Consider the following 67,734-nt stretch of genomic DNA (forward strand, 5'->3'; position numbering starts at 1 on the left):
ATCCGGGATGAAAACCGCAAGGCTAGGAAGCTTTGCTGATTTATGTATATTACTGAGTCAAAAAACGTTTTATGCTAGAAAAAAAAACAAAGAAAAACAACAAGAAATGGAGTATGAGAGGAGTGCACCGATCCTTCGTGCCTTTTTCTTGACGCCATTATTGAAATTTATAAAGTGTAGGGTGAGGTAAAATAAAAAGCAGTTGTTTGGTTTTCCATTTTACAGTGTCGCACTTTATAATAACATCCTTTTATAATAACGCGTAAAAAGATAATTATGTGAAAATATAAAACATGAAAACCATGCAACATATGTCAAGAAAATAAACTTCTTCCTATTGTTCAAAATATATATTACAGACAAAGACGAAGCCAAGACATCGTATACTGTATCAAAGAAAATCTCCGAGGATTGAACGAAGCAAGGCTGGCGCAGCAGATGACTCGCCAAAATGACGACTTTCATCACTTTGGAATGATGGTGGCCGAGCGCCTGAGAAAGATGCCTAGGCTGCAGGCCTTAAGGGCAATGTCCGTTGTGCAACAACAGCTGTTGAACTACGAAGAGGAACACCTCATGAACCAATAAATCTAACTCGCTCTTGTGACAATCTTGTTTTGCCACTGGACAGAACCTTGACCAGAGAAATAGTCTGCAAAATCATTCCGAACTTGAGCCGCTGGCTGGTCATGTTTGGCTGAGCTGGGCAAGCGAGGGAGGTGTTGAAGCACTGTGCGCCCTTCAGTGTTTTCTGCTCCGCTTGGCCCTTCAGCCAAATGCTTGCCATTTTCCCTCACAAGAAGAGCTGGAAGGCAGTAGATGCTTCGGCTGTGGACCTCAGAAAGCAGAAAATTGTGAAGGGCAACACAGGCGCCTATGTAGGCAACAGTGTTCTTTTCAGATGCTTTGAAAGTTCTTCTAAAAATTCTCCACCGGTTTGAGAGGATTCCAAAAGCATTTTCTGAGACCCTCCGTGCTCGGGACAGTCTGTAGTTAAATACACGCTTCTTGAGCGCTTCTCCCTTGCCTTCGTCGTTCTGGTCTTTGTTGATATCCACTTTGGGGTATGGTTTCATTAAATATGTTTTCAGAGGAAATGACTCATCTCCGACTATGACGAATGGCATTTCTTTGCTTGTCCCGGGCAGGGACTTCGATGGAGGGAAGCCCAATGTGCCCTTTTCCAGGCTCAGTCCGATCTCACTCCTTGATAAAATGCCGCCATCGCTTTCACTGCCGGGTCGGCCAATGTCCACCAGCAAAAAGCGGTACCGGGCGTCAACGACAGCCATTAGGACCTGAAAAATATAATACAAGTGTATATTAGAAAGTGGGCTGGTCAACCAAGTAATTCAGAACAGAGTTTTATAATGTAGCGAGTAAACCGTTGGGTAAACTTCCAAAGTGATAAACACAGAAGCGTGAGGGAGTTCGTGATTTACTTGTAAGAAAGACGTGCAACATAACTACGAAGAGGCTGTTGCGTGCCTTTCCTGTCAGTATTCTTATATTGCGATGTATGTCTTTAAATTTCATCACTTTTCTGGATGCAATATCTAGAAAAAAAAATCCAAGTTATCACGTGAAAATGATATGGCTCAATTTACTTTGCTGAATGTGTGCTTGTAGTTGAAATGTGTTGATCCACTCAGCAGCGGGCACTCGATGGTGATGTGCTTTCCGTCCATGGCGCCAACACAGTTTGGAAAATTCCACAACCTGTGAAAGTCGTCAGCAACAGACACCCATTCTGATGGCGAGCCCGGTTTCTTCACGTAGTTCGGAACGAGACACTGCCATAGAGCCTGGCACGTGCTTGAAATTATCACGCTCGTTGTTGAGTGCCCGGTGAGAAATCCAAATGATATGCTTTTTTGGGTATCTCCACTTCCAAGGAACCTATGAGCACACATTACATAATGATCATTACTTTGAAAACTAAATATCAGCCAAATAAAGATACTGCATTTCAAAGAAAAGCATGTGCATTGCTTAGGTTAATATATGGCATCTAAATGACGTCACTGATAGCCGTACTTGCGCCCTCCGCTTACAGCACAGGCTCAGAAAGAATAATATTTTATCGTCTGCCAAGAATGGCAGTCTTGATCAGTGATCTCTATAATCACTTGCTGGATCGAGCTTACTGCCCCGCAAATGCGACCACCGGTCGGTTATGTTTATGGGCATACCAACACGGCCGACGAGACATTGCGGCGACTGCTATAAAGGTTAGAATCGGTGAAGCGCAGCACTGGAGGAGGGCAGCACAAGCAGCCTCCACAGCGTCTGCGATGCCCATGTTGGTATGGCCAGAATATAGCCGACCCGGTGGCCACAATCGCGTGCAAGCGCGCTCCAGCAAATTGTCATAGAGATCAGTGGTATCGATGGTGTGGGTGTACGTTCTTGAATAAAAACTGAGGTCCCCGTTAGCGCGTGCTCAGCAACAACAACGTAAACTCCCTCGATAAAAGAAAAAAAAAAGAAACATTGAGGGATTTTACAACGACCGATGACATCTTGGAAAATTTCCTTCCCCATCGCTTTCTATGTTTTTGTAAAGTGCACGCGCTCCGGTGTCACTCGGCTCGAGCGCTGAGCTTTATAGTCAGTGCTTTGAAGCATAGCCTCCTCATTTCTTTGGCCAATGTTTGTATATATCTTTTCTTGGCACGTGCAGGCGGCATTCGGTACGACAAAGGATGTCTTCACCCTGTCAGACAGACGTCGAGGAACGCGATTCCGCCAGTGAATACTATTTGTAAACACCCAGCGCATTTTATACCACCCATAAAAAGACGCATGACCTTAATACTTGTGCCTTCAAATATTAGGATTCTTATTATCGAAGCACCTTCAGTGAAATACTACATATTGAAATTGTTTTCGAATTCAGAAAGTTAAATGTTTCACGGTGTTTGCTCTGTTGCCACGGTAGAATTGTTCAAAGTATTTGCGAGCGAGTAGTGCTTTTAGAAATGAAGCTCGCGTACCTCAGTGTCAGCATGAGCCGTTGGTCAGCCGGGATGCTCTGCCGCCATCGTGTGTCTTGTCGAGTTATCAGGGGGCGGACCATCTCGAGTAGACTGGTGAAGCTAGCGGGCGTCATTCGTAGAAAGCTGGAAATGTAATTGCACGTCTATTAATTTGGGTTCCTGGCTGTAAATGAGGAGGACATTCATGATTTATGATTGTTTTATTTATGCAAGAACTAACACTCACCTTCGAAAGAGCTCCGTGTCTCGGTCCCTCAGCCTAGGAACAAGGTTCGCCGGGTACCCGTCGGTATCTCGGTGCCGAAAGATTTCACGAACCCAGAAGGCTCTTCTTGGCGTTGAGCCGTCAACACACATATGCACTAATTGTGTATGCAACAGCATTTGTCGCATTTCTATCTCAGCATCCCACATGTCCGCCATGGTGCTGCTGATGCACACCCAACCACAGGAACCGGAACCGCAGTGCACGCGCTAATCCGCAGCACCGCGGTTCAAGGAGCGCTAACAAGGCGCTACAGGAGCGCTAACAGAGCGCTACTGAAGCGCTAACAAAGCGCTACAGAAGCGCTAACAAAGCGCTACAAAAGCGCTAATCGCGCGCTATATTAGAACTAAGTCACGCGCGAGAAGCGCCACATGAGCGCTCCTTGGAGCGCTCACGTAGCGCTACAGAAGCGCTCCGCTGTATGTGTGAACAGGCCTTAATTGTCATTGAGATCAGTGGGCGAGACCATGTGTTGTTACCATGGAGAATAGAAGGGTAGGAGAGGGCATGACGTCGGCCGCGTAGCCTCCACAAGCCATGCTCCCTTGACGCCTCGCCTCTTTCTCATTTTCCTCCTTACTCTCCTCACTTACCATGGCTGTGTTCCGAATCTTACCAAAATGGATCCGAGTTACTCCGGCGGATCGTATCACGTGACAGCACAGATTGAAAAACGCTGGACGCGGGTAGATTTTAGAACGCCAAGGGTACAAAACCCTTACCCTGGAGTAAGATCGAGTAAATTTTGGAACACGGCCCATGCCAACGTGACCACATCACGTGACCGTAGCTAGCCTTCGTCTTGCTATGGGGTACTAGAATACACCACAGTCTAGCCTTCGCTCTGATAAAACCTACCGGACGGAGCGCGCACAAGCCTGCAAGGAGCCCTTCTACATTCAACCATCCATCTCACACGTGACATGTCACGCGCACCAATCGCCAGAGAGATCTGCGGTCACGCTGGGCACAAAATCGTTTTAACTTTTTATGACTAGGCTTCACCAATATTGCAACGTGCCCCCTCCTAGTACTTCTAACCTCCTTGGTTGTTACCCCATTCTAACTCGGAATGACTCACATAGACACATTAGTGTCAGACGTGGGCGGATTGTTTGATACACTTCCGCGCTGATTCGAATCCTTCTTATTTCGTGGGACAACGAGTTTCCAAGCTGCGCGCCAGCAAGCGTCTTCAAACGTGCGAAACTGGGTCGGTGTTTCTCTCCATTTATGCCCGACACTCGGGCTAGAGCTTAACGTTGTCCAGTCCACCTATCTATAAATTTGTATGCAGCTGCAGTGAATCAGGTGCCGGAGTTGGGCTACTCGTGATACTGTGCCTGGTCTAATATGAAGCCATCAGTTTGTTTACAGTTTCAATCATTAGTGGCGTCGTGACAATCGTTTGCATATAAATATATATAAATATACATATACATAATGCTAAAAAGATGTTCTTAGGAAAGTTGGGTAGTGGTTTATCACGTTTAATCAGTCGACGTTCAGTCATCAGTCAGGCTTCCCTGACCCATGCCGAAACGGAGAGTCACGTTCAAGCCTGAGTCGAATGACCAAATGCAATAAAGCTCTACGCAACCCTTCAAAGCGCGACTTTTCTCCTTTATACTTTTCGTCATCCTGCGATTTCTTTCTCTTTTTAATTGTATACACACACACACACATATATATATATATATATATATAAGCATCTCGCAGATGTGAAACTTAGGAAACCACAAAGTTTTCTTAATCCCGAGGTGCAAACATACAAACCGTGGGCAGGATGTGCGCCATGGCTCTATACCCCGTTTCCTCCTTACTTCATCACGCAGTCAAAGTCGCTGGCGCGAGCCTGGGTCTTTAGCTAAGATATGATTTTCACGCGGTGTGTAAATGAGACATAAAGCCACGCGTTTGCGCGAGTAGCTTTAACGGCGTTGTACGCGGCATGAAATGGAGCATAAATAATACAATATTGAGCGTCTCATCACAGATCTTGGGAAGAGAAAACAGCGGAGCAGAATCGCATTTCCAAATACCTCGAATTTCTTAGTAGCATTTTAAGCCATCTTAACGCCCTCACAGAAGCCCTATCAGGAGAGGTTGCATTACTTCCGACGGGGTGAAGGCTATACGCCTCGCAAGTGGGCTCATTTTCGTCTTCTGCGCATAAGAAAGGAAGTAGCGGTGACGTCAGAACGCCGAACTCTGATTGGCTGATCGCGACCCCCTATCTCAGCGTCGTCTGCTCCTTTGCAACGTCGTCTGCTCGCAACGTCGTCTGCGTCTGTCTTACCTTTCCTGCGACTTTCGGAGCGAACTCGACCTCGCCTTTAAGAGAGGGCAGACGAAATATTTTGAGCGGTACGTTGTTTTTGTCTAACAACTAGCAGACGCGCATCAAGGAGGGAAGTCAAAGGACTCCCTGGCGAGGTGTCCCGGGGCGCCGAGGTTTTTTTGCTTAGAACCGAGGCAAGTTCCCTCCCAAATACTTTTTCCCTCCATTCGTGTGCGGCGAGACCCCTCACTCTTTAACGGCGTCGGCGGGTTGGCGCAGTTAACGTCGTCTGCTTTACGTCTGCTAGTCAAAGCGGTCAAAGCGATGGCTGCTTTACCTTTGCTGCGTCTGCCGGAGATTCACCGCTTTTTCATCGGCGAGAGTCACCGTTGCCTCGGCAAACAAGGAGATAACAAGAGGAAGAAATTGACATTTTAATCTAAAACTGAGGTCAGCAATCAAAGTATAACACGGGAAGGGTTCACAAGGGTCGCGCGGGCATATTCCACTCAGCACGCCAGCCGGTCGTGGGCAGACGGTCGCCGAGTCGCGGAGAGCCTGCTAGGCCTAACTGCCCAGCTCGTTTGGTCGCGTTCGGTGGGATCGTGGCCGTGGGAGCTTTTCCCGGGTGTTTGTGGATCCAGCGTTTTTGTTCGTCGTGGTCTGTTTCAAGTACTTTTTACTTTTTTCTTGCTGCTTGAAGTCGGGACGCGTCAGAACCGCACGTAAAAAAATAAACGTCCGTGGGTCGTCGCGACCGCGACGTTGTCGGCCATGCTGATTTGATCGTAAGAAGTGCGTAAGACAGCTTCGGAGCTGTCGTAGGATTTCGTCGTAACCTGCACAAAACTTTAAAAAATTTCGTTTCGTGAATACGAATTTGTTCTTAAGTTTTGTCTTACGCACATTTTTGGCGTAAGATCGCTTCGTGAATCTGGCCTCCGCACTTCCGAAAGTCGCAGGAAAGGTAAGACAGACGCAGACGACGTTGCGAGCAGACGACGTTGCAAAGGAGCAGACGACGCTCAGATAGGGGGGCGCGATCAGCCAATCAGGGCTCGGCGTTCTGACGTCACCGCTACCCCCTGCGCGAGAAGCAGACGAACTTTCCCTCCGCATTATACGAGGCAGAACACGCAGCACCTTATGGGACGCCAACTATTTTCACTAATTCCAGAACTTTGCACGATTTCTTAAAAGCTAAAAGAAATAATTATAAGACCGACGTCAGGTCACAAGAGTCTGGATGATCTTCTTCGTTGAATTTGTGTTGTTTATATGAACGTACAAATCTAAATAGCTGTAATCTCTCCCGTGTTTTTTTTTTTTTTTTTTTTGTGTTAAAAATTTTTTATTTGCAAGTACTTCTACAGTTTGATTTACACTAAAACGTTTGTTTTGATGAGTTTACTTTACAAATGTAATTTTAAACTCTAGGTTATCATACTTGTTCCTGAGAGCTCTGTTTAGGATCAGGTATATCTGAGAGATGAGGTTTGCATTCACGTCTGACAACAAGAGTGGTCTGCAATATTCCATGATGAATCTGACATTCGAATATGATGTGCAGACAAGATCTGTCCGGGCTTATCTTCAGTTCTACACCCGTGCGCCAATAGATATATGTGCATAATGAGTTTTTTTGACTTCTACGAAGATATCAGCGATAACAAATTGCATAATATTAGGTTGTAATCATAGGGATGTATAGCAGGCGAGCACATTGCTTTTAGAATGAAAAAATAAACAGCACAGAGAACAACACTGAAGATATTTTCTGTTGCCGTTTAAATTGTAAGAACTTAGAAAACGTCGATAGCATTGAAAATAATGTTTACCTTTTATTTATGAAAGTGCGAAGACATGTTGAATGTTGCGTTCACGTAATGCTCGATTCTTGCAAAGTTTCTTTCATATTGTTGACTGTGCTCGTTTGTAAGAAATGAAAGACTTGGCTAGTGAAACCTCACGACCTTCACTTTTGTGCCTGCTTCGTGTCAAAGTTGAGAACACTGTTAACATGAGTGAGGTGTGACAGCGTGTTGAACACACCTGTGCCCAGGATAGCTTGAGATATTATGTAAAGCTTTCCGCGGTTACGAGGCCAAAGTGAGTGAATTATATGCACGGCTACTGATGTATCCAACTGACTGTGTACGTGCGTGTGTGTGTGCACGCGCATATATCTGTATGCAGACGGAATAGACGATATGAACACCTTTTCCACCTTGCCTGTCGTTTTCTTTTCCTCGCATTATTATTTGTTTTAATGTTTATTGCGCAGAAACCAGTGTTGCGGAGTTGCCACTTTGGAATTGGAAGGATTCCGGAATCATTCCGCACTTTTGCGACCCCGGAACTAAATGGGAATGAAAGGGCGGTAGAGCTGGAGGAATGTAATGGGAGTAGATGCCTTTTGCTCGGAGTGGCGTGGTAATGGAATGGAGCTCGATTCTTATCCAAGCTGTGTTGATTTTCACTAAGGGCCTACGGGCTAATGGTGCAATTCGTTAGGGCATGGGAAGGGGCTCTTGAAACAGTATCATTGCACCGGAGGTGCCTGATGGCTTGATTGTCTCACTGGTCCGTCGAGGATAAAAATGGCGCTCCCTCAGTGAAGCAACCAAAACTGAATAGTTGTAGACGAACAAGGTGTCTTTCCTGGCGCCACGAGACGCGACAAAGCGGCTGTTGTAGTCATGCGCGATTAGCATGCAGCTCTTACTTAGAGGGTCGAACCGAACCGAAAACTGGAACAAAACCGTTATTTTAAACTGAAACCGCAACCAGACTGTAACCGAACTCATACATTTGAACCCGAACCGGCACGGAACCGTTATCTCATGTGGCGGTTACCGATTCTTTGGAAACGGTTCGGCGTTATGAAATGTGAGCCTCGCTTTCTTGCGCGTGGCGGCGTGTCAATTAAATATTCGCGACGGTGACGTAAGCGGCCTAATTTTGACTAAACAAACGGCAGCGACGACAACGAGACAGCTTAATAATAATGCAACAAATAAGTATATTTCACGTCCATGTACAGCACGAATTGGCGTTGGCAAGTAGGTGTGAAGGCGTACACTTGTATACTTGGTTATACCTTACGATGAACCGCAAAGCACGCTGGGAGCCACCGGAGTCAAATCACGTCACGTGTCCTTCCAGTTGGACGGAGCGACGCAAAGAGCGCGAATTTACGAGACAAGGTACGAACTGCAGATTGGCTTGTGTAGCTCGCAGCGTCCATCGCGCTACATCATAAGGTGAGAAACTGAGTATATCTAACTATGCCGGGAGCACGGTGGCCTAGAGGCTAAAAGGTATTCTTTGTGTGTGTGTGTGCGTGCGTGTGTGTGTTTGTCTGTGTTCTTTTCTTGCTCCTAAGCAATATTCCTCAAGGAAGGAAAAAGCAAAACATAAACGTGAAAAGAAAAGCAAAGTTGACGGCTGTCGCGCGTCTGTTCCCCGGTGGCGAAATTTATAGGCGCGAACATACGAAGCCGCGACGAGCGTGACAGTGCGGCTCCGATCGCCTGGACGGCAGTCGGTCGTCCAGAGCCATGGAGGCTGCTTGAAGTGATTTTGTGTGTGTGTGTGCGTGTGCGTGCGCGTTTCCTAGAAAGAGCAAGTCACGCGTTGTATTTTTGTCCTTTTCTGTTTTATTCGTCTTTCGATGGGCCTTCGCTGTCTTTCTCCCCATCAACTCAGTCGTTCGAGAAAGTCGTCCGCGCGTGCCTTGTGGGTAGTCTGCCGTTTCGATCTGGATGAGCATCGTGCCGGTGTAGGACGCCGATCTCACTACCCCTCTGCTTCGACTACGGTAGTGGTTATGGCGTACGCCAAAATCAATACCGTAGTCATTTCGGCGTACGCCATAGTCAATACCGTAGTCTTTTTCGCATACCCCAAACACACTACCCTTACGCCAAATTCAATACCTTGAATAACGTCGGTTCAGCAGGGGTTGAGCCAGTTGAGCTCCGCATTTCGCTAAAACTGGCGGAAGTAACTTTCTGCAGCAAAATACCCTGATTGTTTGTTGTTGTTTGTATGAGCAGCGGAACGAGCGCGGCAGGCGTTGTTAATTTTGATTAGCGTTGATACGGCTGACGGCACAAGCAAGGAAGCTTGGAGTGATTCTGTGTGAATGTGATTTGACATCGCTTCTTTCTGTTTCTTCGATCGTGGTGCAAATGCAGGTGCCCGACTCCCGAACGATTCGAAGGCAAGAGTGGTAGCCCACCTGTCCGCTGGTCTCAATCGCATGCACTGTCGTCATTTTGGGCACATCGGAAGAAAATAAGACGCTCACTATTTTAAATAGCGTGCGATCGGCCTGTCTAGGTTCTGGCGACACCGTTTCAGGCTGTATATGAGAAAATTTAGCCACTACAGTACGACTGCTAGCCTGGGGTATGTGCCTCACAACAGATCGAAACGCGGTGGGGGTGGGCATCCCTGGCAGCGGGACCTTTCGCTGTACGAGCTGCGGTGCGCTAACACACTCGACCTCCGATACCCCCTTGGGTCACAGCGCTTGCTGAAAGAAGTTTGGATCGTTTTACGCAGATTTTGCAGTGCGTACGAGACGCACAACTGCTACGTACTACGTCCTAGATGCCCAAACTGAGGTTCGCTACTTGTGCGCGGCTCTCGTGATCTGGAGAACAGTATGCTCGCCATGAAAATGTTGCAGTGAGAAGTACGGAAAAGTAATATTATAACAGTAGAGTATTTAAAACTGGCTTGCATTGTCACTGAACATATGAAAATAAAACTGATTAGGAATGCCGATCAGATCGGGTGGGAATGTGATATAGATCTTTAAATAGGCTCGGGTTATGTGCGAAGTTGCGTCGGAACAGGTGGGCAGGGGTGCTATATTCTCCATCCCCCACATAATTCAAACTCGTTGCCCCCATCCCTGTTCCTATATTCTTCCAATGTGGCAGGTTCTTTTTTTTTTTTTTCTTTGTGCCTATAGAGCTGCAGTTTTCTATGCTTCATCTCCCCTTAGCATGGACTGTTAGCCAGATTCTACAAGTGTGAGCTCATTGCTTTGGATCACACCATGGCGGTTGCACGAGTGCTCATTCACTGCAAGCGCTGTGAAGGCAGTCGAGGCATCTTGTGCTTGCGCAGCCTTTGCGGTTTGAGGTCCTTTGTTTTGGCCTGTTCTTTTGTGTCTGGGTTTCATGTCCTTTTTGTTTCTTGTTTCGTTTGCTGGGTATGGTTGGAAGTTATGTTACACCTAGTAGTAGGATCTTTTGTAGAAACATTGGTTTGAGAGTAAATGGTTCTATTACCTTCTTTCTTTTCCTTTGGCCGAGCAGAGAGGGAAAATGGTTCTTCATGTCGACTTCGGGACAGAAAATAACCCACGATCGGGACACAGGCAAGTTTGTGGAAACCGTATCTAGGTCACAGCGGCTCAATGGGCAAATAGGATGTGGCTCACGTTTTGTGTGTCGAACAGGTTAGAGAGGCCTGGTGCGCGCGTTGTTTTCTAGCCATTTATTCTCGATCCCAGTCGCGTGTCTAGGTGGCAGCACGTATTCGCCAAAGGGTGGATTGTGAAGGAGGTATGGACGTGTATATAAGGCGGTGTTTGTTGAATAAACTTCAACCTGTGTCCGAGACTTCAATGTTCATTTCATTTTTTTTTTTTTTATTTTCCTAAGTCTCGGGTTTACTATGTTTGTCATTCACCAGCTCGCCTGTGTTTTCTCCCTTTCTTCACTGAATAATGTACTGGTCAAGAATTATCTGGTCTTACCCAAAGTCGAAGGGAGACCAATGGAGTTTGAGGTAGACAGTAGCTTACCACCTTGACCAGGGCAAGACCCTAGATGACGCGTTGCTGACACATGAGGAAGCTCTTGACCCAGGGATGAGCAGGCACTAAGAACCCTTGGTCAACCTGGATCTGAAAAAAGATGCAGCACTGCGCTTTTTGAAGGCTAGCCCTGTTCCGTTTGCAATGTGTACCGCAGTGGAGGCAGAACTCTGGATGCTCCAAAGCTAAGGCATAATCGAGCCAACACAACGCGGTTGAAAAACTGGCGGTAAATCTGATGCGGGCCGTAGCAGATTTTGTGGCGAGCGTGCTTGGAGGCACTATTTTTTCAACACTGGACCTCACTAATAATAATAATAATAATAATAATTTTTATTTGCACAAGAAAGTTTGCCCACTCAGCGGCATGCAATGCTAGACGGTAAGGTTAGTACCCTTACGCATGTGCGCCTGCTAGTCCGCCACTGAGTAGGTGTGGTGGTGGTGGTGGGGGTGGTGTTTGCCTGACGTGAGGTTTTTCTCACTGGCTGTGGAAAAGTTGAGAAAAACCTCACGTCAGGCAAACACCACCACCACAAACTGTAGTCGTAAGTACAAGATAACAGATACACGTATGGAAACAATGAATAATCATAACCCAGAGGGAAAGATAAGAAAACTTGCTGTGCCCCAACCCACCCCTACGCAGACCATGGCAGAGGCCCCAGCCACAAGGCATTCCACTATAGCTGTGTGTGACAGTGGAGACAGCAGATATGCTCACCATAAACACCATCAAAGGACGACAGAGTGAAAAGGATGCTCTTGAAAATTTCGGTTGCTGCGGCAATTTTCCAGCTCTGCAAGGAGACAGTCCTAGCAGGAAAACCTATCATGGAAATTTACCTGGGTAATGTTGTGACGATCTGGATCGGTTATCAAGATAAATGGGCACCGTGCTCAGGAAAGACATGTCAACGTCATCAGCTACCATGCCAAAACTACTTCTTTTATTTCGATCATGAGCGCTCGCACGAGCCGCTTCAGAGCGATGTCTCTTTTGCAGCTCGTCACGTGCCAAGGTTCTTAAGTGTTGACCTGATATAACGCTGCCATACACCAAACACTAAACAAACATTAAACAAATACTGCGTTGAGCAATATGCACATGAATAAATAATGATATACATACGACGTGATAAATCAGAAAAGACATAAATTTTACAAAGTTCAGTCCCCAGGTAGAGGCTGCACAAATTTGATGACCGGCTTCAGTTTCTCCATATGCACTACATCGCGGCCAGTACCATGCCCGAGTTCAAGCTAGTAGTTGACGGGAGAGAGCCGGCTCACAATTTGGCGAGGGCCAGTAAATCATAGTGTTGCCTTGACTCTGATGAGTGGGCTCTCCTACAACACGAGCTAGTCCTTCTCAAAAAGAACATACATGTGCCACTGTCAAAGTCGCTTTCTCGCTTTTCTTGAGCAAGCTTGATTTGTCTGGAGGTCAACTTCCGAGCTGCGTACCGCTGTCGAATGTAACACCAACGTTGGTGATGAGGGTTGACAACTTTCCAAGGTTCTGAGACAGAAGTCCCCTGGCAAAAAAAGGCTTGATCAACGGAAAATGGGCTCAGATTCCGCATTGCTAAGCTTAATTGTCTTGATGCCCACTGCAGCACCAGAGGTGATGTGACAAACTACTGATGACACCTTCCAGGCGGTAGGGGCATCAAGTTTTCACTTTTCTCCGTCAACAACGCAACAGACTCAAAGTGCCGTTGCCATTCCAGAAATTCTTGGGTCAGCTCTTGCCGGCATCACGTGACCAAAGTGGCCGCTTCTCTTACAAATGAGCCGGAGCGGACGAACTTCAGGATATTGGGACGAAGAACATTGAAAGTCCCGCAAAGTTTTTGACATATGCTGAAGCGACACATGCTGCTTCTTTTGCTTCTCTGTTGCAGAAGGGTGCTGGTGACGATTGCTGTCGTCGGCGTTCCGATGAAGCGGTGGCCGGCCCTGCTTCGAGAGCAGGAGGGAGCGCGCTTTCTTTGTCCCTGCGCAGCTTGCACTCGCTCTGCAGCGAGAGCCAAAACCGGTGTCTTTGGTTGGCTGAAGACAACCTGGTCAAAGCAAAGGAAAGAGTCCAGCAACTCATTCAACGAAGCGAAGCGCCTGTCGAAGCATGCTTTCGTGCTTTGTGGAAGAGTGTGGCCAGGATAACCTTGCATTTCTCCGCCTTCGTCTCTGGGTAGCTGCACTCGTGGATGAGCTCCAGTAAACAGAAGGCGGAGTCGGTGCAGGATCGTATGTATGGCTCTGGGCGCAGGACCCTCCCGAGTGCTGACTTGTGCTGAACATCTTTTGTTTCGCCTCAGCTTCGTTGTCCAGGTTGTAACGACGACGGAAACCTTTCTTCATTTGCTCTACATTGTTAGCTTGGCCGTCTTGAGGTGGTACCTAATCCACATGGAGTCCTAGCTTAAATGGTAGCTTGGATACAATCAATGCGATGGCCTCACCTGGTGCAACTTTAAACGTCTGGAACCTGAAATCTATCTGGTGAAACCAGGCGATGATGTCCGTGCGCAGTCGAGAAACCGAGCTGACAGTCACGTTGGTCAGCGACTGCAGTGTCTGCGGCTGACTCAGCTTGAGTAGGAACCCTCTTCCTAGGTGCCTTGGACCTTTTTTTCTTTGCGGACTCTTGGAGCAGTGTACGTCAGAGTCCACGCTGCACGAAAACTCCGAGGACGAGGTTTTCGGCATCATTGCCTCGAGTTGATCAAGACGATCCATGGTGCTGACAGGTGCCAGCAGGTTACTGATCAAATTCAGTGTTGCCTGTAGCTGTGCGTTGAAGAATCTGAACGCAGACATTTTGAGCAGACTGCCTTTTTTGCGGGCAAGGATGAGCCCAACCCTCCCACAGTTCTGCTCATGTTGCAAGCGTTGACAAGGGCGCTATAGTCTGTTGCAGGTCAAGAACAGCATGAGAGTGGAGAAGAGGAAACCACCTCTACTTGTCATGATAGGTGGTTTGCTTCTCTCCAGTGTTCACTCCGCCAATGTCGAAAGAGAGGGACAGAGAATTCTCCTGCTATTCTTGACCTGCAGGAGACTCTAATTATGTTCCAGAAGCTGGCAGAAAAGACCACATAGAATTTCAGCCTTTCTCACGTGTCCGAAGCAGTTCAGGGTAGAAATGTCAGAGGCCCCAGAGAGGATATTTTAGACCTATTCAAGAGTTTTGTTACGCTGCTGCTGCCGCTATTCATTCTGAGAACTGCAGTCCCCTGCACGCGCGATAACCCCGCTGCGGGCCTGTGCGTGCAGTACACGAAACGACACCACCTGTCTTGTGCACGACTGTCTGTCCCCTGTGAGCAGTTGTGGCGTCACCAAGCATGTGCACAATAGCTGGTGAGATCAGTGTGTTGGTGACATGATGTTGTTTAATGCAGGAATCATGTGTTGTGATACCAATGGATCCACGGTCTGGGTCGCTGACTCTGGTGCACTCCACATACCGCAGAATCATCGCCATGAAAGCCTGTGTCAGAAGCTGTACATCTGATGGCCAGGAATTGGTGAAAATAGCATATATGGATGTAGGACAATATGGTCCCGAACAATATGGTCCCAGACAAAATGGTCCCGGACAATATCATCCCGGACAATATGATCCCGAACAATATGGTCCCAAGCGCAAACCTGGACAAAATGGTCCCAAGTAAAATTACCGACACATTTGACGCACTGTCTAAAATGTGGGTCCATATCACAAGAGCGAATGACATTTTAGCGAACAGCGACATTTGAGCGAATGGACGTTTTAGCGAATAACGGGGGCGCGCGTTAACCCATCCGTCGTGCTGCGCTTTACGCCGCTTCGCGGCGACAGTCTGCGGCAGCTCATTACAAAAATATGAACCCACTTGGCCCTCCCGAAAATGCCGCTTCGCGGCGTCCGACTATTCGCTAAAGTGTCGTTCGGTGAAACGTGGGCGTTCGCTAAAACGTCATTCGATCAAGTGAGTGCCTCCCCTAAAATGTCAGTGATATCTGCAGCGATTACTTTTAACGGTTCATTCGTCACATGTCAATTCGTCATAGGGGGAATAAAGGCAACCTACCGTGCAGATACCGCATGTTTTGATGCAATGTTAGAAAATAAGAATGGAAAATAATAAACATGCTTTTGAACACATGACGCGTTTTATTACGTTCCCACAAAAGGTCTACCCTTCTTTGATGCTGTTGGGCTTCAGCAGCCCTTGTGCCATAAAAACCCAATCCAGTCCAAAAGGTCTACGATCCTGAAACGGCACTTGGCCCACGCCTTTCAGAGGGTCATTCATGATACGGCTCAATTGTGTGCAGATTGTTTGAAGTTGCTGTTGCATTTCTCGGTAGCCTGGTTGAAACTCAAGTTGAACACACGAAAAGTAGAACAAATGGCGAAAATTATCCGTGAAAAATATAAACTCTAGATTGACGAACGGCTCGCAATATAAGTATTTTGCGAATCACATTTAATAACATAAACCTTTGAAGACCAAGCAATTAAAAAGTAACTCTAAAATAACCAATGGCTCATGTCACAAATGTTCACCAAAAATAAATACATGCAATCTACAAACCTGTGAAAAGCAAGAAAAAAAAAAAAGAAAAAATGCAGCGAAAACGACGTGGGACCATTTTGTCCGGAACCATATTGTCCGGGACCATATTGTCTGGGATCATAATGTCCGGGACCATTATGTCTGGATCCCATACTTAATGCCAAACAACCAGAAACACAAGCAAAAAGCACTGACACAGTGAGAATGGCCAACATCCTGGAATGAAATTCACATAGGCATTGCTGGTTCAGTGAGGAAAAGCATTTCAGGTTGTTATATACACCAAATGGCTCGAGGTGTGAGTGGATTGCAGCATGTCGTCGAGCGTAGTAATCAAGGATTTATGGTCTTTGTTAGACACAATTGAAGTGTTAATGAAGGTTTGTTTGGGCAACGAAGCTGCTTTAAGTTACCATGATTTATTGCATGAATATCATCTGAGTCACCAGCGCACCTCATCACCGGCAACTCACAGGCTGAGCAGATGGTACAGAAGCTCAAGCAATTGCAGGGGCAACTACAGTAGATAAAACAAAATTCAGGTTTATGATTGGTGTAACGTCATGTAGGTACAACAGCGCAAAACAAAGAAGACCAAGGAAAGGAACAAACACCACAGGACGAGCGCTGCACTAGCCCTAGCTGTGGAGCTAGACCTCGTTGTTTTGCGCTGTTTTATGTTTAGCCTTCAATAAAGTGACCAGGGGCCCTAAACTCGTGAAACACGAAGTTGGGGCCGAAGTTGAGGGAGCGCACCGATTGGACAATCACGACGATGACTTGGCGCTTTTGTCGCCAACATCCAATCGGCGCGCTCCGCGAACTTTCGGCCCGAACTTTATGTTTCACGAGTTTACGGCCCCAGATGTCTCCATTTAGGCGGGGCCAGATAACGCTTTTCCGGCCAAGGTCGCTGTCCCGCCAACAAGCTTGTAAGACAACGCTTTTTCTTTTTTTTTTTTTTTTTTTTTTTTTTTAGGGGCGAAGCTTTTTTTGGCCATGTCCTTCCGATGTCCGGCGTCGGGTGCCCGTGCTCACGAGCACGTGAGCACGTGAGCACGTGCTCCCGTGCGGCGTCCGACTATTCGCTAAAGTGTCGTTCGTTGAAACGTGGGCGTTCGCTAAAACGTCATTCGATCAAGTGAGTGCCTCCCCATCCCACGTGGTGAATGATGTTGTTTTTTTTTTTTTATTAGTGGTGAGAGGGAAGAGAGAAATCCCGGTACATGTTGGCCACACCTTCTGTGGGGGGCGAGTCAGTTCCGGGGTAGGGACGGGTTAGGGATAATGGATCAAAAGAAGGAAGTAGAAAAGAGAAAAAAGAGGAAGGAGAGATAGGGGGTGGAGGTAGTTTGGACTACCTATGAGAATGGACGCTCGGGGCGTATGGCACCATGCTTTAGAGGGGTCCATATCACATGAGTGAATGACATTTTAGCGAACGGAGACATTTGAGCGAATGGTCGTTTTAGCGAATAACGGGGGCGCGCGTTAACCCATCCGTCGCGCTGCGCTTTACGCCGCTTCGCGGCGACAGTCTGCGGCAACTCATTACAAAAATATGAACTCACTTGGCCCACCCGAAAACGCCGCTTCGCGGCGTCCGACTATTCGCTAAAGTGTCGTTCGATGAAACGTGGGCGTTCGCTAAAACGTCATTCGATCAAGTGAGTGCCTCCCGCTTTAGAGCCGGTCTATTAGATCTGCATCTTCTAAGAACGTTATGAGTAAGGCGAATGTTCTAGTGGCATCTCTTACTGAGCCTGGGGGAAAAAGAATGTCTTCAGTTGTCCCGTGGGCAACCCCTAGCTGCGAGCTGTAGTCCATCGAGGAAAGATTTCCTCGCGTCTGCTAAATTTGGACAGACCCAGATGAGGTGCTCTAGGTCCTCGGGAACGTCTCAGCTTGAGCAGTTTGGGCTGATTGTGGGGTCCAGACGATGAATGGCCTTTGCTGTAAAGGCACACCCAGTGCGAAGCCTATGCAGAATGGAGGCGCTGGCTCGTGAAAGCTTTGGCGGCACACGTGCGGGTGGTCTTCCTCCAGAGACTCGCGGGTCAGGATGTTGTCGCTCTATTTCTTTGTGTATAAGTTGTCTGGCCTCGTGGATTTTCTATACATAGAGTGTTGGCACATTAAGGTGGTGCGCTCCTGCTGCAAGACGATCGGCTGTCTCGTTGCCTGTGATGCCAACATGTGAGGGCAGCTATTGAAATACTAATTGCCAGCCTTTTGTTTCCAAGTTTCTTGCTGTGTGGGCAACGTACCGTTGAATGATGTTGATGGGGCGAAGCTCTGGTGGTGCTTGTGTGTAGACGGTGAGCCGCAGCATGCCGAACCTTTCGTTCGTTTTCATCCATGTCAGAAAGAGAATGTGTGGTATAACGTGGTTATAAGCATTTGAGCATTTGACCGCAGCGTGACATGGATGACAACGAACGAAAGGCTCGGCATGCTGCGGCTCAGCGTCTACGCAAACAAGCACCACCAGAGCTTCGCCCCAATCAACATCATTCACCACGTGGAGATGCGGTTGTTTTCGCTTCGGCTGCCCCGAACATATTGCCGCGCGCAAGGCTGAGAAAGCAACGCTCGGTCACGGTCCTCCAGAAAGTTCCCGTTTATTCATGTACCGCACGTAACTTCTATCATTTATCCCTGCTTTTGTTTTCTAGAAAGTGCGTGTTCATTCTCGCCCCGATCACGCGACGCTCGAACCGCTTTCGCCGAATCTTCGAGATAGCGGCGCACTCTAGATAAGAGGCCGCCCGCGACCTTGTCGAGTCAGTTTCGCTTCAGCGTTCGACTCTGCTGCCACGCCGACTTCGACGCCCGCGACGCTCTATTATTATCTTTTGTACTCTTTTATTTTTGGCACAAGTTCGCCACATTAAACGTTTATTTCTTCCTGTTTATTTGTTATTTTTGGTCACCACCCGTGACAATATAGATGAAAGAAACGATCGCACCAGTGAGAGGTTGCTTTCCCTGATCAAGGGACAAAATATGCTTGGCAAAGAAGATGCTGGTGCTGAAGGTTAATTTGCATATGACATCCCAGTTGAGAATTTCCATTAGATTCCACTTGGAATTTACAATTGGTACCAGTTGGGTTTTCAGACAACCAGTTTATCCCTGCCAAATGGCAGCCGAATTTGCTAAAGGGAAGCTCATCGCCATCTTCTCTAAACTGGGTTCTCAAGGGATTCGATAAACCGGGGTCAGTAAAACGGCGTTCGCTAAAACGAGCTTCTCTAAACCGGATGCCTCTGAATTATTAAATTCCAATTGGTGAGACCCATCGGCCAATGTGCTGATTGGAACCCACTAAACCAATCGATTCCGGTTAAAACCAGTTAAAATTCCAATTGGATCTAATGGGAATTTTAGCTGGGGATCTGCTATACTAAGAAATATTCTAACCAAATGTATTAGATGTGTATACCAAACAGTATGCAAATGGCAAGGAAATGTTTTCACGGTGTATACGGAATAATAGAAAGGAGTGATTTGTTACCAAAATTTAAACTTTTCAAGTCTCGCAACACAATAATTCCCTCTCCCCCCTCCCCTCCTCCCTGCAACGCTACGATTTACTCATGTATACACCATGGCACGTAGCCAGAAGAGAGACCCATGGCGCCCGGGCTCCCCCCGAAATTTTCCATTTTGCTCGGACCTCCTCTCCCCCCTCCCCCTCATACAGCATTTTGTCATGGGCGGGCGCCCCCCGAAACAAAATTCTGGCTATGTGCCTGCACCGTGCAATGGCTTATATGTCGGCTAAATATTGCTTTGCGGCGCTTTGGAATATGTGCCTAATAACTAGTGCATGCCTACCCTAACCGATCTGTACCCGTGCACAATCATCTCCATACTACCTCACCCCCTTCCTCCTCATGCCTACCATATCTGTCAGTTGGAAGAGCTGGACCGCCCCACCCCGGGAAGCACAACTGACACTATGGCCCCAATTAGTGTCACACATTCTCAATGTCGCAGGGACCATGCTGCCGCCCTCACTACCAGCATCGTTTTGACCGCTGATGAGATGCAGATAATGCGGACGAAGCATCATTGTAAATAAAATTTGTCTCTCTCTCCCTCCTAGCTGTTAGCCAAATGGCTCCAATTACATAAAAGTAATTGGTTTTTCGGCTAAATGGATACAAGCTCAGCATGTTAGATTTCCTCACACCTTAGCATGGACTAACCACAAGGGCTGCATGTAACCCCCACCTCCCCCAAGGTCACGTGACCCCCCTTCCCCCCCCCCCCCCCCCCCGAGGTAACACGACTTCTCCCCCTCCCAAGGTCACGTAAACCCCACCAGAGGAGATTCAAGAATGAGGGGAGGAGGAGGATAAGGAGGTGAGGAGGAAGGAGTATACCTTCCCCTCACTACTTCCCTCCTCCTCCTCAAGAGCTGCGCTCTGATTCGGCATTACGGGGAGTTGTAATTGGCTTTCATTTTTAGAGCGCAGCTCTTAGGGGCCCGTTCCCGGCTTGAGCGGCGTCGCCGTCGGCGTCGCCGTTGGCGTCGCCGTCGCCGTCGGCGTAACCAAGGTCATCCCAAGGTCACGTGACCCCCAAGGTCACGCGACCCCTCCCAAGGTCATCTCAAGGTCACGTGACCCCACGTGACCCCCTGAAGGTCACGTGACCCCTCGAGGTCACGTGACCCCTTCCAAGGTCATCTCAAGGTCACGTGACCCCAAGATGACCCCACGTGACCCTTTGAAGGTCACGTGACCCCCAAGTCACGTGACCCCTCTGAGGTCACGTGACCCCCGAGGTCACGTGGTCGCCTCCCCAAGGTCACGTGACCCCCGAGGTCACGTGACCCCCAAGGTCATCTCAAGGTCACGTGACCCCACGTGACCCCCAGGTCACGTGACCCCTCTGAGGTCACGTGACCCTCCGAGGTCACGTGACCCCTCCAGGTCACGTGACCCCCAAGGTCACGTGGGGGTCACCTTTGGGGTCACGTGGCCTTGAGGTCACCCCCAGGTCACGCCTCCCCGAGGTCACGTGACCCCCTCCCCGAAGTCACGTGACACCCCCCCGGAGCATATTAAAGAATGAGGGGAGGAGGAGGAGAAGGGGGAGGGGTCTACCCTCCCCTCAGTACCCTTCACTCCTCCTCCTCAAGAGCTGCGCTCCAATTCGGCGTTACAGGGATTTGTAAACGGCTTTCACTTTTTTAACTCGAGATTAAAGAAAGAATATTTTATATGGCAAGATTTGTAAATTCACTCAATTGGGTATGATTGGCTGTCTCTATAGGATTCATTTTATATCAGATCCGTCGTTTACTTGCCATCCCATGACATCAGACCTTCTGAGGTCACAGTTCATAAATATTTGATAGCTAAACTTACCTTATAAATGAACAAGTAGAACAACCTTCACGATTTTAGCTGGGTTTTCGTCTAAGCATATAATGCAGTGAAAGGCATGGGAAAACTTTTAAATATTCAAATTGAAAATATTTGGCCAAAACTATTGGCTTCAAACTCAAAATCCACTATTTGCATATGACTATAACTTAGAATCAACTGTTTTTCAAAATTGTCATCGGCCCACATCAGTTAATGTTTTTGTTTATTTTTGACTCCAAAATGAATGAGGACACGGTTGATCGCATAATTACCTCACGGGATATGCTCGGAAGCAGGCCTGAACGTAGCGGGTCAAACAGTTTCGAAAGAATATACAGGAAGGAGACAAAGTGAGGCCTTCTGGTGCTCAACGAGAATGTACAACGACCACTGCGGTGTCTGTGTCCAAAAAGCCATCTGTGGTTCCACAACAAAGTGTCCAACCATTGGGGTGTTTCTTGAGGCTATCAACGAAAAAGGCAATTTCATTTGAACCTGCCTTCGTGTTTACTCGAGCGGCTCTGAAGAGAACAAATAAGGGAAACAAGTGCCGGCTTCCTGCACAATGTGGGGACGGCTTCCTTGAAAACTAATAGGGAAGAGGAGACGGTGACCTGCTGGGTGTAAAAATGACAGCACGGACATATCCTGCAAAGGCGAAGGGAGAGGGGGGTGCAGACACAGCCCAGACGGAACACTCAGAGACATATTGCACGAGCACCGACACCCGCAGATGGTCCCCACATGAAAAGAGTGAGACAAAGTCAGTGAAACGGCCATTGTTCGCCGCCCCTACCACCACAGGTGCTGCTTCCTTAAAATTGGTTTCGTGCTGACTCGATTCTCAGTCGTGGTGCTAAACCAGACAATTTTTTTGTTTGTTTAATGTGTGGAGTTACAGTTACAGTTACCCAATACAAAAGAAACAGTCTTACAGTTACAAGTTATCAGCAGTAAAGAGTAACTCGTTACCAAAAAGTAACTCTAGCTACCAGTAACGCTAGTAACTATAGTTACTGCCCAAGACTGCTTGTCATGCACGGTCTGGATACGAGTGCTTCGCTCTTACCAGAGCTTTGGTCGTATAAAAAGCGGCCTTTGAAGCGTCATCTTCGATGTCGCTCATCAAAAACATTGGCTTATCAATTATTGCAAAGAAATTATGCACATCAAAATGCTGAGATGGCAAATCACGCAAAAAAAAGAAACACCCTTCGAGTTTAAATTTTTCTAATTTCTCAATTTACCTTTCTTCTTACTGTAGTGTAACAAATAAAATAATATTGTTTTAGTTTGTGATTGCTTAAGTCCAATTTTTGTACTGTAACGAGAAGGTAAAGGCGTTATTCTTTTTGCAGTTTACAGCATTTTACTTTTTGAAGCCGGTAACTGTCACTGTAACAGTGTTACTTTTCCCCCCCAGGTAATTGTAACAGTAACACTGTTACTTTTTGCTGTTAACGTGCCCACGACTGATGACGAAGTTCAATTTCTTTGTTATGCTCTGGTAGTAAACACCGGGCTGTGGGGACAGGTTCAAGTAAAGTACCCCTTACAGTTTGATCTCCTGCCCATCATATTATCGGGCACCGAACAATGGTTCTGAGCGCTGCAACACTTTGCGCACCATACTGCTCGACATTTAAAGTCTTTACCCAAAAGGAGACTTTGCTATCTTTGACGACTTAAATTTTCCAAACATTGACTGGGTTCATCTTACCACGAGCAGCTCGAATGCTGCGTGAGAGTTTTTCAATAACTGTTCGAATTTTAACCTCACCCCAGTTGTTGAACAACCCACCTGTGGCGACAATATTCTTGACCGTACCCTTACAAGCACAACAGAAATAATAAAAACTGTCAACTGTGTTGCTGGCTTAGGTGACCACGGCATCTTGATCATCGAGTTATCTATCCCTGTGCCGACGCTGAGCCCAACTGTTCAAACAATTCGTGAGCTATAACAGAGGTGATTACTACGTCACCATAAATCGGAACGTGTCATCGTTCTATCAGTCGTATGTCGAAAACCTTCGTTCAAGATCGGTGGAAAAAAACTCGTCGCTATTTAAAAACAAACTTAATATTTTAACTGAGCAATTTGTTCCGAATGTCATTGTACACAGCGACGGGCATAACCCCTGGTACAATATAAAACTTTACAATCATTATAAATAACAAAAAGAAGCACATGTATAAAAGAGCTAAAAAGTAAATAATAACAAAGTCTGGGACAAATATTTTTCATGTCTCAAATCTTGTACAGAGCGTAAGGTTGACGAAAAAAAAGTTATTTTCTTTGGGCCTGCCAAGAATTCTGCAAAGTAACCCCCAGAAGTTCTGGAAGGCATTTTCACCCAGAGATAATACTGACTCTATCCGACTAAAGAATGAAAATGTAGACGCAGTGTCTGAGCCACATTGCACTACAGCTTTAAACAAATATTTCTCTTTCATACTATCAAACGAAAGCGTCAATCATATAGTACATATAGTTTGCCTTGCTCTGGTTTTGAGGGTTTTGAGCGCATGGCCCCCATTGACACTAACATTTCTGCTTCCAGAATACTTTGACTTATAGGTTTAAAACTCTTATCATCTTGTCGTCCAGACAATATTAGCCCCAAGATTCTTAGCAACACCAAAGTAATATCTAGTGAATTCCTCACATTCATATTTTCTTAGTCATTACAGCAGTATTGCCTATACTCCGTTTCACCTTCAGTCCGAGCGCAGCGGACGCTAGGAGCTATCCCAGCCAATCCAGCGTTGAAAGAGTGTCATGTGACCTTGAGCTCCCTGCGTCGCTCTGGCCAACCAAAAGGTCACACGATTTTCTCCCGACACTGCATCGGCTGGGATAGCTCGTGGCGTCCAGTGTACTCGGACTGAAGGTGGAACGGCGTATACCATTGGACTGGAAGCTGGGGAAGGCCATTCCAGTCTTTAAAAGCGGTGATCATGTGCTGGCCTCAAACTGTCATCCCATATCATATTAAGAAGCCAATCATATTTTTTACAATCATCAATTCATGAATTTCGTAGGGGTTTTTCATGCGAGACGCAACTTTTTGAACTCAAACACAAGTTAATCACTAACCTTGACTCGCAGGGCCAAACCGATGCTGTATTCCTCGACTTCTCGAAGGCATTCGACAGAGTTCCCCATCGTCATCTAATTTCAAAACTTTCTATCCTGGGTATCGACCCTTTGGTCCTTTCTTGGATTCATGACTTTCTCTTTTCTCGCACTCTGGCTAACAACCATATGTCAGACTTTACTAACGTTATATCTGGAGTTCCACAGGAGGCATTACTAGGTCCACTACTGTTTCTTATTTTTATTAACGACTTATCAATTGTAGGCTTTGTCTCTTTGCTTACGATTGTGTCCTATATCGCAAAATTACTGTCTGATGACCATTTAAATCTTCCGAGTGATCTTGACCTGATTCATGCCTGGTATTTCAAATGACTTATGTCATTAAACATGTCAAAATGTAAAGTACTTCGCTTTACTTGGAAACATGTAACATCATGTTTTTCGTATTCCATTGGCTCTGGACTAATCATCTCTGCCTGCCTCCATCTATAAATATTTCGGTGCAACACTGCCTATTGACTTAACCTGGAATAACCACATTGAAACAGACTCAGCAGAGGCTTCGCACACTCTCGGGTACATCAAAAGAAATCTGAAGGTGCCACCATCTCATCTCCAGATAATGGCATACGAGACTTACGTTGGACCAAAGTTGTATCAATTCGGAATGCTCATCAAATTTATCCCATTAACCATCTTGAGTGAGTTCAAAATCGCACGGCCAGGTTGATTCTTCATGATCATTACCGAAGAACTAGTGTCTCTGCACTGAAACTCCAGCTGTATAAGTCATGCCATAAGATATCATGCTTAACCGCGTTTTATAAAATTTTCTATTATAATCCAATGCTTCATAACTCACTGCTACTTCCTCCTAGAAGAGCATCGGCACAACTAAACCACCCCACGTCACAAATCTCGGATCACAAACTACTTCAAACAATCAGAGAGGGAGAGAGAATAAACTTTTATTCTGAGCATTTCAGCACGGTGGTCTCTGCCGGATGGAAGGGCTTCCCTCTTCACGAGATCCTATATGCTGCCTTGTCTGCCTGGCCCCTATTGACCAATTGAAGCTGATTCTCCAGGGCGGGGCTGGACAGCATGTTCTCCCATCGCTCTACAGGGGGAAGGGTGGGGGTAGTGGGTGGTCTTGATTGAATCTACACTCGCCTATTTTGTGACGGAGGGTTCCTATCTCGTGGCACACTGGGCAGTTCCCACTGTATTAAGTGGGGACCATATGCGACTGAGTAAAAGGGGGTGGGGGAAGGACCCCGACTGAATTTGCCTTCTACCTGTTCCTCCAGCGTTAGCTTAGGATGCGGGGCTGGCAGTCTTCGCCTATCCTTGCAGTAGAGTGCGACTAGTATTTCCTTTTAGGTCACCATGGGTTGGTCCTGTACCTCTTCCATGGCTGTGGCCCGGTAAGTCAGCGCGCAGGACTGCTGGTGAGCAAGTTTGTTGCCCTCTACCACGGAGTGGGCAGGTACCCATTCAAATTCTATGGGCTCCTTTGGGGGTCTTTTGTTTTTGAGCACCTGCAGCGCTTTTCAGGACACCAAGCACGACTGGAAGCTCTGGTATGCTTGGTGCGAGTCGGTGATTACCCTGGTTCTGCCCGGCAATAGGTGACCCCGTCTTGTTCCACAATGCTTCGATTACTCTTTTAGCTAGTGTATTTATGTACCAGTTTTATTTCACACACACTTGTTCTCACTGTTTATATTACTCACCAGCACTGTAGGTGCCAGCCACCTGTCTGTTCATATGTTGATCTTTTGTATTTTTTATGTACTTCCTTCCCCCCCCCCCCCCCCCCCGCTCCTTATGTAATGCCCCTGTTGGGACCTTTAAAGCTACAATAATAATAATAATAAAATAAAAAAAAAAAAAAAACTGCCAGCAACATTGGAAGAATTTAGGAGCGGGGGTGGGGCCAACAAGTTTGAATTCCTGTGCCGACTCAACTTCACACATAACTTGAGCACATTATATCACATTCCTACCCGATCTGATTGCCTGATTGGCATTCCTAATCAGTTTTGTTTTCATATGTTCAGTGACAATGCAAGCCAGTTTTAAATACTCTACTGTTATAATATTACTTTTCCGTACTTCTCACTGCAACATTTTCATGGCGAGCATACTGTTCTCCAGATCACGAGAGCCGCGCACAAGTAGCCAGCCTCAGTTTGGGCATCTAGGACGTAGTACGTAGCAGTTGTGCGTCTCGTACGCACTGCAAAATCTGCGTAAAACGATCCAAACTTCTTTCAGCAAGCGCTGTGACCCAAGGGGGTATCGGAGGTCGAGTGTGTTAGCGCACCGCAGCTCGTACAGCGAAAGGTCCCGCTGCCAGGGATGCCCACCCCCACCGCGTTTCGATCTGTTGTGAGGCACATACCCCAGGCTAGCAGTCGTACTGTAGTGGCTAAATTTTCTCATATACAGCCTGAAACGGTGTCGCCAGAACCTAGACAGGCCGATCGCACGCTATTTAAAATAGTGAGCGTCTTATTTTCTTCCGATGTGCCCAAAATGACGACAGTGCATGCGATTGAGACCAGCGGACAGGTGGGCTACCACTCTTGTTCGAATCGTTCGGGAGTCGGGCACCTGCATTTGCACCACGATCGAAGAAACAGAAAGAAGCGATGTCAAATCACATTCACACAGAATCACTCCAAGCTTCCTTGCTTGTGCCGTCAGCCGTATCAACGCTAATCAAAATTAACAACGCCTGCCGCGCGCGTTCCGCTGCTCATACAAACAACAACAAACAATCAGGGTATTTTGCTGCAGAAAGTTACTTCCGCCAGTTTTAGCGAAATGCGGAGCTCAACTGGCTCAACCCCTGCTGAACCGACGTTATTCAAGGTATTGAATTTGGCGTAAGGGTAGTGTGTTTGGGGTATGCGAAAAAGACTACGGTATTGACTATGGCGTACGTTGAAATGACTACGGTATTGATTTTGGCGTACGCCATAACCACTACCGTAGTCGAAGCAGAGGGGTAGTGAGATCGGCGTCCTACACCCAGGGGCCCATGCCTACACCGGCGCACAGGTCTAGCTTGCACAATGAGCTTGCAGCGGTCGCCTCGTGTCGTTTGAAGGCACTAGTCGCGGTGGTTAAATGTATTCGTATAATGACAATAGCTATTTAATAAAGGTGCATTGATTGATTACTTTATTAGAACAATCATCTAGCGGTCTAATATGGGGCAGTTCGACGTGCGCTGGTTGCGTGAAAGCACACCCCCAAATAGGCCGCTTTTGAGCGAAAAAGACGCCTCCTTATCAGGAAAATCTTTGCCTCCTATCAGCGCTGATAAGGCCAGAACTTTTTTTCGGCAAACTTCACTGTTTAGACATGAGGAAGAAACACAGAAAGGGGGGACGGACAACGAATCGGGTCTTGCTTGGGTCCCGTCCTCAGCGAATTGTATCGGGTCTTGCTTGGCTCCCGTCCTCAGCGAAATTTACCTGTTTTATGTTGACGCCAAAGTTCAGGCGGACCTTCAACGAGATTTTCCCGATGCGAAGGTTTTTCGTTATGTTGACGATTATCTCATCCTACACTCCGCCATCTCTGACTCTGCAGCCATAGAGACCGTGTTCCAGAAGAACTCACATGGGCTTACGTTCACCAAAGAGGCCCCCTCCCCTGAGGGTTTACAGTTCCTGGATCTCAGGTTGGTCCCAACTAGCAAAGGTATCTGCTGGGCTCACCAGCAGAGGTCCTCTAAGCCCGTTCTTCCTTTCAACAGCTCACACTCAAGGAATGTAAAAAATGGGATCGTTCGAAATCTAGTTGCTTCGGCAAAGGTTAAATCCTGTCAGCACCTTTCCGCCCCCAGCCTATCCAAGCAGATTAGTCGCCTCATAAAGGCAGGATACCCGAGAGACCTGATTGAAACAACAATCAAAAGACTTGTCGCGGGGCAGAAGTCCAAACCCCTCCCTCCTAAGTCACGCTTTGCGTGCATCCCCTACATACACAACACCTCACATCGCCTGAGATCTATTGCGCTCGGCTTCAACACCAACGTTGTATTTTCCTGCAAGTTCAAATTAGCTTCTATTTGTAGAAAGGTCAACAACCCCGGTCCAGCGCCCCCGTGCCAGAAAAAGCACCAGACCAATTATGTAACCTGCTGCAAAGAGTGCGTGTATTCGATTCCCATGTCCTGCGGTGCTAAATACATCGGACAGACGGGCCGATGCCTAAACGATCGGGTGAGGGAACATGCAAACGAGATCAAGAAAGCCGCCTCCGACACTTCGGAGATTTGTTACCACCCGATTGCGAAACACACCTCTGAGTGCAGCGAACCCTGTTCGGCCGACCTTCCCTCGACCACCAGGATTGGAGGTCACGCCTCAAGATACGGACGAGAGATCATGGAGGCCTTCGCCATGCACTACAGTCGCAGCAACTTCGGATCCCCGTCCATAGGCTTATCCAGGAGGGAGATAAACTTCCTGGGGCCAGAGCTGACGTCCCTCGTTTTAGCGGCTCCGAGCGATTAGATATCTACCCCACGGGATCGTCCCTCATTTCCCTGGCTCTACACTCTCCCCCATCGCTTTCCCACTTTCCAGTGTAGCGTCTTTCACCCTCCCCTCCTTCACCTATATATGCAAACTTCGGGTCAATAAATGTTGTTGCTAGTTGGAAGTCTTCGTTGTCCGCCCCCTTTCTGTGTTTCTTCCTCATGTCTAATTACAGTTACCAACACGCTCGTTTTGTACTGTACTTCACTGTTTAATAGCGAGTTCGTTTCACACGCACTGGCACCGTTCGAGTTCTCTCCCAGAATGCATCGCACTCACGGAGTGTTGCACGAAAAACTGGACTCAAACGAACTCGCCAAGTGCACCGAGTGCAGAAGACTGATGCTGCCGCCATCTATGTTGTAGAAAAGGTACCGACTTCAAACCGAAACTAGCGCCTTTTTGTTCGGAGTGATGCGTGGGAATGCGAGAATGCAGTCGCTACCAACGTTTATCTACAAACGTTGGTCGCTGCAACCTGTAGTTTATAGTTGCGATGACTTCAAGCAGCTAGGCTGCCGTAGAGATAATTACAGACGGCGTAAATTTCCGCAACCAGCTCTCTACAAAGCAGCTGGTTGCGACCTTTCAATTCTTATAACCGTTTACACTGAAGAAAACTGATGATGCTGTCCGAGCAGAAGCTTGATCCGTTTGAGCATGGTATAACGCGTGAACCACTGAAAGGGTACGGCTTAAAACTAGCCTGTTGGAATATCCAGCAAAATTGGGACTTTCGATTTGGATCGTCATTATAGGTGGATTAGATATTAGCCTTGGTGAGGGCGTCGAGAACGAGAGCTTTTTTGAACAAAATACGACGGGGCAAGTTAGCTGACATAGGTAAATGTTAAACATGATGATGTCGCCCAATCCTCGGGTAAAGTCTCCATCTTTAGCTTTCTCTGATGCTTATTTGGCAGTCAGAGGTTTCTGCTGGGGGAGTTTTGTCGACAAATGTTAAATTTTTCACCCGCACACGGATGGTGATAGACATTTCGGGAGCCGCTGTTGCGTTTGTTCTGAGCATTTCTTTACAGCGTTTGTACGGCAACAGAGCGATTTAAAACCTGCAAATAAATCACGGGTTGTCAATTGCTTCTTTCGTGAAATAGCAGACGCTCACAATTCAAGCTCGCGTTTGATTTCGTTGCCCGCGGGACGCGATTTCTATCAGAAAATCGTAGCAGACGAACCCTCGTCGTCTGCTCCCGCTCCTCGCCGGCCCCACCGGAGCGGGGCATGACGGGATTGCATTTCGGCGCACTCCCGATTTTCTCAATGCAGCGAGTGCATGCACGCGTGGGGTGTCAGCGCTGAAAAGAACTCGGAGAGTGCAACCACTCGTGGAGTGCCGGCCGAAACGAACCCGTTCCACGCTGCGAGGGGGCACGCGTGGGCACGAGTGCCGTGAAGGCCTTCCAGGCGTCTGACACTCAACGTCGTGCTGCGTCGTGCTTGCAGCGGTCCCCTGGTGTCGTTTGAAGGCACTAGTCGCGGTCGTTAAATGTATTCATATAATGACAATAGCTATTTAATAAAGGTGCATTGATTCATTACTTTATTAGAACAATCATCTAGCGGTCTAATAAGATGCTCTGCCATTTTTGGCTCAAGTGTGTCTCGTAGGCCGTGTTCCAAAATTTACTCGATCTTACTCCAGGGTAAGGGTTTTGTACCTTGGCGTTCTAAAATCTACCCGCGTCCAGAGCTTTTCAATCTGTGTTGTCACGTGACACAACCCGCCGGAGTAACTCGGATCCATTTGAGTAAGATTTGGAACACAGCCGTATGCATCAACTTGGCGGTACGATTGGGACCTCTGGGTAGCTGTGCTGTCCAGACGCAAGGTTCCTGCCGTGGCAAATAATTTCGTAACATTCCTCTGTTCCGTTCAATTGAAAATTTCCCATGTCAACCTAAATCAATAATGTATATTCGTTATGCCCTTACTTGAAAAACGGTGCAATATACGTTCACGGCGAGATAACAAGGGCTTCAGAGAAACCTCCAAAGTGCGTCCTGTAGAGGTAGCGTTCCTCATTCCAACGCTATAGTTTCAGGCGTTGGGAACACTGTGGTTGGGAACGTCGGGCTGAAACGGAATCAAGCTCACGAGCCAATGAATACTTACGGTCAGATAGCAGCAGGATTCCTGTCCTTTGAGAATTCTTGCCACCTGAATTTGAATTCATCGCGAAAGACCAGCCGAAATTCACTAAAGACGTTTATTATGAAGCCCTCTAAAAACAGAAATGTTTGTTTATTCTGAGAAGCCAGTCCCAGAAGACCGTTGCAGAGAAACCCCGAACACTTCATCGAAGTGGCCTCAGTCGTCGTCTTGACCGAACAGGGACAGCCAAACAGCGCAGTTGATAGACCCGACCAGGAAGCCAGGAACTGCAGGCAGTACCTGGATAATAGCAGAAAACCAAGACAATACCAGTGCCACAGCAGACAAGCGCATATTGTGCACCTGCAAGGTAAAAATGAATTAAATTAAAAAGATATCTGAGCAAGGCATGTTAAAAAATAAAAAAAGCAAAGCCGCAATCTCGTGCTGTAGCTACAATGTTTCGAAAAAAACAAACAAGATTTATTGTTTTAAGGTCTGCTATTATCTTTGAACCTACATATTTTTTACATAAAACATTAAGGTACAAATATTATCGCGAAATTAGCCAAATACTTGTATTTTAACAACTCCCGGCTACCTAGAAAGGCATACATTTGAGCCATTTTCGCGTGCGCAGTTTTTCAAATTGTTGCGTTGCCCGCCATCACATTTATTTTGAGAAGAAGGCCTAGTCGTCTCTTTTCCGTCGCATTCTTCTGCATTTTAAATTTCTCACAATAAATTATATCAATCATTTTTGTTCTCTGCTGTGAAAGAGCATAGCTAGAGATTTATGGTTATACTCTAACATGTTTTTTTTTTACAGCGGAGCTGTTAAGGGCTAGTTTCCCCAATATCGTGTTTGCAAACAAACATATGTCGACACAAAACTCCGGACAGCTACCGCCATCTATGAGCGACGGCGGCAACCAGACAACCGGCAAGTTGGTTGTCTGGTTACCGCCGTTGTTCATAGATGGCGGTAGCTGTGCGGTTTTGCTGCCGCCACTCACAGATGGCGACAACCTTTCCAGCCTTTCCACTCTGGTTTTCACCAGAGTGGAAAGGCTGAATTTCTCTAGGAGTCATCCCAGACGTCGTCATTGTCCTCAACGTCGTCCTAGAAGTCATCCTTTAGGTTGTCCTAGACACTGTCCTCAAGGTTAGGTTGTCCTAAACGTCGTCCTTGAGGTCGTCCTAGAAGTCGTCCTTGAGGTCGTCCTAAACGTCATCCTCGAAGTCGTCCGAGAGGTCGTACTCTAGGCATCTCCTCGAGGTCGTCTTTGAGGTCGTCGTCAACTTCGTCCTTGAGGTCGTCCTCTAGGCACTGTCCTTGAGGTTGTCCAAGAAGTCGTCTTTGAGGTCGTCCTAGATGTCGTAAAAATAACACCTTCGCTGGTCCTCCATTTTCACATGAAATGGAAGGGCTCTACAATTTTTAAGGATGCATGCATCACCTTTTCAAATGAAGGTTGTCCTCCCAACACTCTCTCAATGCCATCCCCACAAGGCACACTCACCTTTCAGCCAATTCGATGAGCACAGTACACTCACTCTTTCAGATGTTGGGTGACTGAAGACAGTTTCCCGCCAATGCAAAGCGGCCCAGTCACCCGACGCGGCAAAGACGCTCTTCTACCATGGCGCACAAACTTCCAGGGCATATAATTTATTGTTTCGTATAAATAAAAATCATCTCCCACAGTCACTCTCCCCTCCTTTCTACAACACTAAAAAACAACGGCAAAGAGAGCAGCACTCTAGGTACTGACTAATTCGCAGAGTCCTCCCAAGACAACGCCTTCCAATATTCTCCTCAGATGGTGCCATAAACACCAAAAAGACACCGGCACGACTGCGATTGGGAATGTGGAGAAGGCCGGGTCTCGTACGACGAATGTGCTCTTTCTTCATTGTCCAAAGCTAAAATAACCTTAGAAATTGTGTGCACCACTTACTCAAACCAATGTGGACGCATACGAAAACGCTTTGACTGCAGACACACCTAACTGCCGTTGACGACGCCGGATGCTCACAGCTTGCACCGGAGATCTCTTCACCTTTCCTCTCGCTGCCGACGTCCTTCAACCTGAGATTGCTCAATTTTAAAAGCACGACAACATCGACGACGACCGTTTGCTCGCTTGCTCCTACTGACACGAAAGAACGACGAGTCGGCACCTGGCCACACTGAGGTCGGTGCGGCTTCAGTGAGTTTCGCGGACGAATTTAGCACGTTCACGGGCAACGCCTCTCCATGTCTGGATCTTCTTGGCACGTCTCTTCTACGAGAGTCTTTCGACGAAGGAGGCGGGAAAGATGCCCTCGGCGGAAGACGTCGACGAGTTTCCGAGCAGACGACCCTGCCACCAGTCTCCGTTCACCTTTCGCGTGACTTGAACCTTGTCGCCTGGATGGAGGGTCAGCTCATCGCCGTGTTGGGCTTCAAACGGAAATGCAGCCCTGTAGATATCTACACTTGTACCCTGTGAAAGAAGAAAGCAAAAGCAATGAGTGGCTCAAGTTAGCAAAGGAATGATCGTTCGGGGAGACACGCTGCTAAGCTGGGGGATCGGAGGCCGAGTGCGTTAATGCACCGCGACTCTGAGCACAGGGAACGAAAGCTCGCACTGCAGATCCCGAGAGTCTTGAGTTCGCTCCTCACGCCTGCCCATTTCGATTTAGACGAGCATTGTACCGGAGTGCGGTCATATATCGCTACTCCGATATGCACGCTAAAGGAGCTGGCAGCGGTACTGCCCTGGCTAAATTTGTGATCTACGGTGGAGACGTCGACTCCCGTAGCAAGGGGGGCCGACTGATTTTCTGCTGTCTAAGAATACACAGAGCACAATTACTGCCAAGCTCACAACACACTAAATTCAACTGTTGTTAGCACGAGTGATCATCTCAGCATCTTAGAAATAAACTCAGGCTTGGGAAGCAGTAATCCATTTAACTAGCTTTTCTAACTGATAGAGGCATGCAATTTTCTCGGCAGTAATTTGTACAGCGATACAATTAAAAAATTTGTAATTGATTTGTTTTCTTACTCATTCCAAAGCAATTACTTAGAAACCCATTACATTTCAAATCCGATTCCAGTGAGTTATGGCAAATTTACATGGTTTTGTGCACCCAGTTTTTTCTATTTAGGTTACAAAGCTAAATCATATCCTCTCCACAAGTCTAGAAACTCACCACATTAATATTCCGAGAGATGCCCCACCTCTGAAAAATAACACACCCATATTTTTCATGATCTGCTATTTCTTCAAAAACACCGAAAGATAGCCCAATTCTAGCAATTCCAAGGCCCTGGCCAATGGTGACCTCGGCAGAAATGCCGTTATTTAGCCACGGCGGGTGATAAGCAAACATTTCTGACTGGGAAGGACGGCCGTCTTTGGTTCATCGTCCCTCCCTGCGACCAGAAGTTACGCAGGTCGCTGAAGCAAATGTAGATTTTTTTCAAGTTTTTTTTATTGCACACCGAAAGTGAGCCCCGTCCTTACTCTAACCCGATTTGCTCTCGACATTAGATGGGCTATCTCTCAGGATATTACGGTAGCTACTGGAAGAGACATTCATATTTAGAAAGACACTAGAACTAAAAGCATTACATAAACTTACCAACACTGCTTTTAGCACACTCCTATCGGCCATACTCTCCTTAGCTATCCAAAGTTAAAGGCAGCTTGGTTCCTGTCTTCCACATAAACTTGTCAAAAATAAAAGAAGGAAACCAGCCAAACTAGTGATACGCTGCCATAGCGCTTCTATGAGCTATTAGTAGAAAATACTTGGTTGCGACTGGCTCACCTTTGCCGTGGTCTGCTTGGAGATGGGCTGCACAAAAGAAGCCGGAAACTGACCCTTGCGCCCCCTGTGCTCGCCGTAGAGCCAATCCTTGTTGATCCGCGACAGGACAGTCACGGTGTCCCCTTCCTGGAAGAATTAGAGATGCAACAAAAGTCACAGCTCAAGCTGGTCTATCCCCCGACAGAAATACCACATTTTCTGGTCTATACAGTCCGAACCCGGGGGGAAAAAAAAGGATTTTTCTTAGACAGTTCGCATTTTGTGCACATTCTGCATGTGCAAAAATCCTCCTCCACGGCACGCCTTGAAAAATGTCAGCTTGGTTGGTGCACAAAAAAGCTTACTGCAGACAAAAGTAATTATTAATGCGTCCTCTCATCCAAAAAAACGGACCCGTCTTGCCGTAGAAAACCTATCATGAAAAAAAAAAATTTGCATGGTTTGTTTTTGTAAATAGTCTGCACTGTATCAAGTTTCAACCTTTAGATATATATAGGTATATAGTCCGAGGAATGTAGTCAGGAAAAATTTGCACATTAAAGGCTAATTCACACACTTGCGACCGCTTACGACGGAGTGCCTTAAAACAGCTTACGAAGGAGTGCCTTAAAGCTGCTTACGACAGGGCAGCTTAAAGCTGCTCACGACAAAGTGTCTTAAAGGGAAGATGGGGCGGTTCTGCATTTGAGAAAAAACACTTGAATTGTGTTCACTTGGCCATTTGAAAAACAGATGTCACAATTATGTTTCAATGCGACGCGCCGGAGAGCCATAAGAGCAGTTTCAAAATAGGGCAGAAGCCCCGCCTCCCTAGCCTTGGGCAGCCAAAAGATCCGCCGATGACGTCACATAAAGCGACTGTCTTTCGCGTTTTAATGTGTTTAACATAACTTGCGCAGCAAATGGTTTGGGTATTCGGGTTCACGGGGTAAAAATACACGAGAATTCACTTCTTTTTTTTTTTAAGCAGCTCCAAAGCTTCCCTTTAAAGTCTTAAAGGGATACTACAACGAAATTGTGGCGTTAATTTCTTGGTCTATTGTGTTTAACGGAGCATTATAGCATCAGACACACCAATCTCTTGTTGAAAAAGTCACGAACAGGAATTTTAAAATGAATTAAAAGATTAGCAAAAAGCACCTGGTGGATGTCGCTAACGCCTCGTTTGTAATGCCCGTCTAGGAACCTTGGCAGATAGTGACGGTAACTGTCTCGCCTCCAGCCACGGCGAGAAAAGAGGGGAAGGACGAACTCCCTTCTTCCCGAGAATCCCTTTTGTGTGACCCAGAAGTCGCTGTACAATACAATACAATACAACCATTTTTGGTTGTATTGTATTGTCTGTATTTTCAAAGGCCACTAATCGCTTTCTGTCATTTTCATAAGAGTTTGTGTCCTTTTACCGCGTACGCCATGACGGCAATTCAATTCAATTGGCGATAGTAGATTAATTCCGAGTCTCTCGAGTTTCGACGATGGGTTCACGGCATTGGGATGATTTTGTGTCAAAGAGTCATTTGCAGCAGCAACCAGTAGCAGTCACTTCAAAGACAAAGGCCTGACGAGAGCGTCGCCTTGGCCAAAACAGTCATCGACCATCACTTTGACATCAAGTTGAAGTGTTGATACAGACTCTCGAGAAAGATACATGCGGAACTGCCAAACCAATGACAATTCTCCGTGTTTGTTCCCAGGTCCCCTCAGTGCACAGCCACAGATACCGATGGACAAAGCGTGCAGTATTATGCACGGTTGCGGGGGGGCACGTGAGGGGCGATGTACTAAACCGGGCACCTCTGCAATGAGTCCGAGTCGTCGGTCTGCGTCCAAGGGCTACTGACAGCAGAGGCTATCAGTGTAGTTCTTCACCCGTGCACTCAAAAGAATATCAACATAGTAAATATTCACATAGCAAAAAAAAAAAAAAAAAAGTATTTACATGAGTTAGTCTTTAAACACTTACCAGAGGTTACCAGAGGGAGCCAGACCTGCGCGAGCAGACGCAAGACGCTTTCAAAATATCATATTCTAGCTAATTCCTACCTTCCATTAGAACCCCACTTCCGCGTCCGCCACGGGAACATTATTTCCGTCAGTGAGAAAGAATGTAACCTCCATCTCGGCGTTAGTGTTAAACATAGTAGACATTTGAGCGAGAGCTTCGAGAAATGACCCCGCGAGCAGAGAACAACGAAGAAAATCGTCTGCTTCCATCCGGACTCTGTACTGACTCCGGAACCGGTGCAAGGTTACGAGAAATTGGGTCGGAACTCGTTTAGAACTGGGATGAATCGAACGCGCCGGTGTAGTGACTGTGCAACTTCTGGCTGAATTTCATGTGCCAGTTCGGACAAATCAAAGAGGCCTGTTCTTCCCGTCATATGCAGTGCAATCCACGTTTAACGATAATGAGAAAACCTGAAAATTCAATCGTTATAACCGATTATTGTTGTATTTAGACTAGAAACTGATCGTTATAAGCAGTACATTGTTATATGTGGTATGGCTGTAAGTGGATTGCACTGTATACCTAGTAGTTACATTTTATCTCACAAATACTGCCAAGCCTTCGCTCTGGTGAAATGCAGTTCCAGGTTAAAGTCATAGACTCGCAAAAACTTGGTCGTAAGCAGATGCAAGTGTGTGAACCGGTTCAAGTAAGGGTAAAGGGAAGCAACGTACGCAAAAGCCAAGATCCCCATCTTGTTCGGTAGAAAAGCTGTAGAGCGCGACGGCTGGGCAACCTGGAGAAAAGAAAGAGGGCATTGAACAATTTAAAAACAATAAAACCAAAGTATGCACACAAAAGACACACATACAAAACGAGGCAGAGGTTTCACCCCTGCAAGCCCTGCCCGAGCAACAACATGTTTCCCGTCATTAACAAGATGATGCACTTGTATCCATGACTAATGCTCAAAACAACAATTGTACAACATGCCCATCCAACTTCATGACAATTAGGAGCAACCAGTTATGCTTAATGCTCAGACCATGTTGTTTGGAGGATCAATGTTTCGAGCTGTCACAGACTTCTATCTACTGACATGCCTAAAGAAATAGTCCAGATTAAGAAAGTACAATATTGGAAAATTTTGACAATCTTTTTATGAAGCAGATGTAGTACTACCCTCCACGTGGTATTTCAATCCTTCACAAATAATATGGCCCAGCTAGGTCTCAAACATAGATGGCATTTCCAATTGCCCATCTTTTTGACGGGTCTGTCATGGGGTTTCGAGAAAGAGTAGAACGTATCCAGCAACTTCCTCCACTGTAACTTATTCGAACCCACGTCGATCCGTCAGGTTCATCTCATGCTCACGTTTATTCTGTCCCCTGGTAGGTCTTGGAGGAGCCTTAGGTTCTCTTGGAGGAGCCTTAGGTTCTCTTGGAGGAGCCTTAGGTTCACTCCTATCATAGTCCCCACTGGGGGACTGATAGTATTATGAAATAAATAAAATAAACGATCTGACTGACAGACTCCGAATGTCAGCTGCATGCCTTTTGAGCCTTGATTAGTCCCAAGTGAAAACTAATAAAATGATGAAAAGGTTTTATACCAGGGGTTTGATTTTGGTCAAGGCAAGAGTGAGAGCGTTCTCGGCTACCAGTTGGACGTGGCTCTCAGAGCTGTTCGCAAGCTCGCGATTGGGCAACATTTTGGTGAGAACATCTCATCAACGCACATGATAGTGAGAGACGTCTCACAGCCCCCGATGTGCGTGTCCTAAGTATTCCTTCATCCACCGGTCCATGTTGGCTTGTGTACGGCAGCAGAACAACTTGAGATTTGCCAACGAGGTGCAGGTCATCAATGGCTTCCAACGCGAAACAGCAGACGATCCCAATTTCAGCCTGCGCCCGATCTCTCTTCGTCGTGGCGCTCGATATGCGGCAAATGATCGACGTTCATTTCGGTTCGTTAGCAGATGACTTGCAGGCGCTTTCTTGCTCCATTCCCATCTGCGAACGGTGCTTCGTAGCACACGAGCCGTGTTCCTTGCTTGCGCTAGCAGGCAAACCATCTACGAATGCCACCTTCACTCTCTCTGCAAGAGGTTTATTAGAGCTTGCTCTCGGCTCTCGCAGCGACCAAAATCAGACCCCGGGTGGTCTAAGGACTGCAACGTTAGCAACAAAGGGCACCCGTCGCACCTCGCTCACCCGTGGGCTGCTGCGGCTGCTGGGGTGACTCGACAAAGGCAGCCGGAAAGCGGCCCCTCCGACCCCCTAGCTCCCCGAGGGCCCAGTCCCCGTCCACGGGCCCCAGGTAGTGGACCAGGTCACCCTGCTTCAGGCTCAGCTCTTGGCCAGACTCCGCCTCAAAGTCGTAAAGTACCCTGCAAGTGGCGGTCCCCGCCTTTCCCTGCACACAAAGGGGAGAAGGTGTTTAGCCGAAAGGATCTATGACGAGGCTCGTCTGCACCATGTGTGCCAACAGCGTCCCGAAAAGTGGTCCCTCTACGGCTGCTGAAGGTTGCCGCAACGACGGGAACACTCGCGTTCGCTCATGCTTTTTTCCAGAACTTCTACGCTGAATCGCCAGGATTGCGGCATCCGACAGCGTGACATGCCGGCTTTTGTGGCGCCATTTGTTGCCACTTTGGGACCACTTTCGATGCATGGGCAAATGCCAAGAGTGTGCGATCACAAAAAGTATGAAATGGCGTAAACCTCGATGATGCCATTGTACTCGAGCCTAAAAGCGTGACTTGAGAGACACTCTTTCGCTTTCTCCGAGCAAAGCGAGAAGCAATGTAAAAAAGAAAACAAAAAATTGCCTTGACACTTTGCACAAAGCCGACTGACGCAGAATGTGCCACGTGTTTGCGTCAACCAGCTTCAGTCCGTTCGGATCTGTTGCGTCTGTTTTCCCTTTACGTTTTGGGGTAATCTATTAGAGCAGTGCTTCTCAGCCATTATGATGTTTCCAGTGCTTCAAGGACCGTAGGTGGCCTTCAGGGACCCCAAAATGTCCACGAACCCCCCTTCGAGAACCACTGTATTAGAGAATCTGACAGGAACACACGACGCATTGTAAATCAGTTGGCTTTGTGCGAAGTATCAAGGTGAGTATTTCTTTTCCTCTTTCTTAAACTTACGGCGAGCTCCCAGAGGTTCCTAAACTATTTTTTTCTAAGGCACCATGTTTTATGGCCCACAAGTACACATCCAGGGTGTTTTTCTTTTATTGAATACATAGGTTTCTAAAAAAAAAAAAGGCGTGAAAGCTACACAAATGCAGTCTGTGGAGGCGAGTTATACAGCCAGGTGGACATTATGTTCAAGAAAGAATGTGACTAAAAGATGACTAATTAATGAAAATCCACTAATATATTTTTTTAACGAGACATTGCAGGGCACACGCTTATATTGAAGAAATGGGGGCAGTCAGTGTTGAATGCTGAGCACACAGCTGAAGCTGTTGTCAAATTTTGTAGTGGAAATCTGTCTACACTAAAATCAAAACGTGCAGCCCTCGTTTGACGCCGGAGGCCGGGTCACGTGATTTTCATTGATATCACGCAGCAAAACAAAGCAACTTGTTGCGGCCGACAAAGTGGCTTGTCGCTTTAGTTCGCCAGCCGCGAAGCACCGACTGCAACCAACTCCGGTGCGTTGGGGTGCAAAATAGCAACGAATATTTCGTCATTCACACGTGACCCTCCGGCATCAAACGAGGGTTGTCCTTCTGACGGACATCGCATGTTTGACTGACAGATTTCCAGAACAAAATTTGGCAAGGAATAACACAAACTGCTGACCGATCCGAGATTTTTAGAAGCCGGGCAGGCCGTCAACATTGATTGCCTCCATTTCTTTAATATGAATGCGTGCCCTAAAACATCTAATTAAAAAAAGCAATTAGTAAATTTTACCGAAGAATACCGTGCGTCCGCCCATTCCACATTAAGCGCCCATTACCAAATTTGTGAGATCTGAGAAAATACGCACAGTACATTTATATGTAAAATTGATTACCGGACAAGCGCCCATCCCCCATTTTTTTTGTGATTATCTCCAAAGTTTGAGTGGGCGCTTGCCCGGTATTTTACGGTAGTTGATTAGTCATCTTTTAGTTCCATTCTCTTTTGAACACAATGTCCACCTTGCCGTATGACTAAATTGCACAGACCATATTTGTAATGGCTTTTTGTTTTTTTTATAGAAAACTGAATTTAATAAAGAAAAAACACCGCATATATATATATATAAGACCGCTGAAATAACGCTTTTCAAAGCCGCTCCGGCTGCACGGTTGCAAAGCATCATACTAATGAGCGAGAATATCTTGGTTTGTTTATGGGACAGGGTGATCCTTGCAAAGAAACCTGGCTGCGTTATGTTTCTTGTCTCAACCTTTTACGATGCTCCAGGCTTGGAAACCACTCCTAAAACGCATTCTGCGCTAAAACGGGGCAGGATGTCGAGTTCCCAAAGGGGACAAAATCAGTATTTCTTTTAAACATGCGCGACTGTTCCTACAATTGAAGCAGCCGTACCTGTTCGGTGCCGGGCTCTCCACTTGCCTTGGGGAAACTGAGGACGTCGAGACAGCGTTTGGGAACCAGCCCTTCCTCGTTTCCGCAGCGGCCCCTGAACATGCCGGGTCGCTCCTCCGACAGAAGGGCAATCAGGTCGTGCGCCTGCACACACAAGGAAAACACAACTGCCACAAAATCCTGTACAATTGCCTTCCCCCCCAACGGGATGCCCTTTCTATTTTGCATCCTCTATCTTTTGTTTCCTCTTTTGGGCCCCGTTACAGAGTCAGTGTTAGCACTTCCGAACGGGGAACGTGTGTAGCGTTTCCCAAAAGTCATGCCAACACATTGCCTAAGGATACACCAATGGATCTTCCTGTAATGTGTTTCACCCCTTTCCTCTACTCTGCCTGTCAGAGTATGTCAATGCCCTTGGATACGGCCATCCATATCACTTATGGAAAGAACCACATCCATACCCGCATTCCACTGTGCTGCGGCTCAACATCTCGTAGATAACAAAGCCGTAGTGCCGAATGAGATGGCATCATCAGAGAAGGCCATTGCAGGTCACAGATTGTACACAATGATTGCGTCAACGTTCAGCTTAAACTTGACTCGAAGCCGAGCGCTGACGCAGCACTCGGCTCCAATCTGTGTTCAGCAGGGGCCTTCTCTGATTAAGCCATCTCATTCAGCACTTGGGCTTTGTTATCTATGAGGTGTTGCGTGGCGCCTCCTTGTCTCTGGCTACATGCAAGCTGTGTGCGTGACTTTGCCAAAAACAAATATGGGCTCGTTTTGACGAAAACCCGGCGGTGTCTGTCAGTTGGTCAGCGCCGGGGACGGATGAAGACACTGACACATGCTCACGTCAGTGCTTCGAACCAATGGGAGCGTCATATGCGACAACTGACAATTGAAAGACATCGTCGAGTTTTCGTCAAAATGAGCGTTTTAACGCTAACGCATCAAAATTGCGAGACATTCCCGGCCCCCCATTTTCTCTCTGGATGCGATGTCTGACGAAAGTCACACCAAAACACCGATCTGTGGTATTGGTACGTAAGACACGCGAGCTTTGAGAAGGCTCCTGCGTGTTTATCGCACCATGGAACCCATGTTTCCCATGATCGCCAGCTGTGCGGGCGATGTCGGTTAGTGTGACGCGCAAGTTTCGAATAAACACGTTCAAGTTCGACAAGTAAACTTCGAATAAACACGTCCATGCTCAGTCACCTATGCATGTCAGATTTTCGGATTTTCCAACACGCTGTTGTTGGCTGAGCTGTGGCACTGGCGGCACAAACGAACGCACCCAAAAAGGTGCTTCGAAGGCACTAGTATGGGGAATGGAGATTCGTCCAAATATGGTAAATCTCTGAACAGTAAGAGTCTTTACTTTTCCTCGTGTTCGAAACGGACGACTAAAACAACCAACTCACGTGCTTCTCCTTCGTGCTGATGGCGCTTGATGGCTCATGGACATGAGGCCATGAAACGAAATGGAACAATATGTCTACCGTATTTACCTGGTCCGGAATAAATCATGGTCGTTCTCGTTAGATGAAAATGGGCACTTGGATCATGTTTTTGTCAAATGAGAGTTATCTGCTTTGACGTCAACACGACCACGTTGGTATGGTGGTAAGTTTTAGTAGATCCTTCCGATGACCCCAATAACAATACCCGATACTCTGCCACCGCCTTTGTGCATACCTCGTATCGTTAGCAGGTATTGTTATCGAAGGTATCAGAGGTATTGAAATGATCTACTAAAACTCTGTAATCTCAACGAACACAACACGGCAAACCAATGTGGCCAGTAAAAAAGAATAGTACTCCAATTAATATAGCTTTAAAAAAAAATATATTTTTCAGTTAGTTTTGGTGCAACATGTGCGCTTGAGAGCCGGATGGCACAGTGAAAGTGGATTGGCACACAATGGTGAGACTGGTGCAGCATTTCCACCCCTGAATGAATGCTTACCAACATAAAAGGCTCAAGGTACACCTAAGCACTTCTTACGAGTTGTGAATGCGAAAGCACGTCCGCCGCTCTTCGCTTCCTTCTTTAATCTGCGGCGTACAACGCGCTGACCTTGGGCGTGGAACGGTGGAGCCGCTGCCTCGCGGACATGTAGTGCCATCAAGTGAGCGATCGTTTAAACTGTCGTGTGCCTTGCGGCGCGAGGAAGGAACAGACAGCCACATAGTTCCCAGCAGAACAAACCCCTTGGCTTATTCCACGCGCCGTATATATTGCCACGCGACGTACAACCAATAAGAGGCGAGCGAAAGCAGTGATCACTGATAACACAACAGGGTGATAACACAGTCGGAATGACAGCACACAAACTGATGTGCAGCGGCCAATGGGAGCCTTGTCGACGCGCGCCGGCCAATGAGACTTAAGTGTAAAAGGTGCCAATGGCTAGCTTTGTGCATGGTTTCATTAAGGTGCCGTTTTGCATGGTTTTAAAGCTGATGACGTCGGCTCGCTCCATGAGACAGGTAATTCTTTCGCATTAAAACAGCTTACCTTGAAAGAAAGCTCATCAGGTCCAGACGCATGGTAGTCACATTTGGCCACAGCTGCACCTGACAGCTGTTGAAAGGATTTGTGGAAATCAATTCTTTTAACATTTCAACTGAAAGAAAACAAATTTTTAGGGGAAGGTTCAAATCTTCAGGTTTTTCTTCTACTGCCTTTCTAAAATTATGCCAGGATTTAACAGGTGAGCAAGGGTTCTTGTAAACTGGGACAAAGAACTTATTATTCATTGACACCCTTTATAGTTTTGCACAAATTTATAATTTTGTATATATTGACGTCTTACTGCACTCTTAGAGCTTGCACACATTTGGGTAAACCAGCAGGGCAGTACGTGCCATAGTACACTAATTGTCAAGGGGGTCTAGCCCAAATGGGCTCTCATAAACAAATAGCCACAGCATATAATTTTCATTAACCACATCCAACAGTTCCCTCAGGCTATAAACTTTACAAATTCAACAGCTAGGGCAAGTTGCCTGCACGGAGAGAAAAGGGTTTCTGACTAAGCTGATACACAGATGGTTTGAACACAAGACACCTTGCACAATGTAATGAGCTTAAAGGGCAGCTCTTATCAAAAATGAAACCAAAATAAATGACTGGTATCGCTTTAGTGACACGAAATACAACCACAACCGAAATACTACGTCAAAGTGAAGCCGCATACTCCACTAAGACCGATTCTAAAGATGCGACCAGCAGCTCCTCTGCGGGCGGAAAGCGGGTTAGCTTTTAGTCAAGGAGTGTTCCTTAACCCCCGTGACGTCATGTCACGGTGGAGCTTCAGGAGATTGGTTGTACCGTGCACTGCAGCGCCACGGTGACATCACGTCTTGGCCGCACAACTCACGATCAATGTTACCATCCCTCTAGCAGTTTTCTTGTAGACGGCCGAAACAAAACTTTGAGCTGTGAAATTTATAAAACTACACAGAATTTCTAAAACAAAAATTATACCTTGTATTTAAGGGACACTGCCTTAGCTTAAAACAGTCGTAATCCCAAATTTAAAAAAAAAAAATATATTATCAAGGGTTGCTTTCTAAGGAAGGACACTACCCAAAAGGGTCAACTTTTGAACCTCAAGCTTAATACAAATGAAATTTACAGTATATATTGGCAGTTATAAGGCAGAAGACAGTACAAGGTTCCATCTATGTACATGAATTGTGAAAGAAATTATAGTGGTTTATATCGGGAACACACTGACATTACTTAGGAAAACTATCCTTAGAAAACTAACGTAATATCAAACATCTTTCTTCACTAGATGTGCACCAGACTGCCTGGAGAGTCGAACTGTGAAAACAGTTTCCAAAAATTAGTTTATTTTAGGCTAAAATCGAGCTAAAAAAAATCAAATAAATTTTTTGCCTTTTATCTTGTCGACAAAATCTTAACATCTTTTATAAGATAAAAGACATCCACAAAGTAAAAAAATACAATGCCACAACTGCATTGCCCATTAAATTCCATTTAAAGGACACATGCAAAGGAAAAAAACATTGTTTTTAAACGGCTTGGATGAAAAAAGGAAGTCATAAAACGAATTTACAACAAACGAGAAACATTTTTAGAGCTACATTTACGGCGCGATACGAATATGTAGTTGGCGCCTGCAGGCGCCCGCGGGAAGTGGCCACTATTTATCACATGGTGCTTGCGCTCTTTTGGAAGCTCCATATGGTCTCTAAAAGTTACTTATTCATTTTCGTTTGAAGTGCAACAAAGAACAAAGATTAATAAGTCAATTTTAGAGGCCAAAGGAAACTCCTGAAAGAGTACAAGCACCACGTGATAGACCTGTGTGCCAGTCAGAGATTGACAGCAACAGCGCACCGGAGTGTTTGCTTCCAGAAACCTCTTCCGGCGGCGGCGGTGGTGGTGTGGAGGAATGTGTTGAACCGGCGGCGCGCCATGCTCAGCGTGAGGCAACGTCGTGGCTTTGCGGCGGTGGCGGTCCAGTGCAACGGCGCACAGGTCTACCACATGACAAGCAGCGGCTCCCGCGGGTAACAGCTACAAATACATTCCGCACTGTAAATATAGCTCTAAACAATTTTTTTCTTCGTTGTAAATTTATTTATGACATTCTTTTTCCATCTAGGCTGTTTAAAAAAAAAGAATGTTTTTTTTTCCTTTGCCTGTGTCCTTTAAAAAAAAAACAATGAGTGAGCCTTTCCTTTTGTCCTGTTACCGAACAACAGTTTTCCTTAAGTGGAATTTATGCCAAAAAGTGGAACGAAGAAAAACGTGTTTGAAGTGCTCGAACCGGTACCTTTTCTTTAGCATTGGTGGACTGAAAATAAGTTATAAAAAAACAACCCTGCTGTCTAAACAAACGAAACTTTCTGTGGAAACTCCCTAGATGTTGATGGATGTAAATATGGCATTTTCTAAAATCAACTTTTTTGCTGAATTTTTTTTCTTCTGGGTAGTGTCCTTACTTGGGCTTGCAACACTGACACTGCGCAGCCGATGGCTCAGTAATATGTGATAGCTACACTAAGCACCTAATTTTTTTATCGACTCCAGACATGTGGAACCGTAGTGAAACCTGGACTTTGTTATCATAACTGGAGTGATGCAATAAGTAAGTAATAATAATGAGTGAGCCATGTAATGAGTAAATGGTAAATAATATGCAAGCAATGTAATGAGTAAGCAACAAGCGATAATGTTATAACGAGCCAGGAAACCCACCGGCACTGAGCCGTCATCCTCGGGTGGCGGCTCCGGAGGCGGGTGAAGGGGCGGCGGTGGCGACCAGTCTTCCGTCGGCGAAACCCTGCAACAAAATACAACAAGTCGACGTGAATCATTAAAGTTTGATTGTTAGTAATGCACTGTTTATATTCTTTCTAGTCCTTGCCCCCAGTACTTTTAGTATTCTTGCGATGTATCAACTAGCTCATCCCTCCATCCTACTGCAAACAGTGTTGAGAAGTGCATTAAGTACTATCGCGGACACTTTTTCTAAATCATGGCAGCTGCGGCCCTTCCGTAACCCAGCGCCACACAGCAGGGGCGCTATGAAACACCGTGCCGACCCTGTGCGGCGGAATCACTCCACCAGGTTACGATAAGACTCTCTCGTCATCTGCTAGGTGCAAAGACAATTCCACCACAGCACTTGCCGATGTTTGCTTCATAGGCTCTTGTGAGTGCCTCTTTCGGTACGGAGATCTCCTGGCTCATGGAAACAAGTCAGCTAAACATTCAATGAAGGGGACATACCAAGCTGAGCAATAAAAGTGATCTACCGAGCCATGTGTACGATCATCGCCAACGATTGTGCTTAGCTGGGAATGCCACCAGAAACGCAAGCAGACGACGCATGGCGGCTTTCCCGCACAAGTTAGAACTTCCGCTAATTTTCGCGCAATCGGCGCAGCGAGGTGGTTGAAAAAATTTTCCGAGGACGCCTAAGCACTTTTCATGAGTTGTGAATGCGAAAGTATGAATGTCGAAATGAACGCTACTGAGTGCTCCTTCGAGTTTTCTGGTGTGAGTATTGACGCGCTGCCATGTTTGATGGTGCCAAGAGGAGCACCCGCTCACGCCTCCCCTGCCCCCCCCCCCCCCCCCTTCCTTCCTTCCTTCCTCCCTCCCCTCCCCTCCCCTCCCCTCCCCTCCCCTCCCCTCCCCTCCCTTCCCTTCTCCCCCCGGGGGCCTCCTGGTGAACGTGCACCACCCCCTTCCTTTTACCGGCATGGGGGACGCAGCGCCATTAAGAGGGCTTGGGAACGAGCCAGCCAATGGGAATTTATCTATCAATTTGCTGCTACTGACTACAGGCTTCGCTCCATCGAACAGGGGAATTTAGGCGCCGTTTGGCACGGCTTCAAAAGCTGATAATGCCGGTTCGCTCCATGGGACAGTTAATACTTTCGCATTAATATTGGGAAAGGACACTCCTCCACGAGAGGATTGTTTACAGAAGCTACGGGGCTGACGTCATGCTCTTTCCATCACAACAGATTGTGTTAAAAAGTACATCATATTTATAGTATACTTTACTTAAAGGCCGACGTACACTTCGCGCTTTCCACTTTTGCCTGCCACCTCCTTTCCTATATCCTCTCCACGTTTTACATTGCCCCAACCTGGCTCCCCTTCGCAGCTCAGGAGAGGGGAGCGCTGAGACGATTATCTTCCCCGCAGAAAACCGAGGTTGTACGTCGGCCTTTAAAGGGACACTGACAGGGTATTTATGCTCGCCGAGGTTTTTAGTTGTACGTGACATATGAGAGCTCAACTACCCAGAACAGAATTTGCGGCTCGAAATTCGGTTTCTTTCCGCCCGAAAACCGCCGATCAAGAACTGGCCGGTTCGAGTCTCGCTCACTCTCTTTTCCGCGGTCACGGGCCGTTTTCTAAGGTATCGATGCGACCACCAAATTTAATCAAAGTCGTGGGTCACTGAAAGCACACACTCAATATTAAAAATAGAAAAAAATATAAAACCCATTTTTTGTGGCTTCTAAAAAGCTGCAAATACGTTGATTGAAAAAAAAGTTCCACAGACAACCGGAAGCATTCTGTGCGTGCGTCGTTTCGCGTATCGTGGGACTCGCAGGGACGGCGATGGCAGCGGACGACGGGCGTGGGACCTCTATTTCAGAACTGTCGTTCGCGGTACCGGCGAATTTTGTCTGCCTTTAAAAGAGAAATTTGGGACTGATCAAAAGAATTGGTATTCATTCCGTACGACACGCCCGACCACCAAGCCAATTTGCACGAAGACGTCGCCGAGCCGTCGCTCCCTTCTCGTGGCTGAAGACATCGCTCGCGCAAACGTCAAGCGCGACGTGTCTACTTCGAGTGGAATATGCACGCGTATGGTTTCTTTACTAGGTGAGAATGTCACCAATGCATGGTGCATCCCGACTTCGACCCGGGAGTGCTTTTGCTAGAGGAAAATCGGCAGCAAACTTTCCACTTACAGTTCATCGGCTGAATTATTACTAAGGAAAAAGATACCTCACCTTCGATATGTTCCAGTAGCTCAGTGGGATAGACGTCCCCTTCGCACCCGGTAGAGCCGGGTTCGATCCCCCGTGAAACTTTTTTTTTTTTTTTTCTAAATATTTTTCGATGTCTGCATTTTTTTTTATTTTTTTTTTTACAGTTATTATTGAAGAAACAAAAAAAGAAACAAATGTTGTGGACGACACGTCGCTGAATTAGATGGTATGGGATATCCTTTTTGACACCTGCGAACTCAATGTAATCACTTTCCACAAAATGCAAGGAGCATATAAATCAGGTATCGTCCGCTTTCCGAGGTGCCCGTAAATGGTCTACAGGAATTGCAGCCAGCCATTGGTCCCGATCCCGTTGATCTTTCGGAAACTCTGTCGCACAATGCCACTTCCGTTTCTGACGCGGGACACAGCTCTTCACGCAACATCTTGGGTGTATTCTTTTCGGAGCCGATCAAAATTCACCACGGACACTCACAACTCATCTCCAACTCCTCAATGTACAAAACAACTCATCTTGGAGTAGAGAACAACGAGCGGAACATACATAACTGCAAAAGAATCCCACGGCGAGCAGTTCCCATACGCCGCACGTCGTCTGCTACCGGGAAGGAGAAAAAAAAAAAAAAAAAACACGGTCGGGTGTAGCCACGTGACTTCCGCCACTCACTCTCTTCTCTCCACTTCTCCGACCTCCGTCGGGTTTCGGTTTCGGTTTCGAGCAGTTGCGTCTTTTGGTTTTATTAAAAAAATACGCTACTCTGTTGCAAAATATTAATTGGGTAGTCCTCCAACACCATAATGAAGCGCCTGGCAAAAAATTAAAAAAATTTTTTGGGGGGTGTCAGTGTCCCTTTAAGGTACAAATTGTGCCCGGCACCCTTACTACTTCACTTCAAGTTCATAACCTCTCAATTACTTTGAACTTTTCTTCAAGTAGCTTTGAGATGTACTTTACCTGGCACTCACTGCAAATCATGTTGTATGGGTGTGGGTGACTTGTGCAGTCGGTTAGGCTAGTTACGAACCGCTAGCACAGAGCAGGTGCCTCTACCAAAGCGGGGAAATGAGCAAAGGGAGGCGTTTGCTTACTCAGCCTCGTCGTATGCCCCATGCTGCGTGTCTGGAAAGCTCCACGGGTCCAGAGGCGTCGTCGTGTCCTGCTGCGAGGCCACCAAGAGGCTCGGGAGAGAGTTGTTCCTGGGGAAGTTCCAGGCGTCGTCTCCGGCCGTGTCCCCTGCGCCCCCCTCGAGCTCCGCGGGGGCCCGCCCCCAGTGGGTCGTCCGTGAATGCGGAAGGCCCGGCTGGTTGTTCCATGGGAGTTCCTAAACAAAGGACGGGATGGCCCCTTCGAGTGGGTGCTGCGGTTGCGGGCGTCACCGCAGGCCCGACTTTGCGGAGACGGTTGGGGCGAGAGAGTGGCAAAAGCTTCTCCCCGACGGCCTTCCTTTTCCCCTCCCCATCCCTCTCCCCCACACCCCTAGAGTACCCTCCCATCCTCCTCCACCTTCCTGGGCACATGACGCACCAATTCAGTTTCCCCAAAAATTTATAAAGATATATAGGTTCTTCAGTCTTGGAATGACTGTCTAATGTCTTGCAAACAATCAAAACGATCGCTCCTAAATAGTGCACTTCGTGCATTTGGTGTCTGCAAGCACGCCGAAAGGAGACATGGTCACTTACACGGAGGTCTGATTAAGCTGATGAAAAAACACAAACTCTTTTACCCGATAGTGACGCATATTCTTTCGTTTACAAAGATGCGTCGTGCCACCTCTCCGACGACTCGGAAACTCAGCCTCAGGTACGCAATTTGCACGAAACTATAAGGAAACATGACTTGGCCTCCGGGTGAATTGTTCGTTGCTCTCCACCTTCCTAAATATTCCCAATAGTATGACATAGTGAAGAATGTTTCCAACAGTGAAGAGCCAGACGTGACGTCATCACCGCGTTCATCTCATACATCACGGTCTGAGCCACCGTCTCGAACATTACACACAGTGAACGCTGTGACCTCGCCACAGCGTTCACGTGATGACGCCACGTGAACACCATGACGTCGTCAGTGTGATGTTACCATCTGTTACACGTGACAGACACAAAAGCATGTGGTGTTTTAAATGTTCTAAAATATGCGAATGAATGACCCATACTTGATCGAATGAAACAAAGTTTACAAATCCGCCAAAAAACTTTCGACGGTTTTGTAACCTTTGTTCCATTCAATCAAGTGTAGTTCGTCCATCCATATGTTTTCCAATATTTCCTCTTTAGAGAAGGCGTAAGATGATGAAAGTGCCCCGTGCTTTAAATTCTATGCACATACCGTAAAATCCAGAGAGATACCCATCCCCGAAAGATAGCCCACCCCCTATTTTTGTCTGATTTGCTATATTTTTTTTTAAATACCGAAAGATAGCCCCCTCCTAGTAATGATAGTGTAGGGACCAATGATGGCCTCGGTGTGAATGTGGCTAGTTAGCAATGGCGGGATATAAGCAAGTATTGCAGACTGGGATATACAGTCATCTCTACTTCATTGCCCCTCGCCACCGTAACAAGCTTGGAAGGAATACATGACCTAAAAATAGCATTTTTTTAACTTTTCTGGATTTTACACTGAAAGTCGACCCACTCCATATTTTCACCCAATTTGCTCCCGATTTCGGGCGGGCTACCTCTCGGGATATTACGGTAAGATATTAAGGGAGAGTGCACCTCACCTGCAAAGGCGGTATGTCCAAGTCCAAGAGCGACACTGGCCCAACGCCGCCACCGGCTCCACCGGCGCTCTGCCAGGAGGCGCCGCTGCTTGCACCTGACGAGCCACTCGCCACCGAACATGTGGGCGACGCCGGCGGTGAGTCAAAGCTGATCAGCGACGGGCATCCGTCCAGAGCACCCGCACGGTTGCTCCGGTGCGGCGGCACGGGGGGCGCTGGCGCAGCGCCCTTGTTCCGGAACGAGTTCCGCGCCTGGGGCTGCTTCGGCGCCGGACCCTTCCTGGCGGTCGGTGCGTTCTTGGCGCCCTTTCCCGTCGAGCCGAATAGGCTCAGCTGGCCCTTGGCGAATCCGGCGCGCCGAGAGAACAAGCCGGAGATGGTGCCGTTGGGTGCAGTCCAGCCGGCGCCGTCCGGTTTGGCCGTCGATCCGAAGACGGCGTCGAGGTCCGCCGCAGTCCCGTCGCTCTGGAGAGAAAAGATGCCGGGCATCGGCGCCGGGACGTTTCGGTGGCGCCCTGCCACGATCACGCTGCTAATACATCATACAAAAAGACCGTCTGAAGACGCTGCTCGAGCTTAGATGACAGTCCTGTCGCGTTGGTCGTACGAAAACTACCCACAGACATGTTTAAAGCCTACACAAAGCAAACATGCTTTTAACAGATGTGCATACACAGATTAATATCGTCATTGCGTCTGCAGCGAACAACGCATCCTTTGCACTATATATGAGCAGCACCACTGTGGCTTTGCTTATGTGACGTCACTGCTGGTATCTGTTTTGTCGCAACATCGCGAAATACATAAACAAATTGGTCGTCAGACGTTCAGACGACGTTGGGTCAGTCTGCCAGGCTGGGCCGACACCGTTAAATGCTCGAGACAAGAAATTTAGCCGCTGTGCCACGACTGCCAGCATGAAGTCTTTTGGACGTGCACCACGCAGTAGCGATACGCAGCAGTATGTTGGTACGAGGTTTGTCCGATTCGAAGCGGTCGGGGATGGGGATAGAGGCCAGGATACCTGCGTTCTGCGGAGCAAGCTTTGGCTACATGTGCCTTGAACCGAGGCGCGTTGACGCGCTGGGTCGTTGCGACACTTGCTGCTTGCCATCGGTTGCGAACAAGTTTGACAGTGCGTGTAAAAAGCATGGTGGAAAGCTCGGGATCATAAACCAATGCCATCAACGTTTAACGTCCGAGGTTGGTCTTACTTCCGTCAGCGAAAGCGGGATTAGTTCCTCTTAAGATGTGGCAAGTTTTGGGCCAACCGTAGAAGGCAGATCATGGCGACGCTTTTAGTTGCATGCATAGCGGAAAACAGGGCACGAGAGGGGCATATACTTACGACAAATCCAGAATTGCTCTGCGAAGAGCCTCGGGAAACGATGCTTCCAGATTTAGGTGGTGCTGTGGAGAGGAAAAAAAAAGTACAAAACAAGATCGAAATGTAGCATCATGAGGTTGGGATAGCTAATAGTGTAATACAAATAAAACAGCACAAAGCAGGAACAGACAAACCCGCACAAGAAAATGCTGAATGCATTCATGTCTTTTCGTTTGCTTAAGCTTTGCACCTTTTCTTTTTTTTTGTGTGTGTGTGTTAGAATCGAAAGGTGTGAAGAATTAGAATGCATAGGTTGGAGACGGCGACTTGTGTGGCCCAATAAGTAGACGAGAATTTAACGTGCTTCGTTCTGCAAGTCGATCCAATGCCCTCGCACACAGGTCAGTGACACGGCTATGAGTAGCTGCTAATGTGCTTTCGTTTGGAAGGACCCTATATGGAGTGCAGTTTGTCTGCTGCTTGCGTAGGGGTTGCAGTGACGTCTGAACACCAAGCTTTGATTGGCTCCGATTGGAACGATAGTGGGTAGACCTCAAGGCAGCTAGCACTGAGGTCTATCCACTATCCTTCCAATCAGAGCCAATCACAGGTTGGCATTCTGATGTTCCTGCAACCCCTGTGGCAGAAGCAGACAAATTTGTGCTCTTCATAGGTTGTTCTTGAAAGATAAATGTGAACTGAATTGGGTCTACAGAGAGTGACGAAGGAGCCAACCAAAATCACGTGATATTCGGAGCAAAGTGGAGATTTGGGCCAGTTGGTTCGTTGCAAGCAAAAAGCGCCGAAAAAATACAGGGACACAGACGAGGGGAAACAGGACAAGGATATTCGGAGCATTCATTTTGGCACCAAAAAAAAGGACTGCCGCTCACGAGGTCTCGGAGGCGGCTTTTTCTTCGGAGTTTCGATGACCTTGGGCCGGATGACTGTGGGACGACTGGGAGGAACCACATTTTTCCTTTCATTCTAAAACAAAAAATCAAGAAAAAAAAGATTATTATTGGCAATACAATGATTGAGCACCTTTTAGTAATGTATCTTTCGTACCTATTTAACCTGCCACAGTAGAATCCACTTATAACGATAATGAAAAAATCCCCACAAAATTCAATCATTATAACCAATCATTGTACCTGGACTGGCCTTGAAAAGTGCCCGAAATTATTCCTCATGCTGCAGGACGAAGCAGCTAGGTTACTCAGCAAATGCAACATTCTGATCACACCAAGCAATGTCAACTTTAAAATAAACACTTACTTTATTTAGAAGTTTATAGGAATGAGTGTTTGATGAGTCGTGCATAAAAGGCAAGAAATCGACGCTTCGTACACAATTCTGATGCACCACATATCCAGTTGCTTCATGCGTGGCACCCTGGAGTATTATCGCAAGTATGAAATCGACCAGTAATGGAATTATGAGGAAAACACCTTGAACATAAATTAGAGACAAACGACCGTCGATAATCGAGAATTTACGACGATGTCGTTGACATCGTCGTAAAATCGCTACCTTGCATTTTGCCGGCACCATCTTTAAAATGTGATGACCGACGCCGATGATGATATCGGTCGACTTCGGGCCGCGCATAACTACTCTAGGTGAATTTCGACATGCGTCCGTACGGCATATGTGCGTAGTAAGTTGGGTGTCGTTTGTTCTACGGTTCTTTGTATTGGCAGTTTCAATTTTCGCCCGATTTTTTTTAACAATATTTTCCAATCAACGAATTCATGATCGTTGTAGCCGATATGCCTAATATATTCCATCGCTATATGTGGTTTATTTTTACGTAGACCCAACGCAAAAGCTAATGGTTCTCTAGAAACTGATCGTTATGAGTGGTAAATCATTATATGTGGTGTTGTTTTACGTGGATTACACTGCAATAAATGTTTTCTACCTAAAAAAAAAAAAAAAAAAAAAAACATGTTTCACAGTTGGCGCTTCCTACTTCGAAGAAATAGGAAAAAGAGGGAGAAAATCAAAACATTAAAGTAAGAAAATAGAATCTACGAGTCTAAAACCATGAACAGCACAGTGTTCTATAAATGTTCTGATTATTAAAGAGATTCCAGCTCAGAAGTAAAATGCAATGCAGACATTGAGTGAAACTACTATAAATAGATAGACAGCACTACACAAATAGTGCAAACATCTAAAAAAAAACTAACTTATGAAAGAAAAATAAACTATACATTGGTACAACGTTAATAGCAGCTTGGCACTCACCCTATTGTTGTTTGTGTCCCTCTGAGCGAGAGGTGGTGCTTGAGGTTGTGCACTACAAAGAACGGACGATGCAAGCAGGTAGTGCTTTATTTAGAAAATGCACCAGTTGAGAAAAAATATTAATTTGTTAAGTAAATCCTTAGGACTGTAAAGGTGTGTTCTGTTGCATTGAGCAAGATTATTTTAAATATACCAAGTTCCTCAATACTCCCTAAATAAAAAGTAGTAATATTTTTGAACTAGAAAATCAGTAAATTTAACGAACAGATACTGACAAGCCACATCTCTTCTGTGGAGGTCCAAACAAAAAATGCTCCTAATGTAACCTATAGCAAGGGCAGGCTAATCAGGTGGTGATAAGGATGACCAGGCAGTAGAGATAACAACAAATATTTCCCTGTGAAGGAATGGATAAACGTATGCATGAGCAAATTCTGGACATGAGCCAGATTTCCCATTGTGGAAAAGCAACATTCCATCTTGTCAAGTTATGTGCAGCTCAGCAGAGTGCTTTGTTTGAATGGGCTAGCATTCGTACAAGGACAGCACCTTCTCAAGTCGTGCCCCCTACATTGTTGAACAAATTGAGATTGGGTGCAATTTAGATCACTTACTCAGATGTCAGCATGTATGTTTCTTTTTATGTTGTTAGTTAAAGAAAAGGTTATGGACCATGGCAGATTTTCATTCTCTACATTATACTAACCTTTTAAAGTAAGCTGCCTCTCTTATTCTTAAGGATAGAATTTCTGGCTAATAATATCCACCGTTCCCACGACTTCTTATGTCGTCTCTGCCACAGTGGCGGATCCAAGGGGGGGGCGACGGGGGTGGCCGCCCCCCCCCCCCCAAACAAGGTCGACCCCCCCTCCCCCCTTCTCGGAGGGCAATTTGACATGGGGGGGACCCCCCGGTGCACACGAAAGAGTGGGAGAATAGTACCCTTACAGATTTTCCGCCCCCCCAAAACCGAGTTCTGGATCCGCCCCTGCTCTGCCATCCCATACTTTTCGAAAGCTCTAACAAACCATGTGTCCCAGTCGGGATAGTGTTATTTTTGCTCAGGTTCTGCCGAGTTATGCAACTTTGGCTTACGCCAAGTTAGCTTTGCTCCTGTGCCATATAACTGTGATAATATCGCGCTAGTGTAAAACTATAATTATGTTTTTGCAGCTTACCTGTGATTAGAAACCGGTGGTGGTGGTGCGGGGCGCAGTGGTCTTGTGGCCATAGACTCTCATAAGAACAGACCTGCGAAGCAGAAAAAGAATAGCTAAGCGCGCGACGCATGCATCTATCTATTTTTCTTTTTTTTTTGTTCCAACACGACCGACTCTTCGTGATGCAAACATCATTTTATATTCATCAACGTAAGCACCGCTTGCGCCAGACTTCACCTGGGCGTGAAGCTGCAAAATATCAGCAGCAACAAAAGAAGAAAAAAGAAAAGAGAAAGTACTGCTCGATTGATTCCCTATACTTAGCACCAGGAAATGACAGCGAGCTGCACGGTAACAGCTTTAACGACCCCGGTCACGCTTTCGGCTAAGTTCGCCCATTGAAACGCATCGCGCGAGTTTGCAGGGTGTGGGGGGGAAAACCCCAAAGCGCACGATTGCATTTTATTTCGCCCAAATACGTTCGCGACAGACGTATGGGTGTTACGAGCTTCCAAGGGCACTGGAAAATAAAACCGTCGAAATGTCCGAAGCACAACGAGACGTCAAGATTCGCCCATGTCGTTACACATCTGAATAGAATAATCGAGCTAAGAAGACCCAAGTTTTGCCTTGAAAGATTCTGCAGTCGATTCAACCGCTCAGAATAAGACGCACGTGAAAAACCGCTCTTGAGAAAGATACAGGCTGCGCCAGGGTATGCACAGAGTTACATCAAATACGCCCCGGATATGAATCAAAAGGAGGTACGAGTTTGGTTTTACTTACCGACTTTCTTCGCATATACACTTTCTGCGCAGTTGTGGTATGAGCTGTGAGATTATTATGTGCACGGCTAGGAATGCACGTGATTGTGCGCCAGATAAAAGGACCTTCGACAACCGTTACATTCCTTCACATACCCACCTACGCCATTTTTAAAGCACGGCGCCGTTGGTGCTCCCTGGCGGGAAAATTCGGCGCAAGGCGATTCAACTCGGTGGCTGTTTTTGTCTTTTTTCGGGAGAAACAGGTGAAACTAGATGAAACAAGTCAAACTTGCCTAATTAAGTCTAATAAACATAATTTTCAAATAAGTTAATAAGTCATGCAAACGAAACGCCAATGTATGCTCAGCCACTTGAAGTTTCGTATCGGCCGGTTTTGAAGTACGGTTTTGAGGCCAGGTGGAAATTTTTACGAAAGCGCAACACTGCAGAAAAAAGACAACTCGTTGAACGTCAGTCTCGTGGCGTCATCAAAGGACAAAAGACTCCTTCCGAAATTCGAAGCGCTCCATCGCGACAAAATACCGCGTAGTGCACTCTGAGAACTAGTTGGCCACTCAGTTTCGGTTTCGATTGAGCAGCTTCAGTGCCGCGATTAGATCCGCTACTTGCGTTTTCGATTACCTGCGTTCCCACGAATGTACAATACTCTCAGTCCCGAGCAACATAGAAGGAATATTGGGGCACGTGGTTCCCGAAATGCCGGATATTGTGCATGCGTATGCAAAATAGTAAAACTGGGCTTATTCACCGTACTCCACGATTGTATCTTAGAGCTAAATTTCAATAACCCTGTCTAGCACTGGTTACCCACAATTGATATTTGGCCCCTTTGAGCCCTACACAATTTTTTTTTTTTGCCAAATGTCCGCTTGCTGTTACATCACTAAAAAGAAGAAGAAAAAAAGCCACATTTTTACAGGAGTTCTAAAGTTGAGCTTAACGTTGGCGCATGAACTTTTAAGGAAACGCGAAAACTTAGACCTCACTGCTGCACAAAAGTTACTATAAAGTCTTCACCTTGTCACCATATATCTCCCACTCAAATTTTATGCTGATTGGAGAATAAGTTTTCGCAAACGCTGAGATCGGCTAGCTACGGCGGAGGCCCTATCAAGCAGTAAATTTCATAGGAGAAGGGTGGCTCCTTAGCTCCCTTCCTCCTAGTTTGTCTGAGGGCAACCCCTAAAAATATTCCGCTGAATACAGAAACACAAAAAGGAACGTAATATCTATTTTGCGCGAAACCGTTGTTTTCTTGAGCGCGCTGGCTCAAAAGTGACGAGCCGTTTCGTCGCCTCTCCTCTGCGCTGATTAGCTCCTTGGCTTCTCCCCGCATTGACGTGAAGGTGAACAGAGAAGAGGTTTATTGCGATATCACAGTATTGACACCGTGACTGATATTTTCTGACATTGCTTTTTGCTTTACTTTGTGCTTTCTTAAGGAAATGCCGCATTCTTTATTGAATGTTTACACTGTCAAGTGGAATGCAGTTCCAGAACCTCTGTCGGGCAACAAGCATCCTACTCTCCACACGCTCTGTTTATACACCTGCTAATTGTACTGCAGCAATTAATTTGCACTCCCAGTGATATATATTTTTTTATGCCAAACCCAGGGGCGGACGCCGGAATTTCCTGGGGCGTGAAACGCTCCAGGAAATTCCGGAAATTTAGGGCGTTTCACGCCCTAAATTTTACACATGCAGGACATCCGGACCCCCCCTCTAAATCCGCCCCTGCAAACCTGTTATTAAATGTGTCGAAATCGAAAACATAAAAATTGACTGAAGCAGTACTCAATGCATCGAATGGAGTAAAGAATCAGTAAACCTTTTTCGGGTTATTGTTTCCTGTCAACGCTTACTTTTATCAATATGGTCCTACAGAAAATTTTAACATTATGTTCTTTTTCGACCGTTGTGAGTGGCAAGCTAGATTCTGCCTTGTGTAGCTGTCCTCATAAAAAAAAAAAAAAAAAAAAAAAAAAACCGTAGAAACCGTTTTGCATTGACACAGCGATATGAAAATAATTACAATATTTTATACTTAAACTTTTGGCGAGCAATTTTTTTACAATATTTTGCCACCAAATGGAGAGAGACTACGAAGAATGACTGGGGATACAGACAAGAAGCAAACACAGAACGACACACACTTCGTCCATGTCGTTCTGTGTTTGTCCCTTGTCCGTAACCCCAGTCTCGGGTTTACAACTATGCCTAGTTTACACCAGCTAGCCTGCACCCTCACCATTGCTTCATAAGAATGAGCACGTCGGTTCTCCTTCAAGAACGACGGTCGCTTCCCGCAATGCTTGATAGAAAATGGCGTACCATTGCGATTATTCACACGATTACCAGCGTCCTCCGCGCTTCCCCGTTGTTCGGCAGCGCCATGGGTTGCAGAGTAAATTTTACGACAGGATGAAATGCGGGACATTTTGAAGATTTGGAAATTTCTCGCGGCACGCAGGACACGAGCCCTCAATGCGGGACAGCCCCGCGAGTCGCGGGACGGGTGGTCACCCTAGCGCACAGTGGTGCAGGCAGGGACTTATGGAAGTAGTCTAGGCACGCCGAAGTGCCGCGTCTCTGCCTTCACACTCTTGGTTACCAATCAAGGCCTCGGATGAAATCCGACGTTCGTGACTGGGTGCGTTCAAGCACTATTGGCTCTCACTTTTACCCCTAATTTCCCTTTTAGAACGCCTACACACACACGCGTTCATGCATCGCATGCTACTGCTCGAAAGTCCAGCGGCATTCGGCACGCCCAAGTCGCCCGTTCTTACAACCAGACAGATCGCTTCAACAAGGTCCATCTGGAGCCTGGACCTAATCGGGCACCTACGGATTTCTCAAGGACAGGCATCGTGCGTCGACAGCATAGCCTCCTCTTATAGAGGAGGCTATGGTCGACAGATATAACGGCGGCCAGGGGCAACCCCGCTGTCACCGCCACCACCGTCGCTGAGGCGTTTCCGTTTTGAAAGTCCTTCAGAGGTTGTTACTGACAGGGGTCGACAATTTGAATCGGCACTTTTTGCCGAGCTTACGTGACCGCTGGGCACCAGTTCCTTCAGTACGACTGCCTACATCCCACAATCGAACAAAATGGTCGAGCGATTTCATCGCCATTTGAAATCATGCCCTTGCGGCTCACGGTGGTCCCTTGGAGTGGGTTGGTCATGTTTTCCTTGCGCTTCTCGGAATCCAGTCTCAAAGACGGTCATCGGATGCTCCACCGCCGAACTTGTCTACGGCGCTGCACCTCGCTTACCAATTCAGACTTCTTTGAGGTGGAGCTACCTCAGCATGAAAGGCAGTTGACTACGTAGAACTAAAGCAAAATTTTGATAATTTGCGACCGGTGCCTACACGACAAATAATTTAAAAACCTCTCTACGTGACACAAGACCTTCAAGACGCCACACGCAAGTTTTCGTGCGACAGGCGCAAAAGAAGGCACTTCACTCACGTTACACTGGACGCTTCCCAGTGGTCGAAAGAAGCGACACGTGTGTTCTGCGTGTCAACGGCAAGAACGACACCGTAGCGTTGGAAAGATTAAAGCCCGCACATACTGAGCACGGGCACATGCAAGGGATCCAGTGACTTTAACATCGACTAGACGACACAGCAAAAGTAACTTCGCTGGCGCTCCGATGTTTGTGCTTCTGGCCTTTCCGAAGAAGTGAAGGTTGCGTGAGCACACGTGGCTGTGATCAGCGCTCAATGTGTACGAGAGCGCACGGGTACCCATATCTTTGGCTTCATTGCCAAAAAAAAGTTGTCCCCAAGTATAGATCGTTCGTCTTACATCCTCTCTAAAAAAGGGGGCGGAGGCGGGGGGGGGGGGGGGGGGGGGGATTTTTTTGTGGACTGTACGCATTCTGCTTACGTCTAAATTCACGGATCCTGGGAAAGTATAGCACCAAGCTCCTCGTATGGCCGCCATTTTGGCTCATGAAATGAGCCATTTCTCTTTGTCCTCACCGTTCTTGGTGAGCCAATCTAAACTCGCTGGTGATGGGTAGCTTTATAGAGATGAGAGATTTCCCTACACACCCCCTGGGGGGGGGGGGGGGGGGGGGGGGGCGGGGCGGGGCGGGGTGTACACCCACATTATTTTTCTGAAGTCACCCTCATAATTTGCAACGACTCCTCTATTCTAATTTGCAACGACTCCTCTAGTGTCACGTGGTGGATGACCCGAGCGCATGGAGGGACACAGGTATAGAGTACGTCCCGATGTTACGCTGTGCGCTTCCAGCGTGGCATTTTGGAATTCTTACATATGGTCCACTGGCCCACGGAGCCTTCACCCCAGCCCAAATTATGATGAAACAAAGCACATACATTACTGATAATATAGGGTGTCCGAAATCACCAAGCTCGATCTAAAATGGACCGTAAAAATCGACGTCTGCACGAAGCAATCTAAACTTTTCGTCAAAGGTGTATTTCACAGGTCCGTTTTACAGGCTGCCCTCTGAAAACGTCAAAGGTGTTTACACCAGGTCTGTTCTCTCTCTAAAAACGGACGTGTGAAATACACCTGTGACGAAAAGTTTGGAGTGCTTCTTGCAAGCGTAGATTTTTACAGTTAATTTTACATTCCGTGAAAAACCAATGACCTTGGCATGAAAGGCGCCGACAGGCTTCGATGAAGTAGGAGCGGCTGGACCCGCGCAGCCTCGGAGATTTCTTCCTTGAACTGAGAGGGGTGGCTGCATGCCGCCATCTATCGTCGTGGAAACCCGCCAAGACAGCAGGGGCAGCCAACACCTCCTAGACAGCTTTCAAAGCCTGCGCGTCACGTGACATAACGTCACGTCCCGGATGCGAGTGCCGCACGTGTCAGCGTTCGCGTGGGAATTGTTTCCCCCACGCGAAGGCTGACGCGGCACTCGAATCCAACCAGCACCGGTGCAGGCCTACAGGGTCATGTCACGTGACGCGCAGGCTTGAAAGCTGTCTAGGTGTTAGCCGTCTCTGCTGTTTTGGCGAATCCGGTATCTCGGTGCGCGGGTGGCAGCCCTCTCCCTCGCCGCAGCGCGAAGGCGCGACAGGACGGACAGAGCGACGCATACGTCCAAGTGTCCAAACCGCTAGTGGAGGCTTCGATGCTGTAGGCGCGCCGTTTAATGCTGAAACCAAGTAAAATGCATTGTCTTAGCAGAGTGTAATTAGCATAACCATCTTTTCTTTTTTTTTTTTTTTTGTCCGGGACGTTGTTGTGGCACACGGACAGGAATGAAGGCCAGCCACGTCGCATTTGTTCGCTTCTCGGCGAGATACGTAAAGCAAGCAACGCTTCCCAGCGTTTTTAAACAGAGTAACACGAATTATCACCTGGGCGAGTTGGTAAGTATTCACAATTGAAACAGCGTGACTGGACACGGGTGGAGCAAGAAAATGGACGGAACGAACGCTAACAACTGACTAATTTATTTTTCAAAAAATACAAAAAAAAAAAAAGAAAAAAAAATAACATGTAGGAGTTTTTACTCAGGATGGACTCAGGTTGCAGAGGCGCAAATTCATCCTAGGTAAAGGGTCGTGTTTCTCTCTTCTTTTTCCTAAAAAAATAAATGAGTCAGTTGTTAGTGAGCGTTCGTTTCGTCTATATAGGTTTTCGCTCCGTCCGTGTCCAGTCGTGCTGTTTCAATTATTAGCATGGTAAAGCGACTTCGCGATTCTCGAAAACTGAGCATTCAGCTCAAAGATACGCTATATCAGGCCGCCGTGTAGGAAAGGAAGTCAGAGATAAACCGATGCCTTTCTCCAGCAAAAAAAAATTGAACACTTACGCGGACTACCACTTAGGCCCTTGCTCGAAGACCGCTCACGAGACTTCCAAATACCTTTGTGATTTGAGCGGCTCGACCGCGTGTCCATGGGCTCCGCCGTCGGTAACCGATGGCTGGTCGCCGTAGCGTGCTGCTGGATGAACCTCTTCTGCTTTGCCATGCTCCGTTCAACGGCAGTCATCTACGTCGCCGTCCTGCACACGTTCCACGTCACCAGGGGACAGGCGGCGTGGCCCCTCAGTCTCACCGGATTCTTCTACACGTTCACAGGTCAGTGAGGATGCATCATGCGGACAGTGTCGTAAAAGATCTCGCCGGCCGTTACTGTATACTGCGCAAACACAATCAGCGCCTGGGCATTAAAAAAAAGAAAAGAAAAGAAAAACGTAGCCTATTGAAGACAAAAGAAAAATGAGTTACAGCTAATTAAGCTTGTGCTTGACTATGTATGAATTGTCCGGACACAAGCTGAACATCGTAACTCAATATAAATACCTAGGACTTATTTTCTCTTCCGAACTCAAATGGGACAACTACATCGATTACATCCTAGACAGAGCCAACAACAAAATTATGGCATTTAAAACGAATCTTGAAGGATGCTCCGTCTACCGCTAAACTGCTCGCTTATAAAGTTTTAATTCGCCCCACTCCTGAATATGCGAGCGCTGTATAAGACAAACTAAAGAAAAAGACAAATTAGGAATGGTTTAGAGAAAAGCATCTAGGTTTGTCTGCAACAAATACTGACTAAACCATTTCCCTTCAAAGTTAATGTGTCAAACTGATTTAATACACTTGCAAACTCGAAAAACATTGCTCGCCTTAAACTCCATTAAAATTCCACAGGACAAATACGTAACTTTCGCGACTAGAACAAATAGCAGATTTACACACTCGAAAACGATTATTGAACACGGGTCTCGAATTGATTCCTTTAAATACCCTTTTTTCCACGCACATCATCGGAGTGGAACAAGCTACCCAGGCATGTAGTTGACTGTGAAAATGTTTTTTTTTTTTTTTAGACCAACTTGCGGGAGCAGCACTGTAACTATTACTACTGCATCGAGACTGACCTTTTGTTTTTATTGGTGCTGCGGGACCTTGAATTCACGCATTTGCATGTATTGCCATACAGTTTTCTTTTTACAACGTGCTTTGACATAATGCAGAAAACCCGAGACACTTTGACACTTGTTTTGCTCTGATCTCCATTCTAATCTGTATTTCTTAACATAGCGTTGTACTATAGAACGTGACCGCGCTGTCTTATCATTGTTCAATCTGTGTTGATTGGTGCCACTCCAACTGTATTCCTCTCAAGGAATGATAGTATTGTTAAACAAATAAATAAAATATATACACAAATTAAAATAAGCGGGGAATCACGCAGCGGTTATGAGCATTGAGGACGCGCACTGCGGGTGTGCGAATAATGCTTAGAATCGAATAGCGCGTTGTCATCCCTTTAGCTTCAACGCTTTTATAAGAAACCTGGTTGGCGTGGCTTTCCCTTGCACCGTGAAGGTTTGTCATAAACGAAAAGCACGAGCGAACACGAGTGTCGCTCTCGTCGGGGCGTCCCAACTCCTGGCTGTCGAAGTTTCCGCGGATTGTCAAACTGGAGGAGCGACCTGAAGCAGAACAGGCGTCTGCCACGTCCACTACCGCTGCTGGGACACCGCCAGGATCGCGACCGGCGACAGCACAACACTTCTATGACGTCATCAGGTGGAAATCGAGGGACTACTTTTTTGGACGCGGTATATGTACACTGGCCGGAGACGCGCTTTTGGGCACCAACCCGACTGCAATGGCGCATGTATTTACGGATCCTGGTTAGATCACGCACCTGTGGCTGCCTGCCGCTCAAACAAATGCGAAACGGCGGCGCATCACCCTACGCGTAAATCGGTAGCGTAGTCAGATATTATTTTCATTAGCATGCTGCGCAGCGAAAGACTCCGTCTGCGCGCTGATCTAATCAAAAACAAGGGTTGCATTTTGAATAGAACAAGAGAGCGAGCACGCTGTCGTTCCCGTTGTTCAATTCACGCCGGAATTAACCAATCTCAACATGTCTCTAAAAACAATTAGTTAATTTGGCAGTTTTGTATCTTCCTGACGATACAACACCCGTACTTATATTTTAATAGTTATATTTATTTTTAAAGGCGAGAATCCCGAGCTCGTAGCTTTATCTTCGACAGTTGCTCCTGCTGATCGAGGGCCCGCGCTTGCAGCCTATGGTAGCAGAATTGGTGTACGTTACAAAAAACTGGGAAGCAAAACATAAAGCGAAACAAAGGGCAATTGAACACAGATAAGTAAAAGCTATGTGATTACGTTAAAGGAGCGGAGCTACTTTTCGAGCGAAAATAAATCGGTGAGGTGAGATCACGATGGAACATGCCATTTCTAGTGCTCAAGACATGGGAACCGGGTCTCGTTGCCGGTGGCCTACGGGCCGCGTGTTTGAGACCCCTGGCCTAGCCATTCCTGCCACCGAAGCGGCCGAAGCACGCCAACCCCAAAACTGTTTTTCGTGTTTTTTTTTTGTTTTTTTTTTTACGAATTTTGAGTGACGTGTTAACCTTCTATAATCTTGTAGTCTGTAGAGGGACAATATTGGCGTCTGGAACACACAAAACAGAGTCTCGACGAGACTCTGTTTTGTGTGTTCCAGAGTTCTTCTTTCCCCTTTTTTTTTTTCGTGAAGGCCGGAGGCGAGACAGTTATCGTCACTACCTGTCAAGGTTCCTAGACGGGCACTACAAACGAGGCGTTAGCGACATCCACCAGGTGCTCTTTGCTAATCGTTTAACTCGGTTTAAAAATCTTCTTCGTGTCTTTTGCAACAATAGATTGGTGTGTCTGATGATTTTGTTGTAGTATCCCTTTAATGCATTCGCCTCACATCTGTGGGAGACGATCGACGCTCTCTTGTGTATGCGGAGAGCAAGTTGTCTGCTTCTTGGGCAGCAGTTGTGGTGACGTCAGAACGACACTGAGCTCTGATTGGCTTTCATTGAAATGGTAGTGGGTAGACCTCAATGCTAGATGCCTTGTGGTCTACCCGCTAATTTTTTTTTAAAATCAGCCAGTAAGAGCTTGGCGTTCTGACGTCATCGCAACCCCTGTGCAAGAAGCAGACGAACTTGCGCTGGGCATTACGTATGCGTGCAAGTAATCCTACGCCTCAAAGTGCAGCGCCTGCTGTGGGAGTCCTCGCAAGGTACTTCAGCGTCTGGAAGCTGACACTGGCGGGATCTGTGGGCGGCGCCATCTCTGTTTCGCTCTGCTACTTCGCCGACGACGTACCCTATCTTATCGTCTGCTATGGAATCTCGCAAGGTACGCGCGCCCTTTGTCCAGACCACATAGTGATGTTTCTCGAGTGTCAACGTTTTCGGGTCTATAGGACCTCTATCTGCGATGCCCACGATTTCGGTTAACCTCGTCATGGCTGGAAGACGAGAAGACACAGGGTGTTTCCTCAACAAAAACTGAGAATACTTTCAAAGGAAAGGCTGCACTTGAAATAAGATAAACGATTGCCCTGGACTTGCGTTAACGATAGCAGCGGACGTCAGGCAGAGACTGCGAAGTAATAGCGAATTAATTACCTAAAAGCAACTGTTTAACTTTTGAAATATTCGCCTTAACTGACATATTCAGACTTAAAATCTCTTTCCCGTGGTCAAAACATGTCAGAGCCGTTAGAATTCAGGCAACCAGGTGGGACGGGCCCGTGAGCAGTGGGTAGTAGCTTTTTTTTTTTTTTCTCGCCAGCCTCCGTTTGTGTATTCAAACTGATATAAACATAGACTGGTTCATTTATTCATAAATTCTGCTCCGCGCTATACTAAGGCAAAGTTTAGCTGTCTATAGAGACCGCTAAGGTGCCGAAAAGCTGCACGTCCGAGAAGACGTCATAGTATGTATGGCGCGACATTTAACCCCGTGACCCCGAAGCCGGCAGTCCGACGGCTCATATTGTCATACATCACGCAAAAGACAGTCTGAAAACCCTGTCTGAGGAGTGATTCCTTCTTGTAGAACGGCCCTGTCCCATTAATCATAAAAAACTGAAGTGCTTTTTTTTTTGTTTTTGTTGCAGGTATTAGCATTGCGTTCACATCGCTTACCCACACGGTCATCAACCAAAGTTTCGACCAGTACAAGGCAGTGGCTTCTGGAATCAGCAACGCAGGATTCACGATCGGAAGCCTCGTATTCCCACTTGTGCTACAGTTCTTCTTCGACCGATACGGCGTCCGAGCGGGCTTCTTGTTGTGCGGTGCTTTGATGCTCAACGCTGCCGCCGCTTCCTTGCTACAACGAGATTGTCGTGTTATGTCTGTTGCTACTTCTCACGAGAAAGCACGGCATAATCCTCGTAAAACCGAGGAGTCCCAAGAAGACGCCCTTAGAAATGACAGTTCCCGCGCTGCAGAAGAGCGGTCGATGGAACTCCTGCCGATGTCAGAACAGACGTCGAGGAAAGGTAGCCTAAGCACCCGAGATGAAGAGAGCGATGCCCCTTTGTCTTCAAGTATAACAGAAAACCCCAGAGCTGATCAACTCCATGTACAAAACTTAGAATTTGAAAGGATTCAAGTTCAAGCTGCGGAAAATAAGTACGATGTTTCGAGGAAAATACAAAATCTCGTACCAGAGTTGACTCTTAGAAGTCGAA

General features: G+C 46.8%; 3 protein-coding genes across 4 annotated transcripts in view; 2 read left to right on the forward strand and 1 right to left on the reverse strand.

The window, feature by feature from the left end:
- LOC115326036 overlaps positions 1-588 on the forward strand; it is a 1,479-nt gene extending 891 nt beyond the window's left edge. The window contains exon 5 of the mRNA XM_040211698.3: positions 360-588. Within this exon, the coding sequence (XP_040067632.1) occupies positions 360-588 (229 nt within the window). The remainder of the gene's footprint in view (positions 1-359) is intronic.
- A 32,176-nt stretch (positions 589-32,764) lies between these two features.
- LOC8033232 (SH3 domain-containing protein 19) lies at positions 32,765-57,418 on the reverse strand. Of its 2 annotated transcripts, none has more exons than XM_002403059.5 (14): positions 57,219-57,418; positions 56,451-56,523; positions 55,273-55,324; positions 53,913-54,006; positions 53,041-53,102; positions 51,693-52,157; positions 50,056-50,288; positions 46,682-46,766; positions 43,964-44,029; positions 41,440-41,583; positions 39,101-39,302; positions 37,616-37,677; positions 34,934-35,059; positions 32,765-33,597 (listed from the first exon to the last, which is right to left on the reverse strand). In XM_002403059.5, the coding sequence occupies exons 2-14, from the start codon at positions 56,501-56,503 to the stop codon at positions 33,397-33,399; spliced, it is 1,845 nt and encodes a 614-aa protein (XP_002403103.3). In that variant the 5' UTR covers positions 56,504-56,523; positions 57,219-57,418; the 3' UTR covers positions 32,765-33,396. The 2 variants fall into 2 exon arrangements, with proteins under 2 accessions (XP_002403103.3, XP_029851115.2); XM_029995255.4 differs by having other exon boundaries at positions 39,092-39,302; positions 57,219-57,389.
- A 5,625-nt stretch (positions 57,419-63,043) lies between these two features.
- LOC115332795 (monocarboxylate transporter 3) overlaps positions 63,044-67,734 on the forward strand; it is an 8,147-nt gene continuing 3,456 nt past the window's right edge. Inside the window, exons 1-3 of the mRNA XM_029995257.2 lie at positions 63,044-63,302; positions 66,246-66,389; positions 67,156-67,734. The exon at positions 67,156-67,734 is cut by the window's right edge and continues 471 nt beyond it. Coding sequence (XP_029851117.2) covers positions 63,119-63,302; positions 66,246-66,389; positions 67,156-67,734 — 907 coding nt within the window. The 5' untranslated portion in view covers positions 63,044-63,118. The remainder of the gene's footprint in view (positions 63,303-66,245; positions 66,390-67,155) is intronic.

This window comes from Ixodes scapularis, unplaced genomic scaffold, assembly GCF_016920785.2.
Source record: "Ixodes scapularis isolate PalLabHiFi unplaced genomic scaffold, ASM1692078v2 PGA_scaffold13__105_contigs__length_92229423, whole genome shotgun sequence".
NCBI lineage: Eukaryota > Metazoa > Arthropoda > Arachnida > Ixodida > Ixodidae > Ixodes > Ixodes scapularis.

Bases quoted from the DNA above. Each gene is read 5' to 3' on its own strand.
- LOC8033232 (XM_029995255.4), bottom strand. From the start codon at position 56,503: ATGGCCACAAGACCACTGCGCCCCGCACCACCACCACCGGTTTCTAAT. The intron at 53,103-53,912 runs GTGAGCGGCAGT...TCCTCTCCACAG, and splicing joins AAAGCCGCCTCCGAGACCTC to CACCACCTAAATCTGGAAGC. The intron at 33,598-34,933 runs GTGAGCCAGTCG...CTTCTTTCACAG, and splicing joins CCAAGCAGACCACGGCAAAG to GGTACAAGTGTAGATATCTA.